General features: G+C 44.6%; 2 protein-coding genes, 1 non-coding gene and 2 pseudogenes across 5 annotated transcripts in view; 1 reads left to right on the top strand and 4 right to left on the bottom strand.

Annotated features, from left to right (window-relative positions):
* Positions 1 to 2,906: 2,906 nt before the first annotated feature.
* LOC129062492 (small nucleolar RNA SNORA62/SNORA6 family) lies at positions 2,907 to 3,058 on the top strand. The gene has a single exon (XR_008528283.1). It is a non-coding gene; the product is annotated as a small nucleolar RNA SNORA62/SNORA6 family (small nucleolar RNA).
* Positions 3,059 to 6,609: 3,551 nt separating this feature from the next.
* LOC129062221 (60S ribosomal protein L36-like) lies at positions 6,610 to 6,913 on the bottom strand (annotated as a pseudogene).
* Positions 6,914 to 12,255: 5,342 nt separating this feature from the next.
* On the bottom strand, positions 12,256 to 13,832 carry LOC129062097 (60S ribosomal protein L36-like; annotated as a pseudogene).
* Positions 13,833 to 30,851: 17,019 nt separating this feature from the next.
* On the bottom strand, positions 30,852 to 36,140 carry ETV3L (ETS variant transcription factor 3 like). Its single transcript, XM_054563013.1, is given in 7 exon segments — positions 30,852 to 31,074; positions 31,076 to 31,350; positions 34,759 to 34,896; positions 35,298 to 35,487; positions 35,758 to 35,854; positions 35,857 to 35,994; positions 36,071 to 36,140. Coding segments are annotated over 7 exon segments (1,122 nt in total). The 5' UTR covers positions 36,132 to 36,140.
* Positions 36,141 to 58,573: 22,433 nt separating this feature from the next.
* The window catches only part of ETV3 (ETS variant transcription factor 3), a 10,870-nt gene continuing 8,495 nt past the window's right edge, over positions 58,574 to 60,948 (bottom strand). For 2 of the 3 annotated variants that reach the window (XM_054562960.1, XM_054562961.1), the window contains exon 5: positions 58,574 to 59,777. In XM_054562960.1, coding sequence (XP_054418935.1) covers positions 58,642 to 59,777 — 1,136 coding nt within the window. In that variant the 3' untranslated portion in view covers positions 58,574 to 58,641. The remainder of the gene's footprint in view (positions 59,778 to 60,948) is intronic. The other variant, XM_054562962.1, reaches the window with a different exon arrangement.

Raw genomic sequence — 60,948 nt, 5'->3', positions numbered from 1 at the left:
GCCAAGAATCGAATCAGTGAGAGGGAAGATAAGGTAGAAAAAAGCTCCCAGAAAGAACAAGAAATGGAAAAAAGACTAAAAAAGATTGAAGAGGCATTTAGGGAAATGCAGGACAACCTGAAATGCAATGATATCCACATAATAGGAATACCAGAAGAAGAAGAAGAGGAGCAAGGGATAGAGAACCTGTTTGAAAAAGTAATGATGGAAAATTTCCCCAATTTGAGGAGAGAAAAGGTCTCATGGATCCAGGAGGCACAGTGGGCCCCATTCATGAGGGACCCAAGGACCCACTCCAAGACACAGCATCATCAAATGGCAAATGTCAAAGACAAAGAGAGAATCTTCAAGGCAGCAAGGGAGAAACAGGTAGTAACATACAAAAGAGCCCTGATACGCCTAGGAGATGACTTCTCAACAGAAACACTACAAGCCAGAAGGGAATGGCAAGAAATATTCCAACTAATTAAAAGCAAGGGCCTACAACCAAGGCTGCTCTACTCAGCAAGGCTCTCAATTAAAATACAAGGAGAAATAAGGAGTTTCCCAGACAAAAGAAGGCTAAAAGAATACATCTCTACCAGACCAGCACTACAAGATATGCTAAAGGGACTGGTTTAAGATGAAGGAAAAGAGTGAGAAAGAGAAAAACACAGGTACAAAGAGAAAAAATGAATAGGTTTCTATCAGTAATAACTCTCAATGTAAATGGACTAAATGCCCCACTCAAAAGAGACAGGATAGCTGAATGGATAAGAAAACATGACCCACACATATGCTGCCTACAAGAGACCCACCTCAGAACAAAAGACCTACACAGATTGAAAGTAAAGGGATGGGAAAAAATATTCCAAGAAAATGGTCAAGAGGAGAAAGCAGGGGTTGCAATACTTATATCAGACAAAATAGATTTCAAAACAAAGGCCATAAAAGGAGACCCAGAGGGGCACTTTATAATACTTAAAGGAAGAATCTATCAAGAAGACATAAACATTGTAAACTTATATGCACCTAAAAGAGGAGCACCCAAATATATAAGGAAAATCTTGGAGTACTTCAAGAAAGATATAGACAGCAACACACTGACAGTAGGGGATTTTAATACCCCACTATCAAAAATGGACAGATCTTCCAAACAAAACATCAACAAGGATATCGTGGAGCTGAATGACGCACTGAATCAAATAGACTTAACTGACATATATAGAACCTTACATCCCAAAGAATCAAAATACACATTCTTTTCAAATGCTCATGGAAGTCTTTCAAAGGTAGACCACATGATAGGACACAAAGCAAGCCTTCGCAAATTCAGGAAAATTGAAATAATACCAAAATTTTTCTCAGACCACAAAAGCTTGAAACTGGAAATCAACCTCAAAGAGAAACTTCAAAAACTTGCAAACTCATGGAGACTGAACAGTACACTATTAAACAATGAATGGGTCAATAATGAGATAAGAGAATAAATCAAAAAGTTTCTGGAAACAAATGAAAATGAACATACAACAGTCCAAAACCTATGGGACACAGTAAAGGCAGTCCTGAGAGGGAATTGCATAGGAATACAGGCTTACCTAAAAAAGATAGAAACATTTCAAGTAAAAGACCTAACATTACAACTTCAAGAACTGGAGAAACAACAACAAATAAATCCCAGAGCAAGTAGAAGGAAGGAAATAATCAAGATTAGAGCAGAGCTGAATGACATAGACATGAAAAGAACAATTCAAAGATCAATCAATCCAGGAGCTGGTTCTTTGAAAAGAGAAATAAAATTGACAAGCCTTTAAGCAGACTTAACAAGAAAAAAAAGGGAGAGGACCCAGATAAATAATATCAGAAATGAAAGATGAGAAATAACAAGTGATACCACAGAAATACAAAGGATTGTAAGAAACTACTATGAACAATTATATGCCAAGACAGTTGAAAACTGTGATGAATGGAAAATTTTTAGAAAAGTATAATCTCCCAACACTGAAGGAGGAAGAAACAGAAAGCTTGAACAGACTGATAACAGCTGGGGAAATTGAAGCAGTAATCAAGAAACTCCCAGCACACAAAAGCCCAGGGCCAGATGGTTTCACAGGAGAATGTTACAAACATTTAAGGAAGAGCTAATCCTTGTCTTTCTCAGACTATTCCAAAAAATGCAAGAGGAGGGGAGACTCTCAGACTCTTTTTATGAGGCCAGCATCACCCTAATCCCAAAACCAGATAAAGGCCCACAAAGAAAGAAAACCGCAGGCCAATTTCGCTGATGAACATAGATGCCAAAATCCTCAACAAAATATTGGTAAACTGCATCCAGCAATACATTAAAAAGATTATCCACCATGATCAAGTGGGATTCATCCCAGGGATGCAGGGATAGTTCAATATACGCAAGTCAATAAACGTAATACATCACATAAATAAAAGAAAAGACAAAAATCACATGATCATCTCGATAGACACAGTAAAAGCATTTGACAAGGTCCAGCACCCATTTATGATCCAAACACTCAGCAAAATGGTGATAAATGGGACATTCCTCAACGTAATAAAGGCCATATATGAAAAACCTACAGCCAACATCATACTCAACGGGCAAAACTAAAAGCTTTCCCACTAAGATCGGGAACATGACAAGGATGTCTGCTTTCACCACTTCTTTTCAACATGGTATTGGAAGTCCTAGCCACAGCGGTCAGACAAGATAAAGAAATAAAAGGGATCCAAATAGGAAAGGAGGAAATAAAACTATCATTGTTTGCAGATGACATGTACATAGAAAACCCTGTAGACTCCACCAAAAATCTCCTCAACCTAATAAGTGAATTTGGCAAAACGGCAGGATACAAAGTCAATATTCAGAAATCAAAGGCATTTTTATACACCAGCAATGAAATAGAAGAAGAAGATCTGCACATTGTTAGAGCTTGGAGTCGAGGCCGCTGGTGGCCGATGAACTCACAAGTGTAGGTCGTGTGCTACACGAGGGGCAAGTTTTCGCAAACACCACAAGGGTCTCTGGCCCCATGAGTGGAGTTTGATAGTAATCCTTGCAACAAGTGATTTGAAAAAAAAAAAAGAAATAGAATAAGAAGAAATCAGAAAAAAAAATACCATTCAATATAGCAAGAAGAAAAATAAAGTACATAGGAATAAATTTAACCAAAGAGGTAAAAGACCTGTATGCAAAGTATACAACATTGAAGAAAGAAATTAGGAAGACACAAAATGGAAGCATGTACCATGCTCATGGATTGGAAGAATTAATATCATCAAAATGTCCATACTACCCAAAGCAATTCATAGATTCAACGCAATCCCTATTAAGATACCAATGGCGTATTTCACAGAAATAGAACAGACATTTCAAAAATTTATATGGAACCATAAATGACCCCGAATAGCCACAACAATTTTGAGAAAGAAAAACAAAGTAGGAGGGATCACAATACTGGACATCAAACTATATTACAAAGCCACTATACTCAAAACAATCTAGTACTGGCACAAGAACAGACCCATAGACCAGTGTAACAAAATAGAAAGCCTAGAAATATGCCCAGGTCTATATGGGCAACTAATATTTGACAAAGGGGGCAGAAGCCTAAAATGGAGTAATAATAGCCTCTTCAACAAATGGTGTTGGGAGAGCTGGACAGCTACATGCAAAAAATTGAAATTTGATCATTGGCTGACACCATACACAAAAATAAACTCAAGGTGGATAAAAGACTTAAATATAAGTCGCAACACCATAAAAGTCCTAGAGGAGAAGTTGGCAGAAAACTCTCAGATATCTCACGCAGCAATGTTTTCACTGATATGTCTCCTAAAGCAAGGGTCATAAAGGAAAGAATAAACAAGTGGGACCTCATCAAAATAAGAAGCTTCTGCACGGTGAAAGAAAACATCAGCAAAATGAAAAGGGAGGCAACTGTATGGAAAAATATATTTACTAATGATACATCAGATAGAGGTTTTATCTCCAAGATATATAAAGAACCCACTCGACTCCACTCCAAGAAGACAAATGATCTAATCAAAAATGGGCAAAGGACCTGGGCAGATGCTTTTCCAAGGAAGAGATACAGAGGGCCCAGAGACATTTGAAAGGATGCTCGGCATCACTGGCCATCAGAGATATGCAGATCAAAACCACAATGAGATACCACCTCACGCCGGTCAGAATGGCCATCATAAACAGATCAACAAACAACAGGTGCTGGCGAGGCTGTGGAGAAAAGGGAACACTAGTACACTGTTGGTGGGAATGCAGACTGGTGCAGCCATTGTGGAAAGCAGTGTGAAATTTCCTCAAAAAGCTGAAAATGGAACTGCCTTTTGATCCAGCAATTCCCCTGCTGGGACTATACCCTAAGAATCCCAAAACGCCAATTCAAGAGAACCTCTGCACCCCAATGTTCATAGCAGCACAATTTACAATAGCCAAGTGTTGGAAGCAACCTAAATGCCCATCAGTAGATGATTGGATCAAAATTTATGGTACATTTACACAATGGAATACTACGCAGCAGAAAGAAAAAAAGAACTACTAAACTTCGCAATAGCATGAATGGAACTCGAGAGCATTATGCTAAGCGAAATAAGCCAGGGGGGTGAAAGACAAATACCATATAACCTCACCTATAAGTGGAACCTAACCAAGGATAGAAAGATGCAAGCAAAATAAGACCAGCAACACTGAAAGGAAAAGAAACCAACAGAGACAAGAGGGAAGGAGGGAGGGGTGGGTGGGGGAAAAGGAAGGGAAGGGGCAAGTCAAGGAACATATAGCAAGGACTCATGGACAAAACGAATGTGGGGAAGGATTGAGGGAGGGAGAGGGGTGAGGAGGCAGGGGAAAGTGGTAGGGGGAAGGCAGAGACAAATGTATTTGGAAAAATAAATTAATTAATTAAAAAAAGAAAAGATAAAAGAAAGCTATGTGGTAAAGAAAATATCACAAATCATGGAGAAGATCACAGTGCATTTCCTCTTGGTAGCCTCTATTATTTACCGCCATTTTTTCTTTCTCAATCCGCCTCCAGCAATGTCAGATGTTGACCCCATCTGACCTTATGCAGTCTGTTCGAGACTTCCAGGGACCTACTATCTGTGGCTGTCTCCTTCAGTTGTTAATCTAGTTACTCTGCACTCAGCAGTCAGGCTTAAGCATCATAGGGTGGGGCAAAATGCCTCTTGGTGTGAGGGCTGTTGTTTCCCCTCAGGCTGCTTGGAGGGGAGTAGTCTGCTTGAGTGCTATGGCTGGGGCTTGTGGGGGATGACTCAGCACTGGGATCCCTGTTGCTATTCTCTCAGTTCTCTCCCGAAAGCCTCTGTCTCCAGTCTCTCCTCAAGTATCTGTAGTCTCCTATGCCCCCCACCCTTGCCAGGGATCTACTATTTCTGGCTGCCACTCTGTACTCAGCAGTCAGGCTTAAGCACCACAGGGCCAGGGCAGAGTCCCTCCTGAGCACAGGGCTATTGTTTCTTCTTAGGCTCCTGCTGCTCAGGGATGTGGTCTGCCTGATGATGATGCTGCTGTTGAATGGGGAATAACTCAGCACTGGGATCCTGGCAGCTACTCTCTCTATTCTCTCCCCAAAGCCTCTGTCCCCAGACTCTCCTCAGGTGTCCCTAGGCCACTCTGCCCCATTTTGCCAGAGCCCAGGGTAAGTGGCTGCAAATGAAAATTTATGCACTGGCCCTTTAAACTGCTCTATGTGTCTCCAGCTACCCATCTCTGGCAGAGAGCAACCCTGCCACTTTCTGCAGCTGGCTGTTTTCTGTGTACTTTTTGGGCTCTAGTGCTATATGCTGGGGACCCCTGCTTATGGTTTAGATCCCACTCTTCTCAGGGTGATCCAACTGGCTGCTTAAATATCCCTCTGGCACTCCTGCCTGCAGGTGCCCAGCCAGCCTTCTCAAGTCTCTACCATACTCCTTACCAGTCAGGATGTGCTGTAGGTGATTCTTCTGTCTGTACAAGGTTATAAGGCTTTTCTCTCATTATTGTTCAGTTGTTTTTTCCAGGTGATTTCTCCACAATTTAGTTGTAATTCCAGATTGGTCCTGGGAGAAGGTCAGTGTGATTTCGATTCACTCCTCTGTTATCTTGCTCCCTAAAAATAGTTCTTTCTTTCCCTTAGCCTGGTAGATCAGTTGGTTGGAATGTTGTCCTGATGTAAATTAGGTATGACTGAAACCACCTTATTACAGGATTGCCATGATTTCATGAGATGTGTATATAGTGCTCTTAATACCTGACCAATAAGTACACTTATCATTGCTATTGATCCAATATGTAGTGGCCATTCATGTGAGAAGGGGTGTTGGATGAAGAGAGAGCTGAAAGCCCTAGAGGTTGTCAGTTCATCCCTGGTTAAGGTGCATAAAGAAATAACTAATGAGTGCATGAATGAGTGGAATGGCAAGTCAATGTTTCTCTCTCTCTGTCTCCCATCCTCTCTTTCTCTCTGAAGAAAAAAAATCAACAAATAAAAATTTTGAAGAGAGTTTTTCCTTATGTTTTAGAGAAATATTTTGAAATAATTACAGATAAACTGTTTTTTTCCCCTGGAAAAGTTTTACTACACACAGAGGGGTTGGTGCTCATTCCTTAGCTGCTGCATTTCTCATGGCTGCAAGGATGTTGCTTAGCTCCTCTCTCTTGCACGTGGCATGGATATGTGTCCCCACCCTTTTCTTGATTAACATCAGGGACCACTTGTCCTAAGGGATTTTTAGCAGCTCCATGGCACACATCTTATATGGAACAAAGCTGCACACCTCTTGGATTATGTCCTGCATGAACTTGGTGTGATTGGTCAGGTGCCCACTGGTGTGCCTTGCCTTGCTTACCTGGGCCACCTTGTGGCTCTTGTTTATGCCATGGCATGGGGTAGTGCAGAGCCATGGCTATGGACAGGGGAGGGAAGAGTGGGTGATGGTGAGTCCTGGATATGTTGTCACCACCCAGAACCCAGTGTCCTGCTCCCCTGAGTTGCTGGCTACCCCCATCCATCCTCACCAAGCTGTACTGCTGCTATCCCTGGGATCCAGCAGAAAATTTTTTCAGAGGAAAAAATTTTTAAGTGATTAGAAAAAAAGAAAAAGACAAATTATTTTCAAAGGGACACTGTTTATATTGACAGATGACTTTTCAATGTCTACATTGGCAACCAGAAGACAGTGGAATGATGTCTTCCCTGTGATAAATGAAAATACTTGCCAACCACTGAAAATATTTGTATTAAGACAATTCTAGGTGTTGTAACAAACAATTACCAAAATTGCAGTGGCTTAATCAATGGTCTGGGAGAACAGAGTACCACAGAGCCCTACTCTGCTTATGCCTTCAGGTACCAAGGCAAACAAAGGTTCTGTCATGTTTAGCTTATTCCTTTCAAAGTTGCCTTTAAGGGTCATTTTTTTTTTTCAGTGAGCCACATGAATGAAGTTTGGCAAGAGTGGCTAGAATATAGTTAAAATATTTTGAGTTTTTATACTGTATGTGAGGGGTAGTAAAGGTATTTAATGTTAGATGATAACATTAAATAAGTTAAGATGCTGGTTGTAATTTTTGGGTTAACCATCATGAATAGAAACAGTATGTGTAAATTCCAAACTAATAGAGGTTAGAAAATATAACAATTTTAAAAAGGCAAAAGGGCAAGAAGAAAAACTAAGATGTTAGATTTACACTTAAATATATCAAAAAGTAATTTCTGAGCCTAAAAGCATCTAGGAGTTACAGGATATACAGAATAATTTCTTTGGTTTGGTTACTGCCTTGCAAGGTGTATTTCTCTCTTGGTCTGTCATGGTCTAACTTCACTTTCATGTGTCCAATCTGAGCCAGACAATGTTATTGCTTGGCTGGTCCATTTTCTCTTGGGCCAGTGAAAGAGCCCATTTAAAGGGCTCTTAGAACAGAGATCACCATGAGAGATCTTCAGGCTGGTTTGGTTTGGTGTACACAGTGTTTTATATTGGAATTTGTGATAATATTTATAAATGGGGATATTTCACGTAAAATATGAATGTCCACCTTCTCTAGAATAATTTGGAAGACTTGTCAACTTGGGACTTATGTTACAAATGGCTGTAATCTGTTGGACCTTGTAAAACTTCTCACTTTGGTTCTCTGTTTGATACAATCTCTACCATGCTTTGTTGTATATTATGTGTCTGACTCTGCAGGCCTTTCATGTTGAGATCTTAGAGCAACCTTATATTGAGCACATTTTCTAGGGCTTTCCTCTGTCTCTTCATCCAACACTTCCCTTCTCATATGAATGTGCACTACATATTGGATAATAGCAATTATAACTGTACTTATTGGTTAGGTATTAAGAGCACTACATACACATCTTATGAAATCATGGCAATCCTATAGAAGGTGGTTTCAGTCATACCTATTTTACAAATAAGGAAACAGAGTTTTGGATAAGTTTAAGGAATTTCCCATAGTCACACTTTTACTAAGTGGTGAAACTGAGATTAAAAGCTATATCTCTCTGGTACATTTAGAATAAATTTTAAACGCCTGCCTATTGTCGATGAGATACTACATAATCTTGCCTTTTCCTCCTCATTTCATGCCTCTATTCCTGGGTCTACTCTGATTATGCACAGAGTTACTTCCTTGTTACCTCTTATTTCTCCGCTTCAATGCCATCTTCTTGAGAGACCTGTAATTGTTCCTTCTAAATTTGATCTACTTTCCTCTTCCTCCCCCTGTCCAAGTGTTATGCTTGAGATGGCTCATTCCAGCTTATAGTGGCCCATGAGATCCATTTGTTAAAATTTCAGGAATTTTATAAGCCTGTTGAAGTCACATTGGTAGCTTGAAATCAGTGATGGTGGGAGTATTTTTATACCATAAAAATTGGAGAACACTACAAATCAGTGTGATCCACACTCATCCAAATGAGTTGTTAAACATTTACCTGTATACCATTGTCTCTCTGGGTCCTGCTTCATTGGTCATTATCAATTACAGTACCTTGTTTATTTGCTTCACAGAACTTTAAGATTATATGTTTATGTAAGAATGACCCATGGACGTGGACCACAGAGTGGGAATTGACTGTGGGAGCGGGGGGTGGGGTGGGATGGGTGGAGGAGGGCAAAGGGGGAAAAATTGAGACAACTCTAATAGAATAAACATGATTTAAAAATAAAAAATTAAAAAAATTATATGTTTAGTTTTTTGTTATCAGATGATAATGCTTACCTTATAGGGTTTTTGGTGATAATTAAATGTTTTATAACTATAAAATTATTAAAATATTATCTGGCACATCATAAGCACTCAACAAATCATCAGTTATTATTATACTATAAACTCACAAATGTAGAGTCTATCTGTATTTTGTTCATTGTCCAATGGTGTGTTGGAGCCAGCTTGTGCTGGCTCAGAAAAACCAGTTGTGGCTATTTCTTCACAACTCCATATTCAGTGATGTCATATAGCTTGATATTGACTATGGTGGGAGTACTTACACCATGGGGATTGGCAAATATTTTAAATCATGGCTTTTTTATTTTTGTTTCTGGAGAGATGGTTTACTAGCATGCCATTATCTAGCTCAGTGCCTGGCATGTAGTAAGCAATCGGTAAACATTTGTTGAATGAATAAACATATAGCCAAAATCCATGTGTTTAGTCATTTCTTTAGGGTCTTTTCAGCCATACCTTGAACAGAGTAAGGCTTAGTGCACAATTTCTTTTTTTAATTAAAAAAAATTGATTTTAGAGAGAGAGAAAAGGAGAGAGAAAAAGAGAGACAGAGAGAGATTTCTTGTTCCACCCATTTATGCATTCATTGGTTGCTTCTTGTATGTGCTTTGACTTGAGATTGAACGTGCAACCAACCTCAGCATAAGGGGATGACGGCTCTAACCAACTGAACTACTGGGTTAGGGCAGTGCATAATTTCTTATCAGAGGAGACCATTGCTGTGTATGTTACTGGATTATTATTTGCATGGTAACTGGCTGCTCTTCAGTTCCCTTTCCTTCCAGTTCTGCTGTTTTTTAAAACATTTGACAAAGGGGAAAGAGCGACAAGAGGCAGGAAGTTCAGCTGAGCTGGTCTTAGGGTCTCAGGAGATGGCATCCAGTGTCTGTATGTGGAGTCTGCTATAAAACTGCTTTGGGCCCTGGCTGGTGTGGCTCAGTGGATCGAGTGCTGGCCTGCAAACCAAAAGGTTGCAGGTTCGATAGCCAGTCTAGGGCACATGCCTGGGTTGCAGGCCATGTCTCCAGTAGAGGGCATGTGAAAGGCAATTGCACATTGATTTCTCTCCCTTTCTTTCTCCCTCTCATTCCCTTTCTAAAAATAAATAAATAAAATCTAAAAAAAAAACCAAACCCCAAAACCCTGCTTTGGGTTTTTGCAGTCTTGAGGTTTCTGTGGGACTGTCAGAATGAATGAAGGAAGGTCATGAGACCTAGTATGCTAACAGGAATATTGCATGTGGAATTGAGGGTAGATGTTTGAGACCATCTGTGGATGAACCCCGGATTGTGTGAGGGTCCATGGGAAGATAAGTAGTGACTCTGGGGTGTGGAAAAGGAGGGTAGGAAGTAGATGAGGGTGCCATATAAGGCTTTTAGGAGGATTTATATTGTAAGCAGGTATGAGATCATGTGTCAGTCAGTTGTCATATCTCTTCTTTCAATTTTCTTTCTTCTGTAAAATGAGAGTAATGCTTGATCCTCTCCCAATGGGTATATATGGGAGGGATGTTGAAATGCAGAAGGGAAGGCATGTGACATATTTGTTGTTACAGTTGACCCTTGAACATGATGAGTTTGAATTGTACAGGTCAACATATATGTGAATTTTTAAAAAATAAATACAATAAATGTATTTTCTTTTCCTTATAATTAAAAAAATATTTCTATTTATTTTTAGAGAGAGGGAAAGGGAGGGAGAAGAGCATTGATGTGAGAGAGAAACATTGATCGGCTACTACTTGCACACCTCCAACAGGGGACCTGGCCCACAACCCAGGCATGTGCTCTGACCAGGAATCAATCTGGTGACCTTTCAGCTTGTGGGATGATGCCCAACCCACTGAGCGACACCAGTCAAGGCTCCTTATGATTTTTTTAAAAGATTTTATTTATTTATTTTTAGACAGGGAAGGGAGGGAGAAAGGGACAGAGAGAAACATTAATGTATGGTTGCCTCTTGCGTGTCCCATACTGGAGACCTGGACTACAACCCAGGCATGTGCCCTGAACTAGGAATTAAACTGGCAACCCCTTGGTTCGCAGGTCAGTGCTCAATACACTGAGTCACACCAGCCAGATCATGATATTTTTAATAACATTTTTTTCTCTAGCTTACTTTATTGTAAAAATACAGTATATAATAGATATAACATATAAGATTGTGTTAATTGGTAAGGTTTCCAGTCCCCAGTAAGCTATTAGTACAGTTGGCCCTCCACATCCATGGATTCCCACCACAGATCAAAAATATTGTTTTAGATCTGCAGTTGGTTGATCCACAGATGCAGTACTTGTGGATATGAAGGGTCAACTGTAATTAAGGTTTTTGGGGGTAAAAATTTATATGTGGATTTTTGACTGTGTGGGGATAATACTCCTAAACCCCATGTTGTTCAAGGGCCAACTGTATAATTATTAGTAGTACTATAGGATAGTAGCTTCACCACAAAATGCCATTATTACTTTACACCTTACAATAATAGCACATACTTTTACAAATTTATTTGATCTTCTTTTGACCCTATGATGTAGCTATGGCAGGTAATATTATAATTTACTTTTAAATTTATTTAATTTTTATATAAGTAATAGTCTTCTAGTTTAAAATTATAACTATACTTTTTTTTTTTGCAGTAAAATATCCACTTTCACCCCTACCATTGTGGCTCAGTTGGCTGAGTGTTGTCCTGCAAAGCAAAAGTTGCTGGTTTGATTGCTGGTGTTGGCACATGCCTGGGTTGCAGGTTTGATCCCTGGTCAGGGTTCATGTGAGAGACAATATATCAATGTTTCTCTCTTGCATCAATGTTTCTGTCTCTCTCTTTCTCCTTCCATTCCCCTCTCTCTAAAAATAAATAAATAAAATATTTAAAAAATATATTGACTTTCACATCTGACCTCTACCCACCCATTTCCTTCTCCCCAATAAGTAACCTCTGTTATTAGTTTTTGTTGATCTTTCCAGATTTTTTTTTTTTCTGAACAGGTTATTACACACAGAGGGAATAGGACTTAGTCCTTCTTGGCTGGTGCCTTCCTTATGGCTGCAAGGATGTTGTTTATCTTCTCTTTCTTCCTCATGGCATGGATGTGTGTCTCTATCCTCTTCTTGATAATTTCAGGGCCCTCTTGTCCTTGGAGACCTTGAGCAACTCCATGGCACGCTGCTTACAGTGGCAAAGCTACACACCTCTTGGATCATGTCCTGCACAAATTTGGTGTGCTTGGTGAGGTACCCTCAGCAGCGGCTGTGCCTCAACTTGCCCATGTTCTTGGTTGCCTTGTGACCCTTGTTGAGGCCCACGGCCACAGGGTGGCACAGAACCCTGGCTGCTACTCTCCAATGGTTATAGCAGTGAAAGTTTACAGATATTTTAATGCATAATCAAGTAAATGTGAATATGTATTCCCTCCCTTTTAGACAAATGGTAAGATCCCATGCACACTACTGTGTTCCTACTTTTCTCTTAAAACAAATCCTAGAGGATTTTCTATATTTGTGCTCAGTGTTCTATTGCATGACAGTACTGCAATTTGTTTATTGCACACTGCAGGTGGACATTTTTGTTGCCTCCAATATTTTGCCTTTGAAACAATGCTGCATCAAATTTACTTGTAATTTTATACCTGTTCCAGTGTATCTGTATTGTTCCTGTTTCATAGATAGGGCACATAGGGCCTAAGTTGATGAAATTATAACTGAACAAAAACACTGAAGGTACATTTATCTGCTGTCACAAAAGCCAAACTTGGGAGGCAGATGAGAGTGCAAAAGGAAAGAGGTTTTATTTCAGGTGCTGTGCAACCTGAGAGAATGGTAGACTTTCCCTTCAAAGATCATCTCTTTTTTCTGCCATGGAAAAAGTCCAACTATGTCCTCAACAATGCCAAGACAAAAGCCAGTGTCTAGAGTTCCTGCTCCATTTTAAAGTAAAGTCTTTGGAAGCCTGCAATCAACTGCTAAGTGCTTTTAGTCCCCATCCAGTAGCTTAGCTTGTTCCTGGGTGCTGTCCATTTTAGGCTCCCTCCTGAAACCTGTGTTTGTTGCTGTGGTTGTTGTTGCCTTGGGCTGTGCAGCTATAATGGGCCCATGGTTGTGTGCTCCTGGGTTAGAGAGCACATGAACTCATGAGCGGGTGCATCACCAACTTGGCAAGAGAGAGAAAGGGGCTCCTTCCTGGAGGCTGTGAGCCAAGTGGATGCTAAGGCCACGTGGCCTATGGAGAGAACTGGCAAGTGCACCATGCAAGTCCAGGTCCCTATCAAGAGAGAGCTTCTTTGTTCCCTTGAGATTATATTAGCTTGGGTGTGGGACCCAGTGCTTTCTCCAAGTGACCAATGAATTTCCTAAACATTTATGGGCTTTGGGTAGACCCACCTCCCATCTAATCCCTTCTTTCCCCAGGCTAGACTGACAGGCTTCTTTGGTCAGCATCTCCCCCTGCACCATTTTGACTTACATGGCACATGTGCCTGCCTACCCCTGGTACCACCCCCAATTTGATATTGGAAGTGGGAAGCTTTTTTTCTTTCTAATTATCTTGCTAGCTTTTCACCCTTCAGTCTAAGAATCTCTGCCCTGACGCCATCTCGGTTGATGGGGAGACTCCCCATTGGCCGACTGACTCTTTTATGATAACAAAATAATGTCCAAGGTCACAAAAGATCATCAAAGAAACTACAACAGCCCGGCCACTATAAGAGTTTCCCTTCACTACAACATAAAGCCTGGGTTTTAGGTTAGCAGCTGTTGTTTCATGTGGGCAAAGCCAGGCCCTGACTAGGTGCTAGCATGGTAGAGAGTGGTAGGGTCTTATTTGACCTTACCTATGGGATCACGATGAGCTTCTGAGTGAAATTTTTAAGAATGAGGAGGAGTTAGCTTAAGAAGTGGGCAAAACAGGGCCTTTCAGTCAGTGAGATGGGCAGGCACCCAAAACCCAGAAGCATAAGCTATCTGGTACCACCAGAATGTTAAGTGGGTGGTGGGAAGTGGCTGCAGAAGGGTCTCTGAGTATTTGCGTGGGATGCAGTGGTGAGCTCCTGAATCCCATGCCATGTGAAACTTGGACTGGGTTCTTTAATTCTTAACCTAAAGTCCATGGAATTCAGAAAGGTTAACTTTTGTGTCTTACTTTTAATGACAATATAAAAACCAAATGAGATAATCATGTTTTGGGCCATCTGGTTAACACTTACATTGTCTGTATTTGCATATGGGTTTCTGATGAGTTGGCACCAAGTAGTGCTGCTTTAATTGTGTCAGCTAATGAGAAGAGAATAAAGGAGGACTTAATATGTAAATGATGTATTGTGCCTTGAGGAGGCCAAATATCCTCCCGCAGGCCAAATGAACAAAGGCTTAGCAGAAGTTTTAATAGAGAAAAGTAGTGGGAGAAGTGAGTTATCACATGCTCACCAAACTCTAGAGATACCCCCACTGAGGGATTCCTTTTTTTTTTTTTTTAATTAATTTATTTACTTTTTAAATACATTTGTCTCTGCCTTCCCCCCACCTCTTTCCCTTGCCCCCTCCCACCTTCCCTCCCTCAGTTCTTCCCCTTTGGTTTTGTCCATGAGTCCTTGCTATATGTTCCTTGACTTTCCCCTTCCCTTCCCTTTCTCTGCCCCCCCCCCCTTCCCTCTTGTCTCTGTTGATTTCTTTTCCTTTCAGTGTTGCTGGTCATATTTTCCCTGCTTCTTTGCATTGTTGGTTAGGTTCCACTTATAGGTGAGATCATATGGTATTTGTCTTTCGCCCCCTGGCTTATTTCGCTTAGCATGATGCTCTCCAGTTCCATCCATGCTGTCGCAAAGTTTAGTAGTTCTTTTTTTCTTTCTGCTGCGTAGTATTCCATTGTGTATATGTACCATAATTTTTGATCCAGTCATCTACTGATGGGCATTTAGGCTGCTTCCAACACTTGGCTATTGTAAATTGTGCTGCTATGAACATTGGGGTGCATAGGTTCTTTTGTATTGGCGTTTTGGTGTTCTCAGGGTATAGTCCCAGCAGAGGAATCACTGGATCAAAAGGAAGTTCCATTTTCAGCTTTCTGAGGAAATTCCACACTGCTTTCCATAGTGGCTGCACCAGTCTGCATTCCCACCAACAGTGGACTAGAGTTCCCTTTTCTCCACAGCCTCGCCAGCACCTGTTGTTTGTGGATCTGTTTATGATGGCCATTCTGACCGGTGTGAGGTGGTACCTCATGGTGGTTTTGATCTGCATTTCTCTGATGGCTAGTGATGCAGAGCATCCTTTCAAATGCCTCTGGGCCCTCTGTATCTCCTCCTTAGAAAAGCATCTGCCCAGGTCCTTTGCCCATTTTTTGATTGGATCGTTTGTCTTCTTGGAGTAAAGTCGAGTGAGTTCTTTGTATATCTTGGAGATCAAACCTCTATCTGATGTATCATTAGCAAATATATTTTCCCAAATGGTTGGCTCCCTTTTCATTTTGCTGATGTTTTCTTTCGCCGTGCAGAAGCTTCTTATTTTGATGAGGTCCCACTTGTTTATTCTTTCCTTTATGTCCCTTGCTTTAGGAGACATATCAGTGAAAAAATGGCTGTGTGGGATATCTGAGAGTTTCCTGCCAATGTTCTCCTCTAGGACTTTGATGGTGTTGCGACTTCTATTTAAGTCTTTTATCCATCTTGAGTTTATTTTTGTGTATGGTGTCAGCTGATGATCCAATTTCAATTTTTTGCATGTAGCCATCCAGCTCTCCCAACACCATTTGTTGAAGAGGCTGTTATTGCTCCATTTTATGCTTCTGCCCCCTTTGTCGAATATTAGATGTCCATAGAGACCTGGGCTTATTTCTGGGCTTTCTATTCTGTTCCACTGGTCTATGGGTCTGTTCTTGTGCCAGTACCAGATTGTTTTGAGTATAGTGGCTTTGTAGTAGAGTTTGATGTCCGGTATTGTGATCCCTCCTACTTTGTGTTTCTTTCTCAAAATTGCTGCGGCTATTCGGGGTCGTTTATGGTTCCATATAAATTTTTGAAATGTCTGTTCTATTTCTGTGAAATACGTCATTGGTATCTTAATAGGGATTGCATTGAATCTATAAATTGCTTTTGGTAGTATGGACATTTTAAGGATATTAATTCTTCCAATCCATGTGCACGGTATATGCTTCCATTTATTTGTGTCTTCCTTAATTTCTTTTTTCAATGTTGTATAGTTTTCTGCATACAGGTCTTTTGTGTCTTTGGTTAAATTTAGAGGGATTCCTTTGATAATCACAATTTGTGCAGTAGTTATTTTCCCCAAACATTATCTGTTGCAATAAATTAACATTTTTCTTTAAAATGTATTGGTTTTATAATTTTGTATCTATTTAATTGGTAAAATGCAACTGCTTTTATAGTTTAATATGCCATAAATATATATTTATACCTAGTTTTATGTCTGTATCTATTTAAATGACATTTAGTCCAAATAAATTACTACCACTGGGGGTACAGAGAATATTTTTTTTCAGGGGAGCCACTGAAGGGTTTTAAGTAACATCATCAAATTGACATTTTTAACAGAGCATCCTGGCAGTACAGAATATGAACTGGAAAGGGACAAGCTTAGACTCTGTAAGAAGCTGGTGAAGACCTAATTTAGATCAGTGTAGAGTTGTTCAGAAGAGGATAGATTTGAGAAATGTTTAGGATTTCAAGACTGACTGGGTGTAGGAGGTGAGTGAGAAGAAAGCATAGCCTTCCACCCTAGTTTCTACTTGGGTGTATTGGATATTTTATGGTGGCATTAACTAAAGAAACCAAAAGAAAAGGGGAATGAGGGGTAGCACTGGATGTGGAGATAAAGAATTCCATTTGGGACATGAAATGTTTGAGATGCCAGTGGTACATCCAGGCAGAACTGCTCAGTCGGCAGTAAGCCCAGTGAGTCTGAAGCTTGAGTCAGAGGTCATGGCTTATGAAGATGTGGCAACCGCCAGCATTTGGAGGTGATTAAGACAAGGAGGGAAAACAAAACTGAAACCATTTAGGAAGTGTATGTAGAATAAACCAAGTTGTGGCCAATGTTCTGGAGAACATGGGAAATGGGGGTGCAGAGGGGAGCCCAGTAAGGAATTTGAAAAGGAACTGAGGAATTAGGAGAGCTGGAAAGGGATAAGGTGCATTCACTGAATTTAGTAATATGGAAGTCATGGAAGAAACACAGCACCACTCCCCTTCCCAAGTCCCCAGTACAACCTTCTTTGATACAAGTGGGAGGGATTTCATCACTGGGGAGGCAACCCCTTCCTGGGACTGGAAGAATAGGCCGAGTAGGGGAGGGAAACTCTAGTAAGAAGTGAGTAGAGAGAAAGGGAGTGGGATATAGGTAAGGGAGCAGATTTAGAAAGGATGCTGAAAGTTAATCTAGGATGAGCAGAGTTGTGATGGCCCAGATGAGGTTGGAGAAGGTGGCTTTATGGTAGCACCAAATCCTGCAGTTGTGGCATTCTGTACTTTAGTCCATAGCACACTGGGGGTAGGAAAAGTGAATGAGCTCAATACACAGGGATTGATAAACGGGTTTTGCTGTTCTTAGCGATTTAGGACAACTTATTTTGGGGGAGCTTTGAACCCTCAACTGAAAAATAGATGAGGTTGACTGATGATATTTTTGGCTTCATTTCTAAGCTCCCATCAGTGGTTCCTGGTGACTGTGCTGTTTGGGTCTCATTCCATTTGGAGGCAACACCTCTAGCTCAAAGACCAAATCTTACCCACTGCTTGCTTTCCTCTGGCTGAATCCAATAGGCAATTACTGCTGTGCTTATTTGATTCTCCCTGGTGTGTTGCCCTGACTGGGCAGAGCCTCTGAAAGATTAAGGACAAAGCAATGAAAAATTATAAACAGTATTAATTAGCTACATTACTAACATTTGAAATGGATATAACAGCTCTCAGTCCAAATTCCCAGAGAAGGGTCTTGTAGAAGTAACTTACTTTTTTATTTTATTTATTTTTTTAAACTAAATGAGGTGAGTGATGCCTAGCCTGGTGCCTGGAATGTTTTCTCCTCCTTTCTCAAAACTTAATAAAGAACTCTCTCTTTTTCCTTTCTCTTTCTTTATCTATTCCTATTTCCTCCCTCCATCCTTAGCTGGTCATAATATAAATTTAAAATGTCTTTTAAATGTTTTATTAGTGAGGTAGAAGCTGGTGAAGAGGTTTTATTGCTCCCTTTATATAATTTCAAAATTATAAAAAGCAAATGAGCATAAAAACATTCATTTTCCCTCACCATTTACCAAAGTCATACCATGTAAGACAGTAATGACATAACAGTTTATTATTATTAATAAAAATGGGAGAAGACAGGGCAAGGCCATAGCTGCTGAGGCTTCAGGAGAACTCATACTTTACAGCTGGCATCAGAGGCCAGAACATGAGGCCCAGTCGCTGACACAACTGCTTATAAATATTGTATTGTCAGGAATGTGGCCTTGAGCAAGTTGTTTAACTCCCTGTGCCTCAATGTTCTCTTCTGTACGATGGGATGATAATAGTGTTTATCTCCTAAAACGAAGACACAGAGTCATAGCAGCTTTACCTAATATATGGAAACAAATACAGGGAGGCCACCAACAAGAGGAGACAAAGAAACATGGCCCAAATGAAAGAACAGATCAAAACTCCAAAAAAAGAACTAAATAAAAGGGAGATAAGCAATCTTTGAAATGCAGAGTTCAAAAACACTGGTTATAGAGACACTCATGGAACTTAGTGAGGACCTCAACAGCATAAAAAAAAAAAGAGTAAGAAATGAAGGATTTGTTATTTGAAATAACAATTTACAAGGAAATAAGAGTACAGTGGATGAAACTGAGAATCAAATCAATGATTTGGAAATTAAGAAAGCAAAAAACAATCAATCAGAATAGGAAGTAAAAAGATCCAAAAAATGAGGATAGTGTAAGTGGCCTCTGGGACAACTTCAAGCATTCCAATGTTCAAATCATAAGGGTGCCAGAAGGAGAAGAGAAAGAGCAAGCAATTAGAAATCTATTTGAAAAAATAATGAAAGAAAACTTCCCCAATTTGGTGAAGGGAATAGACATGCAAGTCCAGGAAGCACAGAGTGTCCCAAGCAAAGTGGATGCACAGAGGCCCACTCCAAGACACCTCATAATTAAAATGCTAAAGGTGAAAGATAAAGAGAGAATCTTAAAAGCAGCAAGAGAAATGAAGTTAGTTACCAACAGGGGAGTACCTATAAGACTGTCAGCTGATTTCTCAAAAGAAACCTTGCAGGCTAGACGGGGCTGGCAAGAAGTATTCAATGATGAAAAGTGCAGACTTACAGCCAAGATTGCTCTACCCAGCAAAGCTATCATTTAGCATTGAAGGGCAGATAAAGAGCTTCCCAGACAAGAAAAAACTAAAGGGGCTCATCATCCACAAACCATAATTATATGAAATGTTAAAAGGACTCATTTAAGAAAAGAAGATCAAAATTATGAACAATAAAATGGCAAAAAAATACATATCTATCAACAACTGAATCTAAAAAACAAATTAAGCAAGCAAGAAGAATCATAGATACAGAGAGGGTTTTGGTGGTTACCAAATGGGAGGTGGGTATGGGGAAATGGATGAAGAGGTAAGGGGTTTATGAAGTACAAATAAGTAGTTACAGAATAGCCATGGGGATATAAAGTATGGTACAGGAAATGGAATAGCCAAAGAACTTATACGCATGACTCATGGACTTGAACAATTGTGTGGGGATTGCCTGAGGGAGTGGGGGGTGTTGGGTGGAAGGAGGAAAAGGGGGAAAAATGGAGACAATTGTAATAGCAAAATCAATAAAATGTAATGAAAAAAATGTGTGTTTTATTTTATGGAGAAACTAAATGGATGTGTTGGCCAACCCAATAAAAGACTACCTAAAGGGTAATAATGGTCAAATGTATGCCATTTCAACGTGACAGGATATTCTGCCATGGTTAAGATAATCAACATTAACTATGAATAAAGGGTGAAGTGTTCATGAAGTAATAGTAAATGAAAAAAAGTAATCATAGAATTGTCTATGTGTTTTGATAGCTTTATAAACAATCTACACATATTGCCTGGCTTTCTGCATTTGGGAGTTAGAAATGTCTTAAGATTTATTTGTAGGTGTTCACAGTAGGTTGATTGACTACAAAAAGTAAACAAAACTTATATTTAAATTAGGTATAGGTGTTAAACACTTATAAGAAAACTTGCCTCTCAAGTGCTCTGTACTCAGTCCACTGACTGTCAAGCCCTTGCTCTGCCCACCCCACCCCCAGCTCCAGTACAAACTCCACTGACTTCCTATGCAACACACTGACTTCTGTCATGCTCCCTGTCACACTTCACAGATGAAAGCATCTTAAGGGCAGATACCTTGCACCTTATTACCTGGCAGCACAGTGTTTGGCATAGAGTAGGCATTTAAGAAATGTTTGTTGAATTATCTATGTGTGTTTTTATGCATTTATTGATATTAATGGAATTTCTTTCTATTTTTTTCTTGTATTTTAAATTATGTTTATTCTATTACAGTTGTCTCACTTCTTCCCCCTTTGCCCTCCTCCACCCATCCCATCTCACCCCCCCTCCCACAGTGAATTCCCACCCTGTTGTCCATGTCCATGGGTCATTCATACATGTTCTTTTTTTAGTCCCTTTTCCTTCTTTCCACCCTTGCCCTCTGTCCTCATCCCCTCTGGTCACTTTCAGTCTGTTCCATGTTTCCATTCCATGTGGTTAATTTTGTTCATTAATTTATTTTGTTCAATAGATTCCACTTATAGGTGAGATCATATGGTATTTGTCTTTCACTGACTGGCTTATTTCACTTAGCATAATACTCTGCAATTCCATCCACGTTGTTGCAAAAGGGAGGAGTTCCTTCTTTCTTTTTTTTAATGCAGGTTGATTTTATATATTTATTTTTTTAAATGTCAAAATCCATTATAAAATATTAAAAAGTTTTAAATCCATTATAAAGTCTCAGCAATTAAAACAACATAACACCAGCACAGACATAATCAAGTAGATCGATAAGATAAAATGAGCAGTCTAGAAACAAATATATATATATGTCTAACAATGTAATAATATATGATTAAACTGGTATTTCAAATCAATGGGGGACTTATTCAACAAATAAAGGGCATAGACTACTATTACTTGAAATAAAACAAATGTGGAGCCCTATTTCACACATTATATAAAAAATATTCAGGTGAGTTAAAAATCAGTATATAAAATCTAAGGAGTTTTAGGAGAAAATACAAACTAACATTTTTCTTACCCTGAAGTAAAATATTCAAACCTAGGAGCTATAAAGTAAAATATTTACAATATGACTACATTAAACATTTAAGACTGTAGAGTAACATACATTAAAAAAGTTAAAGGACAAGTAATAGAATAGGAAAGTATTTGCAACACATCTAAAAAAGGGTTAATGCTTTTGTTTTTTGGGTTTTTTTTTTTTGAAACAATTCTACAAACGTTTAGTCAAAAAATGGATAAAGAATACCAAAAAGTCATTTAAAGCTTTTTAAGAATAATAGAAATAGGCAAGAAATATACAAAAACAGGTTTAGTTTCAACAAATAATAAAGTAACAATTAAAATAACACATCATTGTCACAATCAGGTTAATAAATATTAAAAATCTTGGCAATATCAAGTATTGGTGACTGTGAAAGGAATTGGGTATTCATAGACTCTTTTTCTTCATCTTCTTAAAGCAACCGCTTTAGATATCTCACAATACTGGTTTGGTGGAGGCGTAATCTTTTAGCCTTCTTGTGACTGGGAGACTCCTTATTTTGCATTCCATTTTAATTGAGAGCCTTGCTGGGTAGAGCAGTCTTGGTTGCAGGCCTTTGCTTTTCATGACTTGGAATATTTCTTGCCATTCCCTTCTGGCTTGTAGTATTTCTGTTGAGGAGTCAGCTGCTAGCCATACTGGGGCTCACTTATATGTTACTACCTCTTTCTACCTTGCTTCCTGTAGGATTCTCTGTTTGTCTTTGATATTTGCCATTTTATGATGATGTGTCTTGTAGTGGACCTCATTGGGTTCCTCTTGAATGGGACCCTCTGTGCTTCCCGGACTTGTATGATTTTTCTCTCCTCAAATGAGGGAAGTTTTCCATCATGACTTTTTGAAACAAGTTCTCTATCTCTTGCTCCTCTACTCCTTCTTCTGGTATCCGTATTATATGGATATTCTTATGTTTCAGGTTGTCCTGCATTTCTCTAAATGTCTCTTCATTCTTTTTGAGTCTGTTTTCATTTTCTTGCTCTTTCTGGAAACTTTTTTCTACCTTATCCTCCAGATCGCTGATTCATTCCTCTGCTTCATCTAGCCTGCTTTTGATTCCTTCTACTGTGTTCTTCAATTAATAAATTGTACTCTTCATTTCCTCTTGTCTCTTATTGATAGTTTCTGTGTCCTTTTTCATGCCAATAAAGTTTGCAGTAAGTTCCTTGTAGTTTCCCTGTATTTTTTGGTAATTCTCTCTGAGCTCACTGAATTTATTGAGCTTCCTTAGAACCATTGTTTTATTTATTTATTTATTTATTTATTTATTTATTTATTTATTTAAATTTATTTTCTTTATCTTTTCAAATACATTTGTCTCCGCCTTCCCCCCACCACCATCCTCTGCCCCCTCCCCCCTCCCTCCCTCAATCCTTCCCCTTTGGTTTTGTCCATGAGGCCTTGCTACACGTTCCCGACCCTCCCATTCCCTTCCTTTTCCCCCATCCCCCTCTCCCTCCATCCCTCTTGTCTCTGTTGGTTTCTTTTCCTTTCAGTGTTGTTGGTCTTATTTTGCTTGCATCTTTGTATTGTTGGTTAGGTTTGACTTACAGGTGAGATCATATGGTATTTGTCTTTCGCCCCCTGGCTTATTTCGCTTAGCATAATGCTCTCCAGTTCCATCCATGTTGTCGCGAAGTTTAGTAGTTCTTTTTTTATTTCTGCTGCATAGTATTCCATTGTGTAAATGTACCATAGTTTTTTGATCCAATCATCTACTGATGGGCATTTAGGTTGCTTCCAACACAGGGCTATTGTAAATTGTGCTGCTATGAACGTTGGGGTGCAGAGGTTCTCTTGAATTGGTGTTTTGGGATTCTTAGGGTATAGTCCCAGCAGGGGAATCGCTGGATCAAAAGGCAGTTCCATTTTCAGCTTTTTGAGGAACTTGCACACTGCTTTCCACAATGGCTGCACCAGTCTGCATTCCCACCAACAGTGTACTAGTGTTCCTTTTTCTCCACAGCCTCGCCAGCACCTGTTGTTTGTTGATCTGTTTTGAACTCAATATCTGATAGTTTACTTGTGTCTATTTCATTTAGTTCTCTTTGTCAGGATTCCTCCTTTCCCTTCAATTGGGGGGTGTTCCTTTGTCTTCTCATTATTTGTGAGACTTCTTCTTTTCTTCTGCTTCTTAAATTGACCTGTCTTGACTTCCTGACTTTGTGGTGTGACTATCTATGGTAGGAGATTGCTGTTTTTTTCTTTCTGGATCTGCCTCTGATGATGTCAGATGTTGCCCCTGTCTGACCTTAGGCAGTCTGATTGAGACCTCCAGGAATGTACTGTTTGTGGCTGTCTCCTTCAGGTGTTAATGTAGTCAGTCTGCACTCAGCAGGCCGGCTTAGACAGCACAGTATGGGGCTGAGTCCCTCCTGGGGGCAGGGATATTGAGTCTTCTCACACTGTTGCCACTCAGGGGAGTGGTCTGCCTGAACCAGATGGCTGTTGCTGTATGGGGGAGAAGTCAGCACCAGAATCCCGCCAGCTACTCTCTCCCTTCTCTCCCCAAAGCCTCTGTCTCCAGTTTCTCCTCAAGTGTCTGAAGACCACTCTGTGCCCCTTTTAGCCAGGGATCTACTATCTGTAGCTGCCACTCTATACTCAGCAGTCAGGCTTTAGCACTACAGGTCAGGGCCAAGTCCCTCCTGGGGGTAGGGCTATTGTGTCCTCTCATGCTGTTGCCACTCAGGGGAGTGTTCTGCCTGAGCCAGATGGCTGTTGCTGTATGGGGGATGAGCCAGCACTGGGACTCTGCCAGCCACTCTCTCAGTTCTCTCCCCAAAGCCTCCTTACCCAGTCTCTCCTCAGGTGTCTCTAGCCCACTCTGCCCCTGCCTTTGCTGGAAACCAGGGTAAGTGGCTGCAAATTAAATTTTATGCGTTGGCCCTTTAAACGGCTCTTTGCACATCCAGCCACCTGACTCTGGCAGAGAGCAACCCTGCTGCTTTTCACAGCTGGCTGTTATCTGTGCACTTTTTGGGCCCTGGTGCTGTAGGCTGGAGATCCCCGCTTATGGTTTAGACCCTGCTCTTCTCAGGGGATCCACTTGGCCGTTTCAATATCCTTCTGGTGTTGCTGCCCGTGGGTGCCCTGCCCACCTTATCGAGTCTCTACCACACTCCTTACCAGTTAGGTTGTGTTAAAGTTGATTCTTCTGTCTGTCTGAGGTTATAAGGCTCCTCTCTTGCTATTGTTGGGTTGTTTGTTCCAGGTGATTCCTCCATAATTTAGTTGTAATTCCAGATTGGTCCTGGGAGGAGGTCAGTGTGACTTTCACTCACTCTTCTGCCATCTTGATTCTTCTTTGTATGCGTGTTTGTAAATCATATGGTACTTGAATTTTTTCTTGGCTCTTGTCAGTGTCCTCATTGGGAAAAAAAGGAGAGGGTAGGGATTATTCTCATTGCCACCAGCAATTCAGGGAAGCAAATGCTTTGCTTTTTTGTTTGTTTTTAAATCTCTAAGGCCACTTCCATATGCTAATCAAGTGCTCTGGTGATGTGCTGCACTGACCTGACAATATGGCTTTAAGGGAAGATAATATTAATACACACTAACAATTAGAAGACAGCACCAGCCCATAAGTAATCAAGTGCCAAAATGCACACAAAAAGAGAAATGTTTGCTACTAAGATCATATTAAAAATCACACAAGAATAACTTAGTTTCTCTCTCATTATATAATATGCTTTTATTTCTGAGGAATTTTAAGGGCTTCTTAAACTCTCAATCCAAGAGATTATGGTAAGTCTGAAGAATATTGACTGATAATTAGGAAATTTACATTCTAAATTTGGCTCTTCTACATGCAAGATTTTAGGCAAGTCTGTCTCTCTCTGGGCCTGTAAAATTAGGGGGCTGAACTTATTGATCTCAAAGGTCCCTTCTGGCTCCTAACAGTCTAAGATTTATGAATCCTGGAAATCTGAGTCACTAAAACTCTGCTTGAGTGAGTGTTTCTGTCCTTGTCTTTGGTGTGATAGAGCTGAGGGCCCAGGAATAGAGGTAGTGGTGAACCAACTAAGCTGAGCTTTATCTTGGTTCTCTCAAGCGATGGTTGTTGGTGTCAATTCAACACCAACAGGGATCCCTAATTTAGGGTGCAGTGAGGAAGGAAACCATTCAATGCAAACAGCTTGTAGGGTCCGTGGAGGCGGTCTGGCTCCCTCACCCAGATGTGTGGGTAACCGGAGGGAGCAGCTCTTCACAACCTTGGAGTGTGACAAAGCGGTTTTCCCACAGCCTTGAGCCTGGGCCTCATGATATTGAGCTCTAGGTGTGACAAAATGCCCTGTAGCCTTGAGTAGGCTCCCATGCGCAGCTCATGATAGTTACTTCATGTTCTGGCCTGTAGCCTGCTTTGTTTAGGGCTGGTATTTAGGGGATAGGAACTTTGGACGAAGTGGAGAGTTGGGCGCTGACTTGGACACAGGCTTTGTGGCCTGTGTGACCCCCTCCACTCGGGCTTGTGGTCTGTGTGCAGCACGCACATGGGCATTGTGGCCTATGTGATTTCCTCAACCTGAGCTTGTGCCTGTGTGGCTCTCCTGAATAAAGGCATGCCAAGCATCCCCAAGGCTCCACACATCTTATTCCATCTGCCTGAGCCACAAGCGGACCTGTCAAGCCTAGAGAGGCTGAAACACACAGCTCAATTGTAATAGAGTACCACTGTGAAAACAGGACAGCCATGGAATAGCTCAATAGTGTTATAGCTCAATTATAAAGCAGTACAGCTGTGGAACAACATGGCTGTGAGGCTACCCAGCCCTGGGTCCAGGCCCCTCTCCAGCTAGACAGCTCTGCTCTGCTCTGGTGAAACATCTTTGATGTTTCTGCCTCAGATCCAGCTAAGGACACACAGTCTTTCGCCTTTGGCAGAACAGGGAAGTGTGTTCCTAGAGCTAGAGGAGAGCTGACTTACAAAGACAGAAGTCCTGCCCCTGATTCCTAATTGGTCCATCCTCATACAAATGAGGATTCCAAATCCAGGCAGTTTGATTGGCCCAAAAAGCACCATCCTGTTTCGTTGGTGAAGATACTGATGGAGGATATAGTCGCACAGATCCAATTGGATGGGAAAAGTCTTAGTTCTATTGGTTGAAACAGAATTCCAGAAACTCCTGTATACAGGCTGGCTCAGATGGCAGCGACACAGTGTAAGCAAGCAGTTCAGGGCAGGAGACAGGCAACTTAGTATAGGCTTCTCCCTGGAGTGCGATTTGCACGAGAGGTTTGCCTGCGTAGAAATGGCTCCTAGGCTCTGTTTTTTAAACTTGAGTGTAGTTAAGCCACTGAGATCCCTTCTTAGTAGGTATTTTCTTTCTCAGGAAATAGTTTCCACTGCTCATAGAAGAAGGCTGAGTAGCTACAGATGACCAGAAGGTGTTGTCTAGGGTTGATGGCAGTGCTAATTGTACCAGAGAAACTGACAACCCCACAGTCTGTTGTCACATTACACCTGCTGATGCTTGGGTGAATAGTTCATGATTTGCAAAAAGAGTTTGAAATGGGAGGATTAACATACAACATTTTTATCCTGTGACTTGCATCCTCCTCTCAGAAGACTCCAAGCTGTCCATCACCCTTTCATAGGCTCCCCATGGACTCTACCCACCCAGAGTCCAGTCCACCCCAGAGGCTATAGTCCAGAGCTGTGAGCTCTTCTGAGTGTTGGTATTGACTATGGCCATCAGAGGGCACTCTTGCAATGTGGAAACCAACAGGTCTCTGTGTTTGTGGAGCATCTTTGCTGGAACAACCTGGAGTCACTGAAGCCATGCTCTGCTTAAGAGATTTTAAACCAGGGACATTTCTTCCTTCCACGGCACATTTCACAATGTTCGGAGAGGAAAGCAGGGATGGTGGGTGCTTATTGCTATCTAGAGATCAAAGATATATTAAACATCCTGAAATGTACAGATAGCTCCTTACAACAAAGAATTTTGCAGCCCAAAATGTCAATAGTGCTGAGGCTGTGTAGCTCTGTTCTACCTGAATGTGTTGTCTAAAATGCAGAGTGTGCCACCTGCAAACTTATGTCCTCTGCAGCTGAGTTTTCAGTCTCCTAAGTTCACCTACTCCAAAGGAAAATTTTAGAATAGTGACAACAAAGCATTTCCTGAGATGTAGGGGATCACAGCAACCATAGACAAATGAAAAGAAGAGGGTAAGGCAGAGAACACAGGGGTTCTCTTATGGGGCTCTGTCCTTGGGCAGGCCTCTCTGAACTGGGTCCAAGCCCCTCTTTCTAGAGCAGACAACACTAACTCTTTGCTTCCCCAAACTGGGCAGGTTATTGGGAAAGCCTTGGTGTTTGGGCCTGTGGCTTTGGGAGCAAGTGAGTAATTTTCTCTAGCCCATGAGATCTCCTTGGAGAGACACTCTGAGGTCCCCTTTTGTGGGCATGTGGGGTGCATAAGGGAGATTGAGATGATGAATACTTGTAGATTATTTCTGTTGGCCTGGGTCTGGGTTCCTTGCTCTTCTCAACCTTCCTGTGAGGTGAGACCTAACCCTGCCCTACTCTGGGTCTCTCCTTCCTATTCCATTTGTGACAATGACGCACCTACCACAAAGAAGGACTGAGAGGCAGCAGAAAGGAAAATGTACAGGGATCACAGAGAGAGGGAAGTGCTCTTGCCCTTTGGATGAGGGACAGGGACAAATGGTGGGGAAAAAAGACCTTGTGCACCTCTTTGGTCCCTGCTACTCACCATAGAAAGGAAGTGAAGACAAACCCTGAACCTGTCATTGATAGCCTGGAGATAGGAGAGCAATATGGTTCAATCACCTTGGCACTTCCTTAGTTAAGCAAAAGACCATCTTTCATGTGTTTCCCCTTCTCCAGCCACCCAATGCTTCAATCAGCCCCCTTCTTCACTCTTAGGATCTGGGGCTTAGAACAAGAGGGATCCTGCCAATGCTATTCTTCACCCCTGCCCCTTGAGCTCTGCTTAGAGATCCATGATAGGCATCTAAGTGCTATTCTGTAAAGATCCTCACTCTGCTCTGTTCCTTCCTCAAGGCTGGTTTTCTACTTGGCCAGAGTGGCTTCTTTCAGCCTTTATCTCTGGGGCATGATGGAAGCAGGAGGGAAGAGACTGGCTGGCTTCATTTCCACAGTTGCTCCAGGCCTGAGGACCTCATCCCAGTGTTTAGGTCCACACCAGATCAGAAAGCAGCAGGAATGTCAGCCAAGAGAGCAGTTTGCCAAGGGCATTTTATTCATGGTCTGCAGTAGAGTATTACAGAGTCCCCACCTATCCCACTTGCTTGTGTCTTGTGGAAATGGAGGTGGAAGGACATACCTGCATGAACATCCCAGGATCACAGAAGTCAGAGGGATGGGAAAGAAATGCATGGAGGGGCAGGAGGGAGACTGGGTAAGGGATGTGGGCCCCACAGAAGGATGGAGTTGCCTTGAGATTCAGGGAACAAATCAACTCCTGACCCCTTCCCAACCTAGACTTTTGATTTCCCCCTCAAGAGGGTAGGTGTGGGGTGCTTCAAATGATGGAAACTGTATTCTCATCTCCCTCAAAAAAAGTTGAGATTAAGGATGTTCCTTGACTTGGCTGGGTGTCTCTATAGGTTGGAGCATTGGCCTGTACACCAAAAGGCTGCAGATTCCATCCTGGGTATGGGAACATATTTAGACTGCAGGTTTGATTCCCGATCAATGTGGATATGGGAGAAAACAGATCGAAGTTCCTCTCTGACATTGATGTTTCTCTTTCTCTCTTTCTCCCTTCTTCTCTCTCTAAGGTCAATAAAACATGTCCTTGGGTGAGGATTTAAAAGAAAGTAGAGTAGAAAAGAGGGGTTTTTGGCTGAGATGGAAGCATAGGTAGATATGCTTCGCCTCCTTGCACAACCAAAAGAAGGGTAATAACCAAATTAAAAACAACAAACAACCAGAACTGCCAGAAAATTGAACTGTATGGAAGTCCAACAACCAAGGAGTTAAAGAAGAAACATTCATCTAGATTGGTAGGTGGACAGAGATGCAGCCGGGGCAGAAAGGGTGTGCAGTGAGGTGGCGGCTGGAAGATGGGGGTGGTCCCACATTCACACGTGTATAAAAACCAGGAGGAACAACTGGGAACAGAGAATCCCAAACAAGTTGGACCCAAAGAGGACCACACAAAGACACATCATAACCAAAATGCCAAAGATTAAAGATAAAGAATCTTAAAAGCGGCAAGAGAAGAGAAGAGAGTTAACTATGAAGGAGTTCCCATAAGAGTGTCAGCTGATTTCTCAAAAGAAACCTTGCAGGCAGGAAGGGGCTGGCAACAAGTATTCAAAGTGATGAAAAGCAAGAACCTACATCCAAGATTACTCCATCCAACAAAGCTATCATTTAGACTGGAAGGCCAGATAAGGTGCTTCCCAGATAAGGTCAAGTTAAGGGAGTTCGTCATCACCAAATCGTTATTATATGAAATGATAAGGGGACTTATTTAAGTAAAAGAAGATCAAAACTATGAACAGAAAATGACAACAAACTCACAACTATCAACAAGTGAACCTAAAAAACAAAACAAAACAAAACTAAGCAGACAACTAGAACAGGAACAGAATCATAGAAATGGAGATCATATGGAGGGAGATCAGCAGGAAGGAGAGAGGGGAGAATGTGGGAAAAGGTACAGGAAATAAGCATAATTGGCAGGTACAAAATAGGCAGGGGGAGGTTAAGAATAGCATAGGAAATGGAGAAGCCAAACAACTTATATGTACAACCCATGGATGTGAACTAAGGGGGGTGGAATGCTTGAGGTAATGGGGGTACCAGGCAGAGAGGGATAAAGGGAAGAAAAAAATGGGACTAATGTAACAGCTTAATCAATAAAATATACTTGAAAGACAAGAAGAGCTCTGGCTGGCTAGCTCAGTTGGTTGGAGTGTCATCCAGTGTGACAAGGTTGGGGGTTCGATCCCTGGTCAGGGCACATATGGAAAACAACCAATGAATGCATAAGTGGAACAATAAAGGGATCTTTCTCTTTCTTTCTCTCTCTCAAATCAATAATAATAATAATAAAAGGAGGTCTCCTTAATATGATTAGCAATTTAGTGGGAAGGGAGGGGGCACCCTACCTCAGTTTTTCCCATCTCCACATATGCTCCTTCTTGGCAATGCCCCCACCCTCTTGGGTCCAACTCCATCCATTTGAATCCTTCTGCCATGTAACCTATTCCCACCTAGGGGAAGGTGCCAGCAGGGAGGTGGACAAGAGGAGAAATGGAGTTTGGGGGTCCCCTGCTTCACCAGTTAAGGAGGATGCAAGGTCCATGCTGCTTCAAAATTATCCAAATTGGGGGACACAGGATTTTTCTCCCCAGTTTTGGGCCCCTGCACCTCTAAGGAAAAGGCCTGCCAGGGATCCAGGCATCCCTTTGCCCCCTTTTGGGGGTACGGCTTTACCTCCAACATCTCTGGCCTAAAAGAGAAGAACCTGAGCTTCTCACCAGCCCCTGTCCCAGCTCAGCCAATGGGGAAGCCCTGGAAAATGCCATGCTGCTAGGGGGCACCAGCATTTTCCTGGGGCACCAGCTATGGGCCCCGGGAGCAGGCTCTCTGGCTTGGAGGACCTCGGAAACTGCTGCTCTGGGAGGAGAGGGGGCAAGAAGGGCCCTGAGAGGCAGGTACAATTGGAGGGGAGAGAGAGTGGAAGGGGAGGTGTGAAGGAGGCAAAACTGGGCAGATCTGGGAGGGCCCCCAAATGGCAGCAAGGGCAGAGCAGGCAGCGGGTGGAGGCAGAGCCCAAGTCCTAGAAAAAAAGAGAAAGAGTGTTAAGGGAGGGTCAACTCCACCTTTCTTCTCCCATTTTCTTCTTCTTTTTTGTGTTGATTAAAGCTTTCTCTCCTCCCATGTGCCTTCTTTTTTGCTTTGCTTTAGGTCTCATCGTAAATGTCACTTCCTTGGGGAAGCCTTCTGAGACCGCCCCAGCCTGGGCAAGAGCCCTGGTTGCTCTTTATGACCCCCAGTACCTCTCCTCCAGGGTGCTTTGCTTGATTAGAATCAGGTAGTCATTTGTGAGATTACAGCTCTGTGGGAACATGAACAGTTTGTTTTATTTTCTTCTGGATCCAGCCCAGCCTGGCACATATTAAGGGCTCAGTAAAAATGTGTTGAATGAATGAATGAAGCTATTCTTTGCCATAACCCAGTAAATCCATTCTTCATTCTCCCTGTAGCAGAGGACTCCAGTTCTAGCTGGGCAAAGAACTGGTTGCATGGCTCTGGGCATGTTGTTGAAATTCTCAGGCCTGTTTCTTCATCCATAAAGACCCCTCTTCTAGCTAAGAACAAGTGACATCATCAGTAAGAAGGGGCCCAGGGGGCCAGAGGCATGGTGCACATGGACTGGGCCCCAATCTTCCTCGCCTCCAGTTGGCTCTGGCCCATAACTCTTCTCGTCCAAGAAGACTTCCCTTCTTCCATTCCTCTCAAATCTGCCCTCTTTCTCTAGGATTTTACATAGGGGCTCCCAGCTTGGGTTCTGTGGGTATGGCTATATAGAACTTCACATCACTTTCTATATTTCAAAAACCTAACACTAGTTCCACATTTTTCTTAGCAGGCCACATCATTTAACTAGAAAAGCAAGTATCACCCTGATGTGATCACATTGGTGGGGCTATTGTTGATGAAAACTGGAAAAACAAATTAGTTATGAAAATACATCTGATTTATTTACTACAAACAATATTTCTGAAGTTAGAGCTGGGTAAGGGGAAAATAGCAAAAATGATCCTTCACGAAGAAAAGCATGGAGATGTCTACCAGAGGACCCTCTCCTGGGCCACTGTCCTTTTCTTTGGGTCCTTACATGAGGTGGAGACTGCTGCTGCTGCTTTCCACCAAGAAGCTTGTGTCCCCTGACCCCTGAGGTCAGGGCTGTGTCTGCCCTCGGAGATCCATAGCTGAGCAGGCATGTGGAGGAGATAGTCCTGCTCCTTTCCCACCCCTTCCTAGCACCAATCTTGCAGCTTCTGTCTCTGGCTCAATAGTTTTGGCCACTCCTCTGCCCGGAAGCAGGTTCCTCTCTTGGCACCATATACTCTGAGAGAAGATAGAGCTAAGGGGCTGGCACAGCTTTCTGGAATCACCATCCAGAAGTGTGGCATGTGGCTGCTACTAGTCTTCTAGTGACCTACACCTGCCCTCAGGGCCCAAGCCCAGGCAGGTTTGTGTGTTTACCTGCAGAGGGCAGGGAGGTGCAAAATAGCCAGCTCCAAGCCAGCAAACACTTTTTTACCCACTCCTAGTTTCCCAAAGAGAGAAGCTCTGTGTCCAAGGCATTCCCAGAGCTGGGGAAAGTGTGGGTGGGGGTGGAAGAACAGGGAGTGCTGTTCAGGTGCTGTTTGGCTCCAGGCTGCCAGATGAGTCCCAGCAGGCCCTGGGCCGCCCACACCCACAGCCTTAGCTGCACTCACAGGGGCCCAGAACCAGGGCCCTGTGTTCTCTGAGAGAAGGGACTTCTGGGTCCCCAGCTCTACTGAGGGTGGGGCTAAGGCCAAGAGTTCTTATTCCAAGAAATTGCCAAAGAATAAAGGGGGTGGGTCATTGGCCTCTGCATAAGAGCCTGTGTCTGTGATCTTTTGCACAGAAAATCTGATTTTGTCACCTCCTAGCTTACAGCCTTGTATGTGCCGGCCTCTGCATACATTTCTACCTTCTCCCCTCAGATCACTATATGCTGCCATATTTGCCTTCTCCTAGTTCCTTTTTCCTCTGCTAGGACCTTTGCACACACTGTTCTCTCTGCTTGCCATGCTCTCTTCACTTCTTCGAAGCTAAGCTGAAGCCTCTTTATATTTTGGGTATCAACTCAAATATCACTTTGTCAAGGAAGTCTTCTCAGATGCTCTCTGCACCCTGAACTTCTCTGCAGCAATTAGCACAATTATAATTTCCTATCTGTCAAAATGTTAACTGAGTGTCTGCAAAGTCCCTCTTGTCTACAAGCTCTATAAAAGCAGTCTTGCTCACTCAGGTTGGTGTTCCCAGCCCTAGGACAATGTCTGGCACATTAAACAGGAGGTCATTAAATATCTGTTGAAAGAAGAAATGAGTGAGTAAGTGAATGAATGAGTGAGTGAACTTTATCTTTCCAATCTTTTCAGTTGGGCCTCCTTCTCCACCCCATTGTCCTTGCCTTGGCCCTGGTCCCCTCATCTTCAGCCTAGATTGTCTTCAAAAACCTCCCATTACCAGTCTATGCCTATTCCAACACAAACTCTACATGAACCCAAGTCATCTTAGTACAATAAAGATCTCAACATACCTCTTCCTTCCTAGGTCCCCCCTGCTCATGTGATAAAGTCCAACCCCCTTAGCATGGCTTTGGAGGACATCTGTGACTGGACACCTGTTTGCCTTGCTAGCCTAATCTGTCACCCTCCTCCTTGTCCTCACTGCTATCACATAACTCACTCCCTGATCATGGCAACCTACTAGTAGTTCTTCAGATTTGCAACACTCGCTCACAGCTTTTAGATTTACAAATACTCTTCTGTGCCCGAGCATTCTTCCTCACCTGTTTCACATGCTCAGGTGGAGCCTCCTCTAGGAAGTCTTAACTCTCTTCGCTGCATAACTGTAGCAGCATGTGCTTCCCCAGATCTCAGCATCTGTCACTGGCTGTATTTCCATCTCTGCCCCCTACTAGTCTCTGAGCATCTTGAGGGCCATCTTTCATCTCTGAACCCCCAAACCTAATAAATAGCTGGTGCTCAAGAAATGTTAGGTGAATGAATAAATGACTTATATTATCCCTTGTCTCAATTAGCAGACATTTGGTCCTGTCCAAAACATCTACCCTTAGAAAACATCCCTGGGTTCAAACAACCCGGACTGTTTATTTCTACTTTTGGTTTACAGGTTAATACATAAAAAATACTACCAGGTTTAATTGGTCCAATAATTGTGTTGTGGCTGTACTGCCAATAACACTTCTTGCTCAGCTGGTCATGGCACACGGGTTGGGTAGATAGGTCAGGGTGGCCCAAATGTCTCCATGGGCATTTTGGACAGGACCAAACATCAAGGGCCTTTTGGAGCGGGTGTTTTGGCCAGGACCAAATGTCTTGCAAGGCCTGTCTCATGTTCCCTCACCCATTTGTTCATTCAGCAGATGCTCCCCTTATCTGGCTAAGATTCCCTGGGCCCTCACCAGTCCCAAGCACTCATGGTAGACACTGCTGCTTCTCCCCTTCTTATCCTCAGAGGCTTCTGGTGGCCCTCAGGGCATCCGCTGTCCAGCCGTCCACTCCACCATGACCCAGTGGGTGAGCAGCATGCTGTACAGGAGCTGCGGAGTGAGGAGAAGAAGGTGTGGAGTAGAATGGGCTCTCCCTGGCATACATTCCTCAGGAAATACTGTTTAATAGCCAGTTGTTAAAACAATGAAATACGCTGATCATGATTGTTAAATCACCCCTGTCCACATGCCCTGGACCCTTGCCTGATACCCCTACTTCCTTTCCTGTGATCCACCTCTAAAGGAGTGATTCTTAGCACAGGGATATTAGAGTATCTTAGAAGATTTAGAGTATCAACCCTGCCTCTGGGATACTCAGTGACTAGGATACAGGGGGACAAGAACTTTGGAGGCTGATGGGTTCCTGATGCAGAAAGGAGGGCCGAGGTTCTGCTGGGCAGAGAGATGGAGCCTGGTGGAGCCCAAGGGCTAGGGGCTGCCTTCATGCCTACCTCACTCTGCATGCCCATGGGCACCAGGGCTGGCCGAAGCAAGGCAGAGGCCCTCAGCAGCAGGTTGGGGGTTGGTGGCGCCTGCACCTCCCATAGAGGATAGCTGATTATGATGAGCTTGCTGAAGTTGAACTTGCAAGTGAATCTTTTGCCTTTGTTCTTGTGCAGGACCTTCTTATTGTAGTAATATCTGAAGATCCCAAGGATGAGAATGGAGAGTTGGCCCAGTGGCCAGGGAGAGTAGCCAGAGACCCAACTATGTCCCCCTTCCCAGGTATGTCTCCCTCCCCAGGTCAGCAAGGCTAACCACAAGCTGTTCCTGGATAACCACAAGGTATCTGATCACACTCAAGTACATTCTCCAAGCTTTAAAGGGTCAGTACTCAGATGGGGTGTGGGAAACAGCAGCCCTTTCCTTTGAACTCTGCCCTCTCTGGCCAGTTTGGCTGCCTCCTTTCACCTGAGCGCCCCGCTCAGCTTGTCATAATTCGTCTGTGGTTTGCACTTCCTATGGTCCCAGAGGCGAGCCACTTCATTTGGATCTTTGATGACAAACCTCCGTACTCTCCCTGCTGCCAGGCGATGACATGGCGGAACTCTTCCTTCTGCAGCAGCTCCAGGATGAAGCGCCACAGCTGGGTCTGCCGGGAGCCTGGGGATGACTCAGCTGTGTAGGCCCCGTAGGGGAAGGCCAAGCCTGAGGCAGAGAGGGGAGTGTGAGTGCCTCCAGCACCACAGCTGGAGCATGGGTGGGAGACCTGGCAGAGGCTCACCTGAGATCCGGGAGTTGCCGGCAATTCGGGGAACGCCCTCTGCCAAGCAACAGTGGTGCATGTTCCAGTCTGGGAGAGAGAACTGTGTCTGGACCTTGGGGAGAAATGGCCACCACTTAGAAGGAAGGGAAAGAAGGTAAGGGAGAAGGAGGTGAAAGAGGGAGGGAGGCAAAGAAGGAAGAAGGTAAGAGGGAAGAGATGAAGGGAGAAAAGAGAGGCTGAGGCAGAGGAGCAAGGTCTGAGGCAGGAAGCTCCACAACACCCCTGGCAGAGCCCTGCCTCCTCTGGGGATCTCCTCACTGGCCAGGAGTTGATCCAGGATGCTGAGTCATTTATAGAGATGGAGTAGAATGAAAAGGGTCCTATATCCTACCCCTACTGGCAGATTTAGAGAAGGAGATCTCTTCTCAGGCCTTAATAGGATCGGAGTTCTTCCCAAGATAAGACAAGGCAAAATGTAATTAGTCATGGCTCTTTTTAAACCTTGAGTGGGAGAAGGTGGCAGGTACAAAGAACCCATACCATCAATGTACTTAGAACAATTTTACACTTGAGAAGAACAGGATTTTTGTGTTTTTTCACTGATTAGTCTTGCGTGTCTAGTAGAGTATCTGGCACATCGTAGTTGTTCAAGAAGTGATTGTTGATACAATTGAGAAATGGTACTGAATTTATCAATGGTATCACTATGTGTTTAACACCTGTATTAACTTCATGAGGCCAGGAACCCCAATTACCTTGTTCACTGCTGGCCCTCTAGAGCCCATCCCAGCCCAGGGCCTTGCCCCTGCAGATGCTCTGCAAATATTTGTTGAACTGATGAAAATGGGCAAGGAAGAAGGGGTCTGTATTGATTCCCAAAGTGGCATGGGTGGTGGGGTGGTGGTGAGGTGGGGAGAAGATTGTGGAATGAGCCTCAAGAGAAACTGATTGTGGAAGAAAAAATGATAAGCAAGTGGGCTGAGGAGGGATGGCAGGGGGCAGGTCTGCTCCTGGGGGCGGGCCCAAGGAGCTACCTGGATGTAAGGGCCATGTGTAAACAGGAGATGGGTGCTGGGTTACTGTGTCTGATGCAGTGGGTGTGAGGTTTGTGCCATTCTCACCTGGGACTTAGGAGGTGGGAAGGTCCGGAGGGTATGTGAGGGCTTGGCTGGAGTGGCTGCCTCACTCTCCAGACCAGGCTCGCAGAGAGAAAGTGACTGACACACGGTATTTAGCTACCATACCCCTACTCCTAATCCATAGCACTTTGTCATTTCTCATTTTTTAAAGTGTTACCTCGAGACTTAAAAAAAAATCTGTAATAGTGCTACTCAAACTCTAATGTGCATAATAATCACCTGAGGATCTCTTTAAGTGCACATTCTGATTCAGTGGAGCTAGGTAGAACCTGAGATTCTGCATTTCTAACAAGTTCCTAGGCGATGCCATATCTACTGGCCTGTGGACCTTACTTTGAATAGCAAGAACACAGTAAAAAGGAGCTGCGGGTGTTAGAAGGTCAAGAACTCCTAGGCACAGCAGGTGAAAAGATCCTCCCTGCTTTCACCACCCCCACAACAAGAGGTCATGTGGTTTTTTGCTTTCCCTTCTCCACAGAATGCTTGGCTCCAGGGAAGTCAACTGACAGACTGATGGCTCAAGGGGAGTGGGGGATGGGGCAGGTGCTTCTGGGGATTCCCCAGTGTGGCCTGAGGAGAGAGCATCTCTGAAAATTAGACAGGGCCATGGTTAGGTCAGTGCTACTCTGAATCTGGGTGAATAGGGTTTCCACACATCCCTCTGTCTCTAAAATTATAGCTGACATTCTGGAATCCTCTTCTTTCTTTCTTTTCCTCTCCTGAAGCAGATGCCCTTGCTCTTATTTCTTGCCCCATCCTTTGGGAATTTCCTCCTTTTCTAATCTCTCCTTCCTCACCTTAGAAAAATGGGTTAGGAAATTGGGGTTGTAGAAGTGAGAGATTTCAAGGGAAAAGTTTTTCTTGGAGGAACCTGACCAAGTTCTATGGCTGTCCCAGTGTCTGCTGGGTCTGATGGTATTTCCTGGTCTGGAAGGTTTGAGACCTCAGCAAAGATTTAGGGTCTGGCAAAGAAGAAAATGATAATCCACCTGGAAGCAAACACTCTGCGCCGCAGTGCTGTGCTGAGGCGCTGACCTGCCCTGCACCTCACACGGAGTGCCAGACAGGATAGTGCTCAAAAGCGTAGAGTAACTTCCCTAAGGTCATACAGCTCTAAGTGAAAAAGTGTAAAGTGAGACCTTAGATCAAGATTTATAATATTCAAGCCCTGGCTGAGTAGCTTATTTTAGAGTGTTGTCCCAATATGCCAAGGCTGTGGGTTCGATCCCCATTCAGGGCACATACAGTAATCAACCAATGAATGCATAAGTAAGTAGAACAACAAATTGATGTTTCTCCCTCTCTCTCCCTTCCTCTCTCTCTAAAATCACTAAAAAAATGTTAAAAGTGTATGTATATTAAAAAAAGATTTATTATATCCAGCCATGTATGGAGCCTATGAATAACCCCTCTTCTGTGCTCAAAAGAATAAAACCCAAAATACAGAACCAAAGTGGGTTAAACCTCTGGGTTTCCTGAATGTCTCAATGCCACAGCCCTCTCTGGCTTGGCCAGCATGTGTGAGAGTCCCTCCAGTCATCTCAGATCTCTGAGGAGCTTGCTGGTTCTGGATGTGGGAATCTTCATTGGGGCAAGTTTTGCCAACTCTCTCCCCTCTGCTTTCTTTTCTGCTGGAAACCTTGAGCTGACCAACTATGGGGACCCTCAGAGAAGAGCAGATTTTAGTTCTCCCTTCTTTCCCATAAATTACTCTTGGTGTTTAACCTTAAGTCCTTATGCTTTATTTTAACCTACACTCCTGGTGATGTTCCCAAGGCTGAAGGAGGTAGGTGGTCCCACTCTATCCCACTCCCTCATCTCCCAGCTCCCTCCCTCTTGTGCTGTGAGCTAATGTGCAAAGCTTTGGGCAGCTCTACCAGACCCTACACAGGTCCTGTAGTCCCAAGAGGACAAGTATTGAGGACTATAAATCAAAAAGGATCATAACCCAACCTTGAATCATCCATGGCCTCTCTTAAGCACTTTGTGTTTTTTGAAGGGTTAGAGCAGCAAGCAATTATTATTCTCATCACCATCATTCTGCTTACTAAGAATATGATTAATCGCCTTGGCCAGCACAAGTGTATATTACCACACATGTAGGTTTTAGGTCTTTATTTAATAGAAGCAAGAGATAATGATGATAACAATAGGGAGTAAGCCTTAAGCTAGGACTTGAAGCCAAAGGAAATGCCCACAACAGATTTTACCTTTTTAAGAATTTAGTTAATATGAATTGGGTCTCTCTCATGCACCCAGCACTGAACTTGACTTTTTTTTTTTTTTTTTTTTTTTTTTTGTTATATGTCACTTCCTTGAGTTTTCACAATAACCCTTCAAGGTGGGTATTATTTTCTCTGTTTTGCAAGCCCAGGAAATTGAGGCTCAGACAATTTAGAGACTTGCATAAGATCCTTGGGCAAGTGGTGGAGCCGGATGGGAACAGGTCTGTCTGACTCCAGGTTCTCAACTGTAATCAGTCAATTGGGGCAGAAATGTTGAGAATGAAACTTGGGAGCAGACAGAGGAGGCTGGCAGGAGGCATTCAGTATAAACCTAGGAAGTGGGCTCTTTGCCAGAAAAATGATTGTGGAGGCCCTAGAAAGCCAGAGGACAGACAGGCAGTCAGATGGGCAGAGTAGAATACAGAGAGGATGAAAAAGAGGAACATACCTGGGTGGGGGGAAAGTCGAGAGTTCAAGACCAATGCTGTGTCTCTGCAAAGCAGACACTTGCATCAAAAGTCACTTTGTTGTGGGGCCCTCTGAGGGGCTGCATGATCTGACTGACCGGACGCGGCCAAGCCTTCTAAAGACTGCTGGGTGGATTCAGTGGGCGCGCAGGGCTGTTTCTAAATACAAACGTGGAGGAAAGAGACGGGGCAAGAGAGTCAGCAAGAAAGAGAGTCAGAGAGAATGAGACAGAGAAATAGAGTTGTGGAAGTGGGTCTGTGAACACAGGTGATGTCCAGACATGCAAGTGGGGGTGGGTGTCAGAGGGGCGGCAGTGTGAACACAGAGATGGGAGGGGAGCATATTTTAGTTTTAGCACCAAGCAAACTGCCATCCTTATCCTCCGCCAAATCTGGGATCTAAGTGGAAGCCTCTGGTTTCTCCTCTTGATCTCAGCCCCAAGCAGAGTGGTTAGTCTTCAGACCTCCCTTAATACCATTAGCTAAAGCTGCTTAGGTAGGAGAGCAAGACAGGCTGGGGCTGGGAAGGGCAGAGCCGATCATCTTTTCCCTAGGAGAATTTGAAAGGAGGGGCAGGGGTAGACGTCCTTTCTTCACTAACAACCCAGGGCCTCTTGTCCCCTATTCTGCCACAGCCTCCGCCCCCACCCCACCCCGAGAGCCTGTACCTAGGGCAGAAAGGACTCTCGACTGAGGCTTTGTGGCTGGAAATCTGGCCAGCTGAACCCCACGTCCCTCTTGCAGCCGAGCCCTTCCAGCCATTTCCCAACCTGGGAGAGGTCCCTCCTTCTTTGCTACTCCGCCAGAGGGTCCATTTGCAGTCCTGCCCCCATCCTTCCTCCTCCCAGTCCTGAGCCCCCTCCCAGGCTCCCTCTCACTCTGCTCTGGTAGCCCCTACTGAAGTTGGGTCTCAGATCTCTGCCCACCTCCTCCTCCCTGCCCCTGTCCAAAGCAGATGCCTCTGATGATTGTCTTTGTGGTCTCTAGGGGCTGTGGGATTTAAAAGGTCCGTGTAACTTCTGGAGTAGAAATCCAAACCCAAACACCCCCATGCCCTATCTCGAAACCTGACACAAAGGGCAGCTGAAAGTCATGGGGAAAGTACCCATCACCTCAGAGATCCAGAGGTTAGGGACAGGCAAAATTCAGCACCATGAGACTGCTTCCAGCCCCACACCCAAGCCCTCTCTCTGGCCCCTCCAGGTCTCTGTTTCACTTTGTTTGACCTTTCAGTCTTCAACTCATTTCCTCTTTCATGACCATTTCTCTCCTCTTTTCTCTCAGTCTACCTCTTCTTCCTTTTTTTCCACTTCCCATCCACCAACCTCCTCTTGTCTGACTTCCCACCACCGTTTTTCTTTTTCCCCTTTGTCCATCATTTTCTGTCTCAGTTTCCATTGGTCTCTCCATTTCTGTTTTTACGTCTCTGTCTACAAATCATGTTGTCACTTGCTCTCTCTGTCTTGCTATCTCTGCCACTGTCTGTCATTATTACTTTGCTTCCTTGCCTCACTTTCTGCCTTTTTCTCCTCCAACCCCATTTCCAGTGCTTCAGAGCTGGGAATTGAACGCAGCTCTCCCAACTTCCAGGCCTTGGCTCTTACAGTCCACCTCACTTCTCCCGACCCTTTCCTTCCCAAAGCCCTCCAGCACTCCTTGCTCCTCCCCCAGTTGCAGCCTCAGTTGGTTTCTTTCATCTTATTCCCATCAGCTGTGTCCCAGGGGATTCCCCTGTCTGGATACCCCCTATTCTTCCCTTTGTCCCTCCAACCCAGAGACAAGAAATCCCCTCCTGCAGGCACTGATTTGGCTCAGGAGCAGGGCCAGCCAGAGGAAGTGAGAGCTCCTAGCCAACTGCTAGGCTTGGGTGAGCGGGCAGGCCAGCACGGGCCAGTAACTGGGGAATGTAGCAGGCCTCTGGGGCGTTCTCATTAGCTGGGAGCCTGTGAAGCCTCAATCCCAACCCTCAGTCTTGCATTCACTTCCAGCCTCCACCTCAACCCCAATCTTAACATAAGGCTAACTTCAGCTTCCACTAAGTACGAAGTTCAACCCATGTGTCCTGGTCCCTCTCCCTCCGGGCCCCACTAGCCTTGAGCAGGGCCAGTAAGGGGCTTAAAGGTGGAGTGGCAAGAGCAATACATTCTTTCCCAGCCCTTGCCTTATCCATTGGGAAGGTGCTGAAGAGAGGAGTGGAACCCCTCCGCTGTAAGGGCACCACTTCAATGCCTCTCCAGCTTCACATCATACAGCTTCATAGCCCACCTCTGTCCCTGCAGTCACGGGGTGCTTCTGATAAAGGGCACCCCGACTCTCAGATTTTAGGCTTCTTGGTCCTAGTTCTTTGAGAAGAATGCCAGGAGTCTAAGAAAGGAAGAGAAGGATGGGGCAGAATCCTCTTACTCCATTGGAGGTTTCAATTCAGTGCACACCAGCCTGGCTCGGATGGGAGCACAGCCATAACTCTTCCCTCCCTGGGATCCCTCTGCCCATCCCCATTTCCTTCCTGTCCCCCGGCGGTGATGCCCCCACCCTCAAAGCTAGTTCTCACCCATTGCCTTTCAACCTCAGCCCCAGGGATGGCCCCAGTGAGCTCACTGAGATGCAGCGCTCCCTATGTGTACACAACAGGGCCCCAGGGCCCTGCTCAACCCCATTAATCCCCGGAGTCTGTTCCAGTGGGCAAACATCTGACCCCAGCTCTGCCCCCTCTCAGGATAAGAGGCTGCTGCCCTGCTGCACTCTCAGTCTTTATGAGGTCCCCACCTCTCTCTGCCTTGCTGCCCAACAACTGGCTCTTGGGCAGCAGCCAGTTGCTTCCGTGTGGCCCTTGGGTTCTCATCTTCACCCAGTGATTGTGTCTCCTTACTTCTCCCCTTCCCAGTTGCCCCACTACTGGCTCTACAGCTGGGGTGGGAGCTGAGGCAGAAAAGGACAGTCCCTCCAGCCAGCCCCAGCTTCGGTCCTGCCACTACAGTCCCTTACCTGAGCGCAGAGGCCTGTCTGCTCTGTGCTCTGTCCAGCGTCTCCTTCGGGCTCACTACTCGCCCAGCAGCTCCTCGATCATCACATGCTGAGTTAGGTTACTTAAAATAAGAGCAGGATCTCCAAGCTCCCAGGGGAGCTGATGTGGTTTTTCAGACAATAGAATTAACCCTTTTGGGGGCCAGTGGCACCACAGCCGTGTGCCCCCTCCCCGTCTGTGGGTGTGGGGTGGGAGGGAATGCCTCTCCCTGGATCCTTTGCATCCAGTGCCTACCCCGGGGCAGACAGCTCCTAAAACATCAACCAACAGAGAGGCTGGTGAGAGGGCTGCCTCTTCAGTTCTGGGAAAAGAGACACACATTGGACTGCTAGGAAGCCCTTCCAGAGGTCCACCCTTCCCATTATAAGTCGGCTTTTCTCTCAAGGAACTTTCTGTGGAGATAAAAAGAGTCTGGGCCTAGAAAAGAACCTCCTTTTACAACCTCTGATTCTTAACACCACCTCACTCCCAGTTTTTTTTTCTGAGTCCCAGGACTCACCTGTGCTCGCCTACTGCTGCCAAATTTTCACAATTTGTAACATTTCCTCTTAGTCTCAAGTATTAAAATATGAATAGTTTACCCAATCACCTTCTTTCTAAGGATTTTTAAGGCTCATATGTCTCCTTTTAGAGTTTTAGAAAATGACTTTTCCTTTTTTTTATTAATGTGACTCAAAGTAAGACACCAAGAAGAACTTCCAAATAAGGCATAAATTGGACGGGAGAAGTAACTGCAAGGTCATCAGATATCTTGCTAAGGACATAGTAAAAACAAGGGGTAGGATTCCAAAATATACTGGAGAGGGGATGAAGGTTTAGGAAACTAACCTCAGGAGAGACTTCTCCAGGGAAACTAGAGGAGGGTGGATGTCAAAGACTAGAGCCTCTGTCTTTAAAGTCCTGGGAACCAAGCAACCCTGGAGCTGAGTTAGGGGGCCTGTGTCCAATCTCCCTAATCCCTAGTCTGGGGGAAAGATTGATGGCTGTCACTTGGGAATCAATATAATTTTCTTTTTATCTCTCTCTCTGGCTCTGGGAGGCCAAGTTTTTCCCGCTCCTCTCCCATCATTACAAAACCCCTCCCAGCCGTGAGATGATCAGGACGAGAATGGAGGACCATGGAATTAAATTCTGGGGGTTGTTTTCTGGTTAAATCAACCGAAGCTAACATAACGGAAGTGTGAGACAGAGAGGCTGGGTGATGGAAGGGACAGAGCCATGGGCCACACAGAAAGTGTCCTCATTGCGGGGAGACAGGAGGACGGGGCTCCGAGCTGCTGAGGGCATAGGCAGAGGCCCACAAAGGGAGGGATGGCCCAGGACACTGTCCCAGGGAGTTGAATATTAACAAGAATGAGGCAAACTTGATGTCCACATACAACAGAGAGCTGCAGCGAGGAAAACTGAAGTCAGTGCCAAGATGTGGTATTTGGGTATTTTTTTTTTCAGCGTCATTGGATTTCCTCACCTGGAGAGCTCATCCTACCCTTGCTCACCTTCTCTTCATCCCATTTCCTCCTTTTAAGAATTCAGGACCATCTGAGTAAGGGGCAAGAAGGTACCAAGGCCACAGAGGGCTCAGGGAGGAAGGACTGCTCTCGCTCCTCCCCATTTGGGCGTCAGAGTCAAATCTGAAGTGGGAGAACTGACACCTAGACCTTGGAACTGGGCTCCACAGGGACTCAGACCACCTCCTGCCTCACATCTCTCCTAGGGTCACCTCTGGGAGGTCTCTGGAGAAGGAGGTTCATGGCTCTCTTGCTTTCCTACTTCCTGCCGCCATCCCAGCTCCTAGGAAAGTCCCTTAAGTCCTTGTGAGAACTAGAGCAGCTGCTCCTGAGACAATCTCAGTTTTCACCTTTTCTCTTCTGCTGTTCCATACACTGCCCCTACCCACTTCCTTTCACATTCCTGTAAACCTGATCAAAGCAGCCCCCTCCCCCTGCCCTCTTTGTCCAATTCACATTGTAAAGGAGGCTGGGCATGGGATTAGGAAGCCAGGTGCTGACATTGGCACAGGCATTGGCTTCTCAGGTGGCGCGCTGTCTCCTATTTCTTCCCCAAGACATAGGCAAATGGCCTTTGGGAAGGGGGCAGTCCTCTGACCAAATCCAGCCCTTTCCTTTGCTCTTATGAGCATCTCTGTTTGCATCCCAGTGTCTGACACAATGCATGGATGTGGGGGCTGTTTCTGTAATGATTGCTGAGTGAATAAAACCCCCAACCCGCTCCACACACTCTAGCTAACCCAAACACCCTAACTTGCATCATGCAGCCTCAGCACATTTTCAACTGCCTTCAAACCCCCAACTTCATATCCAGTAACTGTACCTGGACTGATCAGCCCCCTAAACTCCTCCGACAAAGCAATACAATAATAAGGGCCAAGTGAACTGGGGTGGAGATACCATCCCTGTCTCTCTGTCTGGAGACAGGAGGCAGCACGAGGCAGCCCTTCCTCCTTTGGGGCTAGGAGTTGGCTTGAGTGTCTCCCAGAGCCCATATGGATGCCTGTGAGAGCTGAGGCAGCCCCTCTCAGCTCCCTGCCAGCCCCAGGGCTTCATGGAACAGACTCAGGCATGTTGAGTGTTTTCACAGCAGCAAAGCAAAGGGTACTCTATTTGAGCATCAAGTAGAATTTTCCTGTCCTAGTTAGTGACTTTCTTTCATCCTTGAGTAACCAGCACTATCTGCTAAACTGCAAGCCTACTGACACTATGTGACATACTAACTACCCTGAATGGGTCCTCTCATGCCTCACTCATGCCTTTGTAACCATCTGGTGTTAAAATGGGTAGGACTGAAGACACAGGGATGGGGTTAGAGCCTGGGGAGGGCTTCTTGGGAGGCTGCACAGGATCGAGGAGTTGCCGAGCAGGGTGGAGATGGGGAGGTGGTGCTATCTCTTTCCTGAGGAATGGGGAAGAAGGACAAGAAGTCTCTTCTTCCTTGCCCTCCTTACTCTTCTGCCAGGACTGAATTGAAGTGGCGGGGGACTTGGCTTGTTCCAGGAAGTCCTATCTGGCCAGTCCAATTGTGACAGAAGGAGAATATCCCTTTATAAACAATCATTGCTAGTGAATGAGGAGTCATTCCCACTGATTCATTCCCTTGAGTCCCCCACCTGCTCCCCAAGACAGGGTGGAGCCCAGTGCACCCCCATCAGAAGGACAGAGGGCCGTGGTGGTGACTGGGTTCAGAGGTGGGAGAAGAGGGGAAGCGGGGAGAGGGATAAGGTCCCAGGTGGCCAGAAAGGGGGGAAAAAGGAAGTGCCAGGTACGCTTTTGGAAGGAAGAGGAAATCAGCTGTAAGGAGACAAAGAAGAAGGTGGAGGAGAAGACTAGGGGAAGAAGTAGATGAGGCAGTGGTGAGCAGGAGGCAAGGGAGGCAGCCCTGGAATGCAGCATGTGGGTATGAGGCCTAGGGGGAGGGGCAGGGGTGTGTGCATGTGTATAGACGCTGGCTGTGGTGTCTGTGGAGACTCTTCATGTCCCATTAGTGGCAATGGAAGGTGACAGGGGGGGTCGATACCAATCGAGACAACAGGCTCCGAGTAATAAGCCCATTTTACTCACACTTCATCCCCAGCGGCCAGTCCCGAGAGAATGAGAAAGGGCTTCCCACATCTGACCCCCTCTCCAGAAAAGTTGCTCTGAGAAATGTCCGCAGCCTTGATCCCAGGACCCGGTAGGGACCCCAACCTTGGGAGAAATCTTCAGCTGGGTTGGGGCATGTGCTATCCTGCTCTGTGAGGCTTGAGCCTAGTGTTCAGTGCCTGTGGTCTGAAGCCTTACACCTGGGCCACTGTCTCCTCTCACGTGATGGGGAGCTGGGTTCACCTCCCAAATCCTGTGGGTATTTCCAAGGCAGAACAGGGAAAAGCTCTAGATTTGCCGATGAGCTTACCCTGTATGTGGAGGTAAAGGCCTCTTTGTGTGCCTGGGTCTGTGTGGGTGTCAGAATGTGTCTGCTGTCTCTATTGGTGTCTGCATGTGTCTGAGGATTCCTGAAATGAGTGCATGTCTCTTTACAGAGTCTGTCTCTGTGACCATGTGTGTAGATGTTTGTGTTTCCATTATGTGTTGTTGGTATACTGTGTGCGCCTATCTGTGTCCATGCATATCTAGTTTTGGGGATGCAGGTCTGTGAGCCTGAATTGCCTGTGTGTGAGTCTGAGTGTGTGTATCTATTTTCCTGTGAGTGTCTGCTTTTGGGTATGTGGCCACATTCTGTTTTGGAGACTGTAGGTGTCTCTGTGTGTATGTATCTCTATATGGGGTTGGGGTTGGGAATTGTGCTTGTCTTTGTCTTCTGTACATGTGGGAAAATGCTGCTGGCCTCTTAATGTTTTTTGTTCTCAATCTGGCCCCTTGAGCTGGACCTCAGGCAGTGTACTACCTTCCGGGTAGGGTGCCCACTGTCCTGGGAACTGAGCAATTTCCCAACACGAGGTTGTTAGTACTGAAACCGGCATAGTCCCAGATAAGCCAGGACAGTGGGTCATACTTCTTCCAGGCCTGGACACAAGGAAGCCAAAGTGAATAGCAGGACAAGTGTCCTGGGAGGAAGGATGGGAGAAAGGTGGGGTGGGGAGAGTTAGGGGAGAAGCTGGGATGAGGCATTTGAATAGAAGAGCAATTGGGGGGGAAAAAAAAGGCTGTGGGAGCAGTAGGGGGGATGCCGACTGAAGGAAGAACTTCCTCAGGGCACAGAGGTGCCACTCCAGAAGCTAAGGTAGGAGGAAAAGAAGATGGGTTGTCCTCTGCTCTGGTGAACTCTGATGAAGAGTCCTGTTGGGCTCTGTAGGGGGACACCGGCAGAGACCGATGCTGCTGGCTGACAGGGAGCCCCTCTGCGGGGGCTCCTGGCCTCCTGCGCACCCCTCACTGTGAGCTCTATCCCGCAGTGCAGTGTGTGTGGATGCCCTGCTTTGAATCCTTCCCTTTCTATGCATAGTGGGCCCCCTCCCTTAAAGGGAAAAGGGAGGGGTGTCTGGTTGGCCCTGGGTGATGGGCATTGGTGGGGTAGGGTGTCAAGAGGCTGGGGAAAGTATAGCTGCTTTATAATGTCCTAGAGTCTTTAAAATCCCGCAGGAGGATCAGAGCCCCATCCATTGTGTTCACCATGGAATATCTGCAATCCGTACTTCAGTGCCTGACACACAGGAGTCTCTTAGGAAACTTTGATGAAGTTCATAGCTTTGCCCCTGCTCCTGAGTATGCTAGCTGTCCTCCTCTCAGCGGGTGAGTGAGAAAGGGCCCCTTTAGATCTCTGGCTGTTCCTTCTCTCAGCCCCATCTTTCCACTCCTCACTCCTGTCTTTTCTGATGATCTGCACTGGGCCTCACAGGTGGGCTCTGCCCAGAAAATCCCATTCCTGCAGTCTCTGAAGGTCAGAGACTCCTGCCAAAGGGCTTCCAGTCTCTGCCAAAGGCTGTCCCCAACTATTTTGTCTCAATGGAGAGCTTTTCAAATTGCCCTGACATTAGCCCTTTAATGTGTTTGAGGGGGTTACACCAATAACCATGAAGATTAAACTGCCTTTGGGGGTCACACAGGCTTTTACCTATTTTATAAACTGAAAAGGGAGGGAGAAAGAGAGGGAGAGAAACATCTATTGGTTGCCTGTTGCACGCACCTTGACTGGGGTACAAACCCAAGACCTAGGCATGTGCCCTGACCTTTCTCTTTGTAGGAAGATGCCCAAACAACTGAGCCACACTAGTCAGGGCTATAAACCAAGTTCTCAGTTTTGTTTTTTTTTAAATCCTCACCTGAGGACATTTTTTTCCCCAAATACCAAAATCTGGGTATTTGTCCTGACTGGGAATTAAACCCATGACCTTTTGGTGTACAGGACAATGCTCCAAGCAACTGAGCCACATCAGCCAGGGCCTCAGTTGAAGTTTTCATAATAGAGCTCCAATGCTAAGAATCTTTGTACCCCTGGCCACTTCTGACATTCACAGTTGCCTCTGTGAGAATAACAATCAGGAGAATGCACCCAGGGCAGAGGCCTGTATGCGTGCTTGGCTGCTACTCAGGGTCAGAGAACTTGAGCAGGTAATTCCAGAGTGCCAGGAACTCAGACTGTGGGCTAGAAGGAGGGACATGGCTGAGGGTGGACATGTCCTTTTGACTCTACAAACCACACCTGGGCTGGGTACAATACTGTTTGCAAATTAATACTACAATTTCAGTATCTGCTGAGCCTCTGCCTTGCTAGTCTATGAGCTGGGCCCTGGTTGAGCTTTGGAAGAAAAACATTGGGGAACAGGATCCTTCCTAAATCCTACTGTGTTCTTTCTCCTTTGGGCCTTGTCTTTTTATCTTTTGTATGGCTCTTTTGTGTGTTTCTCAGATGGATTTTGTCTCTTCCTTCAGATTGCGGGGCTTCAGGAAGCCAGGAGCTCTTGGCTTCCTGGGCGAACTGTATCTTCTCCCTCAGACTAGGGATTACCTGGTTGCTGGGGGTGTCCCGCATTCCTTAGTCTGTCGACTCCCTGGGAGGGGCTAAGTCTCCTTTCCCAGTTCCCCTTCCTCAGACTGAAGGCTCAGTGGGCTGCCTGAGCCCTGGAGAGAGATATGGGGTACGGGGGAGATTTGGCCAAGCCTCCTTGAAAACAGCCAGGATGGGAAGAGGGTGAGAGTATGAGGAAGGCAGGCAGGAAACACACACACACAGGGTCACAGAGTGGGCAGGGGAGAAACTGGCATTACACATAGCAAGAGGAAGCAGGCAAGACTCTGTAGGCTTAGTTAAGGGGTGTCCCAAAGCCTGACTTAGGAGTGAGGTGGGGGGTCATGGTGAGAAAAAGCAGACTGAGGCTGAGGATAATTCTATTTCCCCAACTCTTTTCTGGACATTTGAGAATGGGAGATGGATAGACATTTCCATTGTCTGGAGCCAGGAAGGAATTCTGGGCAGAGGAGAATGCAGAGACCCCAGGGGGAGACTGGTTTCCCTTCCCTCCATCCAACCTCTGACCTCTACCCCAACACCAATCTGGGCAGGCTAACTAAATGTTCATATATACATACCTATATCTATTCTGTGTTAAGGAGCCATGTGTCAGGCTGATAGGAAAAAACAAGAGGAAGAGATAAGGGGAAGCCCTGCAGAGCTCAAATGAGACCTAAGGTAAAGCAATGATCTGATCCATATGGGTAGAATTGAGTAATCTAGCAGATCAATACCCTGGGCTGGAGGCTGGGGTTGCTCCATGCTTATAGTCCTGCTCCCCTGACTACCCTCTGCTGTAGCCCTTTTTTCCCACTTTTGTCTCTCCCCCCAGGGAATTCATCTCTAAGTCTGTCTTCCATCCCAACCTTTAACTCTGGTCCTCCAGAATCTGCCACCCCCACCTAGTACTTCCTTTCCACCTCATCTCTCTGCCCAAACTGATGCCACTTTCTCAACATTCCTTCTAGGTCATACCTCCCTATCTCTCTCCATCTTCTTCCACCCCGGCATCTATTTCCACTCACTGGGGTCTGAAGCCCAAGCTGGTTCAGTGGCCAGTTGCCTGTGTCTGTGTCCTGGGGACAGGTGTGGGGAGGTGGTTCCACCACTCTCTCCTATCAGACAGGCACTTTCTAAGGACAAAAATGAGGTTTTCAGGGACCAAGTCTTCCCCCAGACCTGACTGGAGAGGGAACTGTGTCTTTCATGTCACTTGTTGGCAATTCATGGACCACTCCTCATATGCTAGGTGCAGGCTGAGCTGGACTCTGGGGGCAGGGAGCTGGAGGACCCCAGTTCCTGCTGACCCAAAGGTGACATTGTGGGTGCTGAAGGTGAAGGGCACTAAGCCATCTGGGGAATGCTGTTTAGAAGAGGGTCTTAGGGCTCTGTGTTCTTTTTCTTTTCTTTTCTTTTCTTTTTTAGAAAGGGTATGGGGTGTTGGGGAGAGTGAGAACTTTCATAGTATATGAACTCTCAGTTCCTGCTTTGCCCAAATCAGTATTAAAGATTCTCTGGCAAGCAGCAAAGTTACAGCTTGCTGGGGGATGAAGAGAAAGGGAGAAAGGCCTGTAGCATTGAAGGAAGAGCACTGGAGTAGGAGTCAGAGCCTCCACATTGCTCATCTTCCATCGCTGCGGGACTGGAGGGTCCTGGCAGGTAAGGAGTGTCTTTATGTGGCTGTGAAAGCCCAGGACAGGGACTGGCATCCAGTAGGCACTCGGGAAATGTTAGTTGAATAAATGAAAAACTGTTGTCACCTTGCCACAGTCCGCCTTGTATTTCAGTTCATTAAGTGGGCTTGTTTCCTCACCTAAACTGTGAGCTGAGCAGGCACCTGCTGTGCCTCCCAGCACAGGGCCTGCCAGCTGTCACAAGTGAAGAAAGATATGTATTCATATATGTGCCTCTCACTCTCTGGCTTGGAGGTCCATCCAGGGGACCTCACACCTGCAATGATTCCACAAGTTTCTCTCAGAGAAAACAGGGGCATCTTTAAATCAACCCAATCCCCCACCCCTTCCTTCTGTCCTCTGTGCGTCACCTCTGACAGGCAGGGTGGTGTTTGAGAAAAAACATGAACTTTGGAGTCAGAAACTCTGGGTGAGCCTGGTTAGGTTCCTCACTGGCTGTGTTGACCTTGGGCAATTCACCTAACTTCACTGACCTTTGTTTTCTTCTTCTGCAAAATGGGGATAATAATGGTATGTTCTGCAGAGGACTATTTTGTAGATAAAATAAGTTAACTTAGATTAAGTGACATAATGTGTAAAGGTTAGTTGTTATTTTCAACATAGGGATAGGAGGGGTGGGTCAGCAGAAGACCAAAATTTCAAGTTCAGATAAGGACTCTTTTCAGCTGGGCCAGGAGTGGGAGAATAAAAGCAAACTTACTTTACCTGTGGTGTTCTGTAGATAGCTTGAAACACACACCTCAGTTTCTCTTTCCTTCTAGTTAGTTCTAATGTCCAGAGGGCAAAAGTCATACAAAGAAGGCACAGCTCAAAATACCACTTTATGGCTGGATCCCCGCCCTCTCACCTGTTTGTGTTACTTTTTGAGGAATATGGGTGAAAAAACTGGAGGAAGTCTTCATGACACACTGGAACAAAAGGCCCTGTCCCTGGAGCCAGGATCTTGGTTTCAAGGCTGACCTCTGGCTACTGGAGAGAATGGTCTTTCCATTCTCCTCCCTCCTCCCTGCCCCCTCCCTGGTGTGGTACCTGCAGGACTCTGGGTGAGAGGTTCCTTGCTGGACCTTAGCTCTCTGGGACAAAGGTTGTAAGGCTCTGAGTGTTCTCCTAGACCAGTCTTTGGACTGAGTTGGGGTGGAGCCAGTACCTGACAACAGAGGCAGGAGACAGTGACACTGGGGCAGAGGCCTGCTGCCACTTGGCTTCAGACCTACTTTCCAGTCTCAGTCCATTGTGTGGGCTGCTCCCTCCCCATTGTCTGCCTAGTCTGGAGCAGGATCCCCAGATCCTGGAGCTATTTCCACTGGGCCTTGTCAGTCAGGGTTGGGCTCATCTCCATTCTGGGAAGGGTTGAACTTTGATCTTTGCTTCTCCTTGATCAGCCCCACAGTTCAGCCCCTGGAGACTCTTTGAACACAGGTGCTAGCTCCCCCTTGGGCCCTCCACATTGGGACACAAGGCCTGACACTAGAAGAAACACTAAAGTTGGGGTCCCCCACAATACCTCCAATCCTGCATGATCAATTTGTAGAGGCTGGGAAAAAGTGCCTCAGAGATTCCAAGTAATGGATAGTGAAAAGTATGGGATTCAGAGTGAGGAGACCAATTTGAATCACTGTGGACTTCACTTTTCTCATCTATAAAACAGGGATCATAGTATGAGTGGGGCCAGAGAAAGAATGATGTGCAGGCGCAGAGATCCATCGAGTATAGGAACCATGATGGGAGAGTGAGATCTTACGAAAACACCTTGATTACTTATTTAAAAAGGACTTCAGTACTAAATGCTTTATATGCATCATTTAATCCTCAAGGCAATCCTATAAAATTGGGAAATTGAGGCATTGAGAGTTTCTGTAATCTGCCCAAGTAATAGCCATTAGAATGGCAAGGGTGGGACTATGGGATTAGAGCCAGTTCGTTTATCTCCCTTCTTCAGGGAGTTAACACGCCCAGCTCCTACGAGAGGAGGGGAGCAGAAGCCATGACAGAGTTGGGGGGGTAGAGTGGGCGATGTCTGAGACAGCAGGTCTTCTCTTATCCTCGTATTCCAAACCTGCATCCTCTATCTCAACAATCAAACCTTCTTTGTGTATTTCTTGTCATCCATCCATCCAACAGACTTTTATCAAACATGCTTAGGCTCCAGGCAATGTGCTGGGCATCTTGTGCCAGTCTTCACTGTTTGACCACTCTGTGACTGAGTTCGACCAGCAGGGCATCAACGAAAGTATGGAAGGCGATGGTGCAGAGGTTGACACAGGCTGCGACACAACACAGAAGAGTACCCAGGAAGGGCCGCTCGAGGTGATGGCCTGGGTGAAATTGGGAAGGGTAAGATGCAATTGGCTGTGTGGAGGAAAAATGGGGCTTGAACCCTGAGCATACCAGTTAATATTTCTGGAACTCAGTGCTCCTCTCATGAGGATTGAGTTAGTGAGAAGCCCTTAAACATTCCTGGCACATGGTAATTGCTCTCTGTGCACTGGCTGTTGGGATTGCAGCCACTTGGACTTTGTGTGGGGTGAGAAGAGTATGTACGTGAGTGTATGTTTAAGGATGAGGCTGGAAGGGTAAGCAGGGGCCAGATTATGAAGGGCCTTCTAAACTAAACTAAGGACTGTAAACAGGGAGATAATGGGGAGCCACTTAAAAGCTTTATTTCCTACTCATCTTGACAGGCTCTGAGACTCACCCTTTCCCATCATCCTCTGTTCTCATCCCCAGACCCCATCTGTTTCCTCACTTCTTCCCCCCTGCTCACCATCGGTTACTCCTATGCTCAGAATTGGAATCATCATCCAATTCTATGCATTGGTCAACAGAGGGTGACAGAACCAGGTATTTGGGATCCTGATCTCAAAACTATATCCAATTTCACTTCCAACACAAGTCTCACTTTGCTTTCAGTAGCATGAGCAAGGGAAAGAAGCGGCTTTCCCAACAGGAATGCCTGTATCCAAGCCCATTCCCAGCTTGACTTTGTCAGCCTCAGGCAATCAACCAGTTAGCCTGTTACTGCTTTTTCCCACCTAAACGAGTTGAATAGTCTTCCTGAACAAATAACAACAGGTTGGTTGGCTTCTCAGGACTATGGCCTTCATGCTCATTGGCCTAATCCAAATGATTTTGCAAAATATTAAGGATAACCATGGCTAGCAGGAAAAAAATGTAAACTCTCTGGCATCTCCTCCTAACCTCCATAACCCTTCCTGGTTTGCCTCTTCAGCCTCACCCTCCTCAATGCCAGTCTTCCTAACTCACAGGACTCTTTCATGGAAGTCAAATATAATACCTGGCTGTGTTCTACAGACGTTGGAATCTTTAGATCATTTTATCTCAAGGGTGAAATGAGATTACCAGCACCATTTTTCTTAGGGTGTGTTCTGTGATATTTAGTGCCCCAAGATCTCCTCCTACCCCTGTGGATTCCTGCCCTCTGCTGGGAAATGTTAGCTTTCCCTGGCACTGGCTTGCCATGTACTTAAACCACCAGCAAAACCACCTTTACCAAGATAATATTCTCATACCATAAAATTCACCCTTTTGGAGTGACTGTATTCAGTGGGATTTATTTTATTCAAATTGTTGTTGTACAACTTACCACCACTAATTCCAGAACATTTTCATTGCCCTACAGACGAAAACGTGACCCATTAGTAGTCATTCTCCACTCTCCTTGGCAACCACTAATCTATGTTCTATCTCTATGGATTTGCCTATTCTGGACATTTTGTAGAATCATACAAAGTGTGGCCTATTGTGTCTGGCTTTGTATGTACTCTTAATGAATCCTCAAACAATCTTGAGGTAGAAAACTTGTGTCCCAGGCTTCAGTTGTCCTTTATCCAACAGCAACCATTGACTTGAGGAAACTGACACTCCAAAACTGTTAGGAGACCTACCTCCTAATTGTGCTGGCACCTATACAATAGGAATAAAACCTCTGGCATAACCATCCTGGTTCAGTGTATCAATGACAAAACCAACACTCTGAAAGCATTACTTAAAAGTATTTTTTAATTTAACTTTAATTTCTGAGGTAAAATACTTTTCTTTCAACTTCCATAACAAAATACAGAGCTATCGGATACCCCTGGAAAAAAATATGTATATTATACATATACTTCTATAACATTACATCATATATATAATATATATGCAAAAATTTGAAGACTTTATAGAAAGCGGAACATCTAAAAGGCACTGCACAATGGAGTTAAGATTACTTACATTTTATGTACATATGCACACTTTTTTCTGCTTAAGCTAACTAGTGAAGTCATCTTTTAGAAGTGAGTATCTCACTCATGAATCCCTGCATCACAATTTTATAACTCAAAGAATGCCTAAATATTTCAAAACAAATTAACTGGTGACATTTTTTCCCCAACAAGAAACTAAAAATGGAACATTTCTTGAAAAGACTGGATCAAAGTTCTTTTTAACAAAATTAAAGTTCCATTACTCTTTATAAAACAAAAAGCACAAACATAATTATGGAATAAATAAAAAAACAAACAAGGGACAAATAACCAACTCTCACTACCCGCTTGGTGAGAAGTGAAATACTTTATATTTTTAATGCTTCTGAAAGCTTCTTGGCCCATGGAGGACTAGGGTGCAGCAACTGCCTATGTTAGTTAATGAGTTGGGTTTAATGCAGCGGAGCTCGAAAACTGGGGGTAACAGGACTAGTGAATTGTTTATATTTCACTCAGAGCCATTCTCCAAAAAAAAAAAAAAGAAAAAGCTCGGCAAGGTTGGATGTCCTTTAGATGGACCTCTACTATTTTTAATAGTCAAAAAAGCAAACTTTGCATGAACAGATTTTTGATTAATATAATTTTAAGATCTGTATGTGTGAAATTTTCAACATTTGGCACAGCAAATTTTGGAAAAACTGGGAGAGAGAAAATAGGTCTGGTTTTGTTCCCCTTTTTTCTACCTTCTGTTGGACAGTGGTAAGACGCTCACAGAAGGGAAAAGACTGCATCAGTGCCAGGCTGGTGACAGGCGCTGCCAGGAGCAGGCTGGGGGAGAAAGACTATGTCCCACCCCTTCACCCCAGGAATGATCTACCTCCGCATTTCCCGGTCCACTTCCTGAGCAAACACAAAGTCAGCTCTGTACAAGGACCCTCCCCTCCACCCCAACCCCAGTGTGCAGTGCAAGGTGACCAACAATTTACTGGTGGAATGGCAATCAAAGGAAACGGTTAAACACCAAACAAATTTTTAAAGCCAAAAAACATTTTCATGGAACTGAACATTTTTTGAGTGTTTTTTTTCAAGTGTACAAGCAGTGACTTTTTGTTCAAACAGAAGCAGCATCTAGGAATTCTGGCACTTGGGTTCTAGGGGGGTTACAAGTATGCATCATGGATTTCTCTCCCTCTTATTTTAAAGGCCTCATGTTTCTATTCCTGAGTTAATACCGACACCAGCTGGCCCTCCCCTTTAGTAGTGGACAGAGAGGGTAGCTAGCCTCCCTGGTTAGGTCGGGCAATGACAAGAGATACCTCCTCCGCGTGCCCGGACTTGCTTTCTGATTCGAGGTAAATCGAGGTTCAGAGAAAGAAACTGACAAAAACACAACCAACCAAAGGCAGCCTGAACAGGGAGACCTTTGCAGCCTGACCAAAGCCTAAGTCCTTAGGGATGGCTCTGTCAGTCCCTTTCCCAGGGAAAGACAAGTCACTCATGGAATTTGATTTAAACGGGAGAACACTTGCTAAAAAACAGTAACAACCACCACCACCACACCCTGCATGATGGATAACTCACTCACCTGCTCTAACCTCTCCTGAGCTTGTCTCTCATGCATGCTCTCCGGTTTAAAAAGAACACCCACCCCCAACACTAAGACAAATCTCCAATGCTTCCTAGTATATACAGTTCACTTAGGTTCAGGAATTTCTCCTTTCCTAGACAGCATCCCTGTGCCTGTCCCCCCGCCCCCCCATCAGATATGTAGTTACTTCTCTCTCTATTGCCCTGATGCCAAGTGGATCTGAGCCACAATTAGGTATTTCCACACACTACAAGGTTACATGTGCACACACATACACAGAGTAGGCTGTGGCTTCTCTCTCTGCCCCTAGTCTAGGTTCCTTTTCCTTCACAGAAGATCAATACTTTCCCACCCCTCTGAAGTTGATGGAAGAAAATCTCCCATGAAAAAACAATGCTCCACTGTCTGTAGCCTGGAGTCACACATAGGACAGACAATTGACCATGAATATTACAACAAGCCTAGGAAACGGGTACAGAAAGAATGGCAGCACCACAATGGGACAGACACCAACTTTTATTCATACCAGGCTTTTTGGCATCTGGTTGCCTTGTTTCTCCTCTCTATGCCTTCAGGTTCAACAAGCATCCACCTGCACTCCCAGTTACCTTCTGCATTTCCAGGTATTATCTGTCCTTAACTCCCACAGTTCTGCCTTTTTGCTTTCCATCTTATAACATCAAGAGGGGATAACTAAATAGCTCAAAATTTAACCATGTTCCAAAACTCCTGGATTATCTGAAAAATTGATCATGCCCTTTTACAGGTTTATTTTGCCAAGACCCGTATTATGTTAAAGTATATTCATTGTTAAGGCTTGCCTTAAGAAAATGGTAAGAGAACCAGACACAACAAAAATACATCTTCACCATTATCATGCCTCTCAGTGAACTCACTACAATCTCTCTGGTTTGGCTCCCCAAACCCATGATGGAAAAGGAAAAATGAAGGTCATTTTTGTGTTTGTTCTATTTTTAAAGGCATTGGGTTACTTCCTCTTGCCCTCTTCTTTTCTCCCTGAAAAAGAGTTTACAACTCCTCATGGCTTCTTAACAGGTGAAGTGGGCGAACAGTCCAAGAAATTCACAGCAGAGCTTCCTGTCTCAACCATGAAGCCAGGCTCAGTGCCTGTACTTCCCAGCCCCACTCTAACTGGCAGTACGTTTCATGTTTCCTGAAAACACTTTTTAGAAGAAAAAGAAAAAATGCCAAACAACAAAGTAGAAAAGAAAAAGAGGAACACCTGAATACCCCCACCTCCTACCCCTGTAAGACTGTGATTATCTTATTCTCCCCCTGAAATAATTATAAAGAAACATCTCAGGCAAATACTGAGTATTAATGGTTTCTCACTGCTCAACCTCCCAACCATGCCCTTTCCCCTTTTATATGTAACTCTCAGAGCAAAATAAACTCATTAATGGCTTTCCATACATAAATACAGTAGAAAAGAAAGAAGTCTGGAACAATCATGGGACCAGTGTCTTGGCCCTTTGGGAGTTTGTCAGAAAGTATTAGCCTCAACAGGAAAGAGGCTCTTTCTCCTTCAGTTCATACCCTTCCTGTATCCTACTTAAGAGGAAAAAAAGTGTTTGTATCCCACCTAATTTACAACAGAAGATGCCCCATCCCATCCCCAAAACATAAAGTACAAGTCTATGCCCCTACAATGATCAAACCAGTCTAATTCCCGCCCTCCCTCCCCCCACCCTGAAATCTTGCTACATAAATATTGATACATGTATGTGATTATAGTATAAACAGCTCCCAATCCACTTCAAGTTCTAAGCATCAGCAGCTGCTGCTGCCAAGCCCCGTGGTCCAGACCCGTTCCAGAGGAACGTGCCATCCTTACTCAGCTCTCGGGCTTCAGGGTCGTCATTCCAGCGCCGCTTCAATCGAAGCTTGGGGGGCATCAGGGCATCTTCTTTCTTCTCAGGTGCACTGGGCTCTTTGCCAAGCCTGTCTTCACTGTCTACAGTCACCTCTAGGTGTTCTTCACTTGGGGTGCTAATGGGTACAGACGGCCAGATAGGTGGTGCTGCTGGGCGGGCAAAGATGGTACCTTTTTCTTCGTCTATGGTCCTGCTTGGCACAGTGCCCTCTTCTTGAGAGCTCTCCTCCTCTCGGGCTGTTTGTCTGAGATTCTCAGGATCCTTTTCAGAAGCTGGCTCTACCTTAATTCTTGGAGGGACAGGAGCCATGGCGGGAGCAGTGACAGGTGCTGACTCCTCATTGCTCTCTATCCTCTCCCGGTTCTTCCGCCCCACTGGTGGGGGCTGCAGTTTGATAGAAAACTGGGTTGACTCCTCAGGATGCATTTGGCACTGCAGCGGTGGAACCATGAGCCCTGGGTAACGGGGAAATGTCCGGGGACTAAGATGGTAGTTGAACACAGAACAGGCTTGAGAATGAAGGTAGTGTTTCATTTCCTCAGGGTTGAAGGAAAAGCAACTGCTGCTGGTGAAAGGGCTCAGGCCTGGTGATGGGCTATAGGAGAAGATAGTGGGAGTCAGGGAGAGGGCTGGTGAAATGGGGACATTAAGGACACCTCCTCGGCCAGGGATTGGAGAGACAGCGAAGGGACTGTGGGGGTCAGGGTAGATTCCTGGCCTAGTGAACAGAGGGAGCATGATGTCAGGCTTGCGTTTCTGATGGCCAATCCCTCCTCCACTGACAGCATTCCGGGAGGACATGAGATCCACACCCCGGCGCCAGTCGGTGGCTGAGCCATCCTCCAGCTCTGAAAGCTCCGCCTTTCTATCAGTGCCATTACTCAACTCCTGGCCAGAAGCAGTTAGGGAGCTAGCAGAGAACCGCCCTGGCTGCACATCACTAGTTGGAGAATGAGCGTCCAGAGATGGAAAATGGAAGCGGGAAGAGGCTGTTGGCACTGGTGGTGCACTCTGGGGAACCACACCTGTGATGGTGGAAAAGACAAAAGGCTACTTCAGAGGTCTGGTCATTCATTATCAGTACTTTTACTCACGCTAAATAAGTAGAAGACATTAGGAACAACAGGAAACCCTTGAGCTGGACTGAATCCCTTAGTTCCCTGTCTTCCCAGTAACTACTGCTCAACTTCTTCTCAATTTAGTTGCCCCTTTTCTGTAACCTCTTACCCACTTTGTCTTCACAGTATTCTTTGCTATCTGAAATTTGATTTACTTGTTTATCTATATTTTAAAACATAAATTAAATGAAGGCAGGGTTTCCTATTGTTCACAACTAGATTTCCAGCAGTTCAGGGCTTAACAGTGAGTAGGTGCTCAATAACTATTAGTTCAATGAATGAATGGGTACCAAGGCCTTCCCCTCTGCAACTGTAAATACTGTATATATCACCCGTTTTAGTGATCAGCTTTGCAAATAGTTTTTTTTAATTTTTGTAATTTTGCCCATTTCTATAAAACAAGTAAACAAACCAAACCAAACCAAAAAAAACCTCACAAAATTAAAAATGACATGCATGTAAAGCAATGCATTAAAAGACTAAAAATCCTGCCCTAGCTGGGTGGCTAAGTTGGTGGGGGTGTTGTTCCATACACCAAAAGGTTGTGACTTTGATTCCCCAGTCAGGGCATATGCGTAGGCTGCAGGTTTGATACTGTGTGGTATTGGAATACAAAAGATGCATTCCAATGTCACGTGTGGGAGGGAACCGTTCAATGTTTCCCTTTTTCTCCCTTTCCCCCTTTCTAAAATCAATAAAAATATCCTCAGGTGAGGATTAAAAACAATTAAAAACCCTCAAAGACCCTGCACCTAACATATATGGATACAAACAAGGCATATTTTAAAAATAAAAACAGATTAAAAAGAAAAAGGCTGACCCTGGCTGATGTGGCTCAGAGGATTAAGTACTGGCCTGCAAACCAAAAAGTCGCCAGTCTGACTCTCTCAGTCAGGGCACAGGCCTGGGTTGCGGGCCAGGTCCCCAGTAGGGGGAGCACGAGAAGCAACCACACGTTTATGTTTCTCTCCCTTCCTCTCTCTGAAAATAATAAAATCTTAAAAAAAAAAGGCTGTATTTTAAGTTCTCATGGTGTATCTTTTATCATTTATCGTATACAATCAATTCTTTACAGAAA

Source organism: Pteronotus mesoamericanus, unplaced genomic scaffold (genome assembly GCF_021234165.1).
Source record: "Pteronotus mesoamericanus isolate MK-2021 breed Mesoamerican mustached bat unplaced genomic scaffold, CSHL_Meso_final scaffold_705, whole genome shotgun sequence".
Taxonomy (NCBI): domain Eukaryota; kingdom Metazoa; phylum Chordata; class Mammalia; order Chiroptera; family Mormoopidae; genus Pteronotus; species Pteronotus mesoamericanus.
The sequence above is the reverse complement of the archived record's forward strand: the minus strand, read 5'-3'. Positions and strand labels throughout refer to the sequence as shown.